The 64516-nt window shown below is 40.7% G+C and overlaps 1 protein-coding gene across 1 annotated transcript; it reads right to left on the bottom strand.

Moving 5' to 3' along the window:
- Positions 1-34863: 34863 nt before the first annotated feature.
- LOC124278551 lies at positions 34864-60239 on the bottom strand. Its single transcript, XM_046714279.1, has 15 exons — positions 60108-60239; positions 56659-56755; positions 48984-49096; positions 48711-48813; positions 47608-47732; positions 46892-47003; positions 43209-43324; positions 42484-42580; positions 42092-42213; positions 38884-38971; positions 37991-38106; positions 36931-37054; positions 36015-36121; positions 35764-35802; positions 34864-35068 (listed from the first exon to the last, which is right to left on the bottom strand). Exons 1-15 carry the CDS (start codon positions 60145-60147, stop codon positions 35007-35009), a joined length of 1461 nt encoding a protein of 486 aa, XP_046570235.1. The 5' UTR covers positions 60148-60239; the 3' UTR covers positions 34864-35006.
- Positions 60240-64516: the final 4277 nt, after the last annotated feature.

The raw sequence follows: 64516 nt of genomic DNA on the forward strand, positions 1-64516 counted from the left end.
GTACCACTTACATTCAGCGGCCGAGTTCGCGGGAGTAAATGTGTTTGTACAAAGAAATAGTTGTACGTGGTTTTAAGAGTGTAATGTCCATGTTAACAACCTCGTTTCTCATCTCAGTTCCTTTCCCCGCACGTATTGAGGCGCGATGTGTAGAGCTTCCATTCTTAGGTCTAACTTGAGCACATTTCGTGCAGCCAGTCAACAGGTTCTATTTCATCATGTACAGAGTGGGCGCTCCCCGCCTACAATAACCGTGAAATTAGGGTCATTCATTGCTTCGAATTGACTGTCAGTCACGGTGATACACATAACACGTCTCAACCTTCAACGGATATTTCAGAAACAACTATTAGTTTTTAGCAGCGTAAATGCGTTACTTAGAAACCGAAAAACGCTCTCCATATATCTGTGGCTGCTTTTTCCGATTACGTGTTGCCGACGTTGCAAGAGATGAAGCAGGCGAACGTCATGAATACACCCTAACGAGAGACCATCTTTCGCTGTGACCTCCTCATGGACAATACAGTGTTGTGTAGAACTGATCTCACAGGCAGATAAGCGGACAACGTTACATTCTGATCTAGACATCGAACACTGATCACATTAACCTTCAGACATACCCACGTCGTTGAAATAAACACTGAAGGTATCAGGTCGCACGGTCCCATAGACTAGACGGACACACACACAAAGGTACATAACTAGCCACATGTGAGACATAATAGACACAGTTAAACAGCAATACATCTATACACGGCCGGTTAAAAACCCGGCAGGATATACGACCTGGTGTGTACAGCTTGACAGCATTCCAACAGGATACCAACAGTAGCAAACAAACAGGAGATACGCACTTTTGACTCGTGAAGATCGGGGTTAGAATTGATCTTCAGTAACCCATGCTTGTCATAAGAAGCGACTAACGGGATCGGGTGGTTAGGCTCGCTGACTTGGTTGACACGTCATTGTATCCCAATCGCGTAGATTGATGCTCACTGGATTGTCTGGTCCAGACTCAAGTATTTACATACCTCCGCCATATAGCTGGAATATTGCTGAGTGCGGCGTAAAACTAAACTCACTCACTCCCTATAAGCACTTTTCCGATACAAATGTAATATACGAACTGTGTAAGTGTATATTTGGGCTGGAATATATGCACTGTCGTATAGAAATATACGCACTGTCACCTACAACTAGGAAATATGCACTGTTGTGTGCAACTAGATATATGCACTGTCGGATACAACTATGATATAAGCACGGGTACAACCAAGATATTCGCAATGTCGTCTACAACTAGGATATAAGCAATTTCCCATACAGCTAGGATGCACGCAGTGTCGAATACAAATAGGATATACGCACTGGCGTCAGTAAGTAGTATATATACGCACGTATACAACAGAGACGTAAGCACTGTCGCATACATCTAGGATATACGCAATTTCGCATACAACTATGTTACACGCTGTGTTGTATACAACTAGGATATGTGCACTTTTGTATGCGGTAACTACCTGGGATAAACACGAACGTTCGGTGTTTGACTAGTAGGATACAAGCAGTGGGGGTTCATAATCCGGATATTTAGAGGATATCATACTAGTATATTTACGAGCCCATATCATACTATGTTTACGTGCCCCTATCATACTATGTTTACGCCACTCGTGCTCTCGCTCTCGCTCGGGAAATACCAACATTTAGACACTAGTGTCGTAAACATACTATGACATGGGCACTTATATAATATCCAATAGGTATATATAGTTTGATATGTAACTACAGTACCGAACAAAAGGAAGAATACACCCACGTTATATGGTGGCTAAAGCGGTGGGTTGACACGGCTACCATAGTTGTGCTTCTACCATAGTTGTGCATTAAGTGAGTGAGTGAGTTATTATTTAACGTCACATCGGCAATATTTCAGCCATATCGTGACGAGAACATATGTGACATTGAAATGGAATATATGTATATTATAAAAACCTGTCGACGAAGGACAGTAAAACAACTAGAATATCACAATTACAACTAAAACTAGTGTGGAAAGTTAAAACTGATAGCACTATTTGGACAATACAATATAAAAACAGGCTATAGATCGCCAACAACTGAAGGTAGATCACCATACTAGGGACCATGGGGACTTACAGTACCTTTGCTACCTGCATGGACCCTAGTTGTATTTACACCATCCCTTTTCTGTTGGCGATTGTAAGAAATGTTAGCCAAAATTGAAATAACAAGAATACTACGTTTCAAAATCCTGGTAAGTTTGAATTGACTTTGAAAGTTTTGGGACTTACGTATGTGCATAAGTATTCCGGCAACTGTATTCACCTTAGTAACGCATGCATGACTTTTTAAATTGTTTAGTCAAATCTTATGGACAGGTGTGTAGTTTCTTTTGTGCGTCAGTTCACTAAGACATACATAACGACGGTATGTAATTAGGATATACAACAACTTGAACAAGCCCGGGATGACTGACTGACTGACTGAGTTTGGTTTTACGCCGCTTTTAGCAATATTCCAGCAACTCCACGGCGGGGGACACCAGAAATGGGCTTCACCCAATGTACCCATGTGGGGATTCGAACCCGGATCTTCGGAGTGACGAGCCAACGCTTTAACCACTGGGCTACACCAACACCAACACCACCACCCCAAAACCCACCACACCCCACACCCCACCCCGATGAAGTTGAACATTGATGTGGACGTGTTCCAAGTCTAGACAAGACAGACATACTATGTGTAAGGTGAATGGATTTTCTACAGGCTTCAGCAGGATTGATGGATTATCTAGTTTTCTTAACCCCAGGGGCCGGTGGGGTAACCTCGGGGTTAAAGCGTTCGCTCGTCGCGCTGAAGGCGGGTTCGATTCCCCACATGGATACAATGCATGAAGCCCATTTCTGGTGTCCTCCGCTGTGATATTGCTGGAATATTGCGGAAAAACAGTGTAAAACTAAACTCGCCCACTCTCTCTTAACTCCAGTCCAGGACGCTTTCAATATTGAATTTCTGTTGGCTATAGATGTTATCGTTTTCATAACGTATGGAGGCGCCTAAAACGTATTTGACGTATGGGGAGAGGAACACACAAACACACCTGTATCGAGTTCATTTTAATCAAAGGTGTCGTACAAAGAAGCGAGAACATCTGTCTGTAGGAGAGAGTCGTGGCAACATGTGTCGAGGGTTTTCATTGGTCGATTACAACATCGATAACGTTGTCTTGGTGATGTTGTGTTCAGGTTCATATGTGACATCCGGTCTGAAGGGGTAAACCATGTCTGTCACATCGGTCGTGGTGTCTCACAAACTGATCCCGAGGATGCTCTGGAGCCTGTTCTATGTCGGTCTCGTCAACCAGGGAGAAATCTGAAACACGAAGTGTCGCACTTTATCGTCAAATCACAACACAATGTATCACAATCTGACATAATCTACAGTCTCGTGCATCGATCACAGACAAAATGTATCACAATCTGACATAATCTAGAGTCTCGTGTATCGATCACAGACACAATATTCATATTCTAACATCATCTACAGCCTCGTATTAAAATAAACACAATGTATCACGATTGCACATGATCTACAGCCTTGTTGAAAGATCACCAACGATGTGTCAGCCCTGTGCTAACAAAGACAATTCGCAAATGACTGTGTGCGTAATTCATTGTAAAACTATCATGGAATTCCAAAGTAATAAGTGGTGTGCTAGATACTGTATATAGTTGGACTCTGCATTAAGAGTAATCGGGCAGCTCCCAGATCCGTTACAATACTCCAGCGTTGTAAAGACATTTCTGGAAGCGTTTACTATTTACAGGACCACACCCTTGCCTCTGTCATTACACATTGCATCAAGACAAGCAGTGTGTGAAGATCCATTCAACCCTGGATTCCAAGCCTAGGCCTACTTTGGAAGCTTGACCATTCTTGCAGTAAGGTGAATATCAGCGTTACGATACTGATATAACGTCCGTGTATTAGTACTGTCATTGTGATTCTGTACTGCCATTGTGATTCTGTACTGCCATTGTGATTCTGTACTGCCATTGTGATTCTGTACTGCCATTGTGATTCTGTACTGCCATTGTGATTCTGTACTGCCATGCCATTGTGATTCTGTACTGCCATTGTGATTCTGTACTGCCATTGTGATTATGTACTGTCATTGTGATTCTGTACTGTCATTGTGATTCTGTACTGCCATTGTGATTCTGTACTGCCATTGTGATTCTGTACTGCCATTGTGATTCTGTACTGCCATTGTGATTCTGTACTGCCATTGTGATTCTGTACTGCCATTGTGATTCTGTACTGCCATTGTGATTCTGTAGTGCCATTGTGATTCTGTACTGCCATTGTGATTCTGTACTGCCATTGTGATTCTGTACTGCCATTGTGATTCTGTACTGCCATTGTGATTCTGTACTGTCATTGTGATTCTGTACTGCCATTGTGATTCTGTACTGCCATTGTGATTCTGTACTGCCATTGTGATTCTGTACTGCCATTGTGATTCTGTACTGCCATTGTGATTCTGTACTGCCATTGTGATTCTGTACTGCCATTGTGATTCTGTACTGCCATTGTGATTCTGTACTGCCATTGTGATTCTGTACTGCCATTGTGATTCTGTACTGCCATTGTGATTCTGTACTGTCATTGTGATTCTGTACTGTCATTGTGATTCTGTACTGTCATTGTGATTCTGTACTGTACTGCCATTGTGATTCTGTACTGTCATTGTGATTCTGTACTGCCATTGTGATTCTGTACTGCCATTGTGATTCTGTACTGCCATTGTGATTCTGTACTGCCATTGTGATTCTGTACTGCCATTGTGATTCTGTACTGCCATTGTGATTCTGTACTGCCATTGTGATTCTGTACTGCCATTGTGATTCTGTACTGCCATTGTGATTCTGTACTGCCATTGTGATTCTGTACTGCCATTGTGATTCTGTACTGTCATTGTGATTCTGTACTGCCATTGTGATTCTGTACTGCCATTGTGATTCTGTACTGTCATTGTGATTCTGTACTGCCATTGTGATTCTGTACTGCCATTGTGATTCTGTACTGCCATTGTGATTCTGTACTGCCATTGTGATTCTGTACTGCCATTGTGATTCTGTACTGCCATTGTGATTCTGTACTGCCATTGTGATTCTGTACTGTCATTGTGATTCTGTACTGCCATTGTGATTCTGTACTGCCATTGTGATTCTGTACTGCCATTGTGATTCTGTACTGCCATTGTGATTCTGTACTGTCATTGTGATTCTGTACTGCCATTGTGATTCTGTACTGTCATCGTGATTCTGTACTGCCATTGTGATTGATTCATTGTATTCTGTGCTGCCATTGTGATTCTGTACTGCCATTGTGATTCTGTACTGCCATTGTGATTCTGTACTGTCATTGTGATTCTGTACTGCCATTGTGATTCTGTACTGCCATTGTGATTCTGTACTGCCATTGTGTGATTCATTGTGTTCTGTACTGCCATTGTGATTCTGTACTGCCATTGTGATTCTGTACTGCCATTGTGATTCTGTACTGCCATTGTGATTCTGTACTGCCATTGTGATTCTGTACTGCCATTGTGATTCTGTACTGCCATTGTGATTCTGTACTGCCATTGTGATTCTGTACTGCCATTGTGATTCTGTACTGTCATTGTGATTCTGTACTGCCATACTGTGATTCTGTACTGCCATTGTGATTCTGTACTGCCATTGTGATTCTGTACTGCCATTGTGATTCTGTACTGCCATTGTGATTCTGTACTGCCATTGTGATTCTGTACTGTCATTGTGATTCTGTACTGCCATTGTGATTCTGTACTGTCATCGTGATTCTGTACTGCCATTTGTGATTCCATTGTGACTGTACTGCCATTGTGATTCTGTACCCCATTGTGATTCTGTACTGCCATTGTGATTCTGTACTGCCATTGTGATTCTGTACTGTCATCGTGATTCTGTACTGCCATTGTGATTCTGTACTGTACTGCCATTGTAATTCTGTACTGCCATTGTGATTCTGTACTGCCATTGTGATTCTGTGCTGCCATTGTGATTCTGTACTGCCATTGTGATTTCATTGTGATTCTGTACTGTCATTGTAATTCCATTGCCATTGTGATTCTGTACTGCCATTGTGATTCTGTACTGCCATTGTGATTCTGTACTGCCATTGTGATTCTGTACTGCCATTGTGATTCTGTACTGCCATTGTGATTCTGTACTGCCATTGTGATTCTGTACTGCCATTGTGATTCTGTACTGCCATTGTGATTCTGTACTGTCATTGTGATACTGTACTGTACTGTTATTGTGATTCTGTACAGCCATTGTGATTCTGTACTGCCATTGTGATTCTGTACTGCCATTGTGATTCTGTACTGCCATTGTGATTCTGTACTGCCATTGTGATTCTGTACTCTACTGCCATTGTGATTCTGTAGTGCCATTGTGATTCTGTACTGCCATTGTGATTCTGTACTGTCATTGTGATTCTGTACTCCCATTGTGATTCTGTACTGTCATTGTGATTCTGTACTGTCATTGTGATTCTGTACTGCCATTGTGATTCTGTACTGCCATTGTGATTCTGTACTGTCATTGTGATTCTGTACTGTCATTGTGATTCTGTACTGTCATTGTGATTCTGTACTGCCATTGTGATTCTGTACTGTCATTGTGATTCTGTACTGTCATTGTGATTCTGTACTGTCATTGTGATTCTGTACTGTCATTGTGATTCTGTACTGTCATTCTGTACTGTCATTGTGATTCTGTACTGCCATTGTGATTCTGTACTGTCATTGTGATTCTGTACTGTCATTGTGATTCTGTACTGTCATTGTGATTCTGTACTGCCATTGTGATTCTGTAGTGCCATTGTGATTCTGTACTGTCATTGTGATTCCTTTGCAGTAATTGGTATTGATTTGTAAACTTAGTAAACTGATTTTGTTTTGCGCTGGTCTCATTTAAGGACATATTTCTAATTAACGTATTGTTTCATCTTGTACATGGACACATAACAACAGAGACCACCAACACAATCTATAACAATCAAACACGCTCAACAGACTTGTGCTGAGACCACCAACACAATCTATAACAATCAAACACGATCAACAGACTTGTGCTTAGACCACCAACACAATCTATAACAATCAAACACGATCAACAGACTTGTGCTGAGACCACCAACACAATCTATAACGATCAAACACATTCAACAGGTTTGTGCTGAGACCACCAACACAATCTATAACAATCAAACACGTTCAACAGGTCTGTGCTGAGACCACCAACATAATCTTTCACAATCAAACACGATCAACAGACTTGTGCTGAGACCACCAACACAATCTATAACAATCAAACACATTCAACAGGTTTGTGCTGAGACCACCAACACAATCTATAACAATCAAACACGTTCAACAGGTCTGTGCTGAGACCACCAACATAATCTTTCACAATCAAACACGATCAACAGACTTGTGCTGAGACCACCAACACAATCTATAACAATCAAACACATTCAACAGGTTTGAGCTGAGGCCACCAACACAATCTCTAACAATAAAACACGTTCAACAGCCTTGTGCTGAGACCACCAACACAATCTATAACAATCAAACACGCTCAGCAGGTCTGTGCTGAGACCACCAACACAATCTTTTACAATCAAACACGATCAACAGGATTGTGCTGAGACCACTAACACAATCATTTACAATCAAACACGATCAACAGGATTGTGCTGAGGCCACCAACACAATCTATAAAAATCAAACACGCTCAACAGCCTTGTGCTGAGACCACCAACACAATCTTTTACAATCAAACACGTTCAACAGGCTTGTGCTGAGACCACAAACACAATCTTTTACAGTCAAACACGATCAACAGCCTTGTGCTGAGACCACCAACACAATTAATAACAACCAAACACGTTCAACAAGTTTGTGCTGAGACCACAAACATAATCTATAACAATCAAACACACATGAAAACACACCCAAACATGTATCAACAATAACACGTGTTACAAACATGTACAGCTTTGTGTTCAGATCACGAACACACTGATCACAATCACACATGTACAACAGTATTAAGCTGCAATATTTGTCAACCATGTCTTTCAACTCTTTTACTTTATTTGCAGCAACACGCTACCCGTATATCTGTGGATGTATTCCGACTATGTGTTAGAACGTTGCCGCAGCCTGACAAGAAACCTTGACTACACCCTAGTGACACCTTTCGTCATGCCCTTCACGGGCATAATTTACAGTGCGCAGTATAAAACATTTCTCAGAGATCTGGACATTCAAACAATTAAAACATGCGTAATTGGTGAAAACAGCAACCGTTGACCCGACATGAGTCGATTCATCCTTAAACGTCGGCATATGTTATTCTGTGGTCTATGGTAACGACACCGTCAGAAAGGTAACTTCACTTTCAGTGATAACGTCTAAATACGCGTGCAGGAAGCCTGTCAGCCAAGTAAAATGATACCCGGTGTGTTTGTCACTTACAATCCCCGTTTCCATATGTCATACAGGACTACTAGAATCAGAATTGATGACTACAGTGAAAGCCACCACTCCCTTCAATCTCCCCACCCCTCAACACTTGAATATATCCAGAATAACTGGAAACGTCGGGTATATCAATGTAAAACAAGGCTCACTTACTTATTATGTCTAACCAATCACTCCATCCGTGCCCTCAACCTTGGCACCAACTGAGCATTTGTCCTTACGTGTGTGTGACGTTAGACTGGGCTCTGAATCAGGGAGCAGCAAGTAGTGGTGCGGAAGAGTTATTAGATGTTGATTAGAGATTCCCGTCTTTTCCTCGTTTACTGGTTTCCAATATCTAACAGTCAGACTCACCAGTTCCACTAAATCACTGACCAGGCTTATCTATAGTTTCATATCAGAAGAAATAATCCCTAACATTTTCATCCTTCTGTCGGCCGGATGTGGAAATAGACAATTATGCACATTCATCCGAAAAAATATGGAGCTGCTTCCGGTTAATATCGTGACTACACATGCGCTGGGCATATCGCCCACGGTCTGAGTTAGAATGCCACGTTGTTCCCTTCATCGCCAACGTCTTTATTAGACAACGACTTCCTGTCTGCGTGTTCAAGCTGTTGACACCAATACCAGCTCTCCGGCTAAACTGGGAGCGTTGGTAGTATGTTATTTAAGGAACACTTGGGGTTACAGATAGTAGAAGGTAAACGCTGACAGGAAGACCAGTTGGGTAAGACAGGGAGTAGAAGGTTAATACAAATATTAGAGGGTTAAGGCAGTCTGTGGCAGGTTCAGGGAGACAATAGGGATTAAAGCGTGACAGACTGAAGGTTAAGGCAGCATTGGGGTTGAATGGTTAAGACAGAGGGTCAAGAAATGCGCATGAAGGTCAAAACAGATAGCAGAATGTTAAGACTAACAGATATGGTGAAGGCAGTTAGTTGGGGATTAAGGCTGGCACTAGTGGTTATGGTAAGGCAGACAGTAGTGAGTGTATGGCAGAATGTAAAGATTAAAGAGACACAGCAGAGGCTAAAGGGAAACAGTCATGGCTAAGAGCAAGGATTAAAGGTACACAGTAGATTGTCGAGGCAGGCAACTGAGTTGCAAGGGAGACAATAGACAATAGGTGTAGCAGATGTTAAAGGAGATGGTAGATTGTTAAGTTAGGCAGTAGAGTCTAAAGGGTAACAGTTCATTGTTCAGGCTGGCAGTAGAGCTTAGGGGGAACCGTTCCTTGTTAAGGGAGGATGTGGAGATTAAGGGGAACAGTTCATTGTTAAGGCAAAGAGTAGAGCTTAAGGGGAACAGTGACAGAAGAGGGTTAGGCGAATAGATTCTGCTCTCGAAAGCAACACAAATGTCTTAATATATTCTTTACCTAATGAGACAAGCAAGGACATTTCCTCAAGCTGTAGTTACGTGTGTGTCAAAGTGCTGATAACAGTTTATTGTTACTTAAAACCTTGATTGTGATTACTTATTAAATTGATTGGTGTTTTGTCCTGAATGTGTTCACATACATGACGAATATGACGTTGCTCTCAGGCTGCGTGTTGCGCCGGAAGTGAGTGGGTGAAGGATGTTTGTAAATCGTTGGAACTAAATATATTTAACCCTGTGAACACTGTCATCGACCCACGCCGTCGGGAGGCGATACAGCACAACCAGAAAGATCAACATTGCAGCCAGACAATCTCCATTTTAGCCTCTACTTAGAACCGCTCAACATAGCAAAAGATACCTTATCCAGTGATTTTCTCTTACCTGTACTTTTACCACTAAAATTCATAACATATGAGCTAATGTTATCCTAATTCACAATTGTGAGAATTTGATCCGAATGGTAAATCTCTTCAGGAGGGACGGATTTAAGTCGCTATTGTTTGAGAGATCAAAACGTGAAGACAAGTCACCAGTGCCCTTCAACTAGGTCTATGTAGTTGCGCTGACCAGACAGGCTTGAATACAAACTGCCATCGAATGGCGTCTGTAACAGACCTAGTATTATGTTGCATTGTTGTGCTTTAAAGTTCACAGTAGGCAGTACTGTGAACGGTGAAAGTCAAACGGCTTAATATGTCGCCGTCCAAACCAACCTGGCTACCTACTGACTGTAGGTAATCTCGTCTGGAGAGCTAATGAGGCGTTAGACGTAATTAATGACTATATGCAGACCTACGTATGTATGTGCGTCATTACACGTGTCTAACTTTATGAGTGTTTATATGTGAGTGCGTATGTGCGATCACGCGTGCGTTAATATACCTTCTGTTTGCGTGCTTTCTTAGATCTTAGCATACATCATCTTACCTTTTTCTGTTATATCATTGGCATTGAGTCAGTGGTAAAAATAGACCTGACATTTCAGTTTTATATATTTATTTTAGGTTGTAGCGTGGCTAGGATGAAAACAATACATTGATATTCACTTGAGTAAGAATTAGCTCTGAAAGAGCTAAAGAATAAACAAGAACTTGCTTTCCATAAAACGTGTCATGTTATCAAATACAAATTTGTGTATGATGAAACAGAATTGTTGACAATTGTAAGGAAGTTGGAACCAAAGTGGCATAGTGTCTGGAGTAGCCGTGACACAGTGGTAATGGTATTTGAGGGAAGCGGTACATTCACTGATCATGCACCACGTATCTCAAGTAGGAAAACAGAGCTTTCATGTCTCAGTTATGTCAGTTTTTCAACAAAAAATTCATCAACAGAGTAATAAGAAATCAAAATCCTTATGTTTTATATAAGGAGCTATTTCCTCATGTGTGCGTGTGTGTGTGAGTGTGGGAGTGTGTGTGGGTGTGTTTCCCCTTATGGAAGGGGAGTAACTCCCCTTCATAAAGCGATACTCAAATACTGTAACCTAATACGCGCCCGTAAAATACTTGACAACTTGTCTCTTGCGATCTTGCGTGTAATACTGAAATCACTTCTCGAGCAATCATTTATCTGTCCTATTCTAACGTTACAAATACTAAAAAGGACGAAAATATCAGATTCCAGCTGTGTTTGGCTTTAACATCCACAAGAAGCGTTGATTGTAACGATGAGTAGACTGTTGACCTTTGAAGATACAGATTATATTTCTTTCTTTATATCAAGTTATACAGTTACTCGTCTCACGTCTAGATCAGTGTTTCACTTTTCTTTAATGAGGTCACAGAAGCAATGCTGATGTCATATACAGACATGAAGATGGTTCCAATCAGTATAAATAATGTATTTAATGTACCTAGAAAATATTTGGTAAACAACATGAATATTTTTGGATTCTGTTAGTATACACTTTTGAATCTGTTACTATACACTTTTGAATCTATTAAAATACACTTTTTGAATCTGTAAGTATACACTTTATGAATCTGTTAGTATACACTTAAAATGGGTGTACATTCCATCATTTTTCAACTGATTTAAAAGACCATAGTACTAATAACTAGTACGTTTTGTGACGTCGCAAGACGTAGACGTTCAGACAATACACGATGGCATATTATTGGCATGTATGACACGGGGATGTCCTGTGTCAACACGGGTGCTAACGTGAATATTAACGGTTATTTGTCAACTTGAGAGGAAGCATCTGGCCACCTGTGAAGATCACCAGGAGATGATCCATGCAGCTGAACCCTTGGTGGTGGTTCAGTGATAGTGTGGGGTTGCATTTCCTATGATGCAAAATGGACCTCATTGGAGAACCTGGCCATCAACAATAGAAAGAACTGGAACCAAAGTCGGGACACATTTTGATCACCTTGCCTTCATGAATGACAACGCTAGACCTCATCGTTCTCGCGCCGGCATCATCCATTTGCAGACAAACGCTATCGAAACTTTACCATTGCCCAGAAACAGCCCCGATATGAACCCCATCTTTGGAACAATCTTGGAAGCCAAGTTCGAGCGAGCGATGCTCCTGTTAAGAATCTACAGGAATTGATGCAGGAATGACAGAGGATTCCGATGTTGAGAATTCGACGCTTGACTGCCAGTATGAGCAGGAGACAGATGTTATCCGTGCAAGGTGTGGCTACACCAGGTACTGAGGTGGTCGCCAGTGGTGGTTCATACAATCATTGTTTGAGAACTGTGTTGCGTAGTCATACTTTCCGGATTTACTGATTATTCCTTAAAAAGGAGGCCGGTGCTTGATAGCGCTCATGTGTATACATCTATATGCTACGGTAAATATACTGAATGATATATACCAACAGTAAGTGGCACGCCGCTTTCAACAATAGTTCCGATTTGTCAAGGCATATCAGCTTCATGTCTGTGTTAATCATTCAGCTGCAGGTGTTTGGTGTAACCCATGAAACGGGTAAGGTGTGCACCTCTGGAACCATCGGAAATACTCATGCTCACGAAAAGCCATGTATTCGGATCTATCTGCATGTAAGTCGTTAGCATTGTCATTGTCTGGCTTCCCTATAGTTGTAATTGTAGACAAGGTCTCAAAATATATTAAAACCTTTACGAGCACTACTTGGACATTAATTGTGCCGCAAAAGAGCTGGGTGTAAGCGTTATATCAAATTATTGCGTATAATCAGTAGGTTAACTGAAGAAGAAACATCCATCCAAAGAATAACCATAATCCCTAAAGTAACAAAGGAATAACCTGTTTTACATTCATATAAAGTATTTGAGACAAAAGGAATTATTAACATGGTTCCTTATAACCTGAAAGGAAGGAATCAAGTTATTTTCTGTCAAACTGCAATATTCCAGCAGTGCCTACATTTCAAAACGTGCAATGGTGCAATGGGCCCATTCAGCTCTTGTCCACAAGTTATTTCATCAATGTTACAACATCGGACGGCTCAGTGAAGATTTCTAAACATGTTTTGGAAAACATAGGACATTTCCATATTTGACCCATCAGTGACCAGAACGATGTCCGATGTTATTCCCCAACAAACAACTGACTTCCCTTTGTATGTGACAACGGTGGAGCAGAAATGCCATCCTTTCAGCTGGTATCTCTGTGCAAAGGCAAACCTCTTTCCATACTGGGAAGGCCATTGGGCTATAATATCTTGACAACACACTTATACCTGTGTTGTCCTGTTTGCAAGCTCTTGCAGGGACGACAACGCCTGGGCTCAGACAACGAATCGTCAACGCTCAAGCCCAACAGCAGATTTTACATAGACCGCCATGGCCAGACTTGTTTTCCCAACTTAACACGCCTGGGACATGATAGGGAGACGTATGTGTCGACGTCATAGGCGACGGACCACGTCAACTGAACTTGGACAGGTGCTGCAAGAGCAATGGGACAGACACCCTCAAATCCTTCTCAGGAGACTCATTCGCAGTCCGTCATGTCGAGCGAATGAAGGTGTGACAAATCGCGGCTGTATTACACAATCCTAAACCAAAAACGTCAACTAAAATTCTCAATTCTACGAATATCGTTCATCATGGTCATCGGCGGTCATATCATTTACTGCCATACTTCACTACCGGTTGTAATGTGTTGACAATTCGTTCACTTTTACTAGAAACTAATAGGGCCGGTGGGGCAGCCTAATGGTTAAATCGTTAGCTCATCACGCCGGAGACCTGGGTTCGATTCCCCACTTTTTACAATGTGTGAAGCCCATTTCTGGTGTCCCCCGAAGTGATATTGCTGGAATATTGCTAAAAGCGGCGTAAAACTAAACTCAATCACTCAGTAGAAACTAATAAATCTTACAATGTTAGAAATTCAAGTTATTTGAGCTGATGTAAAGAAGGCATAAAAGCAAAAACTAGCCCTATACAATTTCACCTTTAACAGTACATTGTCTTGTCGAAATCTATGCGATCATCCATCTCTCCCCTTGGGGATGTGGTGTTTTCGGACAGTTATATGATATCTAATCTCGTTAATTTGCCTTCGTTTTGTGTTTGCCAGTTAAACATCTTCTGAGCAAAAGGTCAAGTGATGTCCTTGAAGTCTGCCTCGCTGTTGAACCCTCATCCTTGATCGTCAAATTCCCTTCATGAGCGTACACTAAGACAGCCCTGCAACCCGAGCCATCCTACTCCATTTCGTTATCAAACAATACCCAGCTGAAATGTTTTTCATTAAAAATCATATATGCCGTCATCAATGGAGGTGTCCCCCACCCAGACAATCACATCCGGCTCCGACTGACGTTTATTTCCCTTCATGTACTCAGGGACACGGCAACAGACATCATCTACAATGAGGATCAAAGCTGAACTGTATTCGGCCTACCTCAGAGAACTTCGTCAGCTTTCTTTTTGTCCTGTTACGCAGTGCGAATGGACTATTTTCGCTGTAAGTTTCAACTGCACCTGTGATTACTTCAGAAGCCAGGGATACGTAGCATCTTTAGAAGTACGCCTTAAACACTGAACAAAAAGTTTGAACTCAACCAGAAGAAATATCTGGACTCCTATTTTATATATTTATTGCTTGTACACCTGTAGAAATCCCTTGTTTTTATACATATATGCATATATATGTGTGTGTGTGTGTGTGTGTGTGTGTGTGTGTGTGTGTGTGTGTGTGTGTGTGTGTGTGTGTGCGCGTCTTTTTTATCTATTTCTCTAACATGTCTGAATATTCTACTTAGTGTAGTATAACCGCATTATATGTTTTGTATAAAAGCTGATCTCTGTATAATAGTGTTGCCGCAGCACTCATACTACGACCGGAAGCACGCATGGGTTCTACAGCCAGGATGAAACAAAGGATAATCTCCATCCTCTTGAAGCAAATGTACATACAGGGTTGTGACCACGAGAACCAATCACAAATCACTTCTAATGTCAAGTCAATAACGCTGCAATGAAATGTACATCTCGCTGTAGTGTCTGAATATAATGGATTCAGCTTTTACGTTTACATGGATATATCTATCCTTATCTTAACTAAGAATCGATTCCACTGTGCTGCTTTTAAGACTGTCGCACGATATATAGGTAATTATACTTGCTATCTCTAAGTTTCATGAACAAACTCTTATAAGCGATCACGAGATACCCGCCGTTGTATGTGTCCAGAGTTAAAGAAAACAGAACTTTCCATATTCGTTACGTCCCGCAAGAAAGAGAGGGTATTATTGTACAGGAAATACGCATGGGCTACGATGTGTGAACAAAAATCATGAGTACTAGCCAGCTAGCAAGCTGGAAAATTGTTCACTATCCAATTTGAGAAGCAATTTTTACCACCCTAGCTAAATTCAGAAAAAGAAATATAGCTCACATAGAAAATTATTTTCAGTATGAAGGTCAGAACATCGATCAAAAGGGTTTCTGAATTAAGGCCAAGGGTTGGTTGGTTTGTTGTTTAACGCCGCACTCAGCAATAATTCCAGCTATATTACGGCGGTCTGTAAATAATCGAGTCTGGACCAGACAATCCAGTGATCAACAGCATGAACATCGATCTACGCAATAGGGATACCATGACATGTGTCAACCCAGTCAGCGAGCCTGACCACCCGATCCCGTTAATCGCCTCTTACGACAAGCATGTGTTGCTGAAGATAAATTCTAACCAGAATCTTCACGGGTAGTGACAATGGACTGTAGCAAGTATAGTGAATGACATTGTACACGACAGCCATTTAATATCTACTGACTATTTTGGTTGGAATTTACTGATATATTTGGGGACGGTGGGGTAGCCTAGTGATTAATGCGTCCGCTCGTGACGCCGAAGACCCGGGTTCGCTTTCCCACATGGGTACAATGTGTGAAGCCCATTTCTGGCCGTGATATTGCTGGAAAATTGTTATACGCGGCGTAAAACTAAACTCACTCACTCACTGATATACAGCTAAATAACAAGATTAAAGGTGATTAGATAGGACTTTTCATCTTGGTCTTTCCAGATCAGTCTCTACAAGAATATATAGCTAGAAGCCACGGGCTTCTGGGCAGGTCCACAATACATACAACAGAACCGAGACAGCCGTTATTACGGTCCTAATCGTATCTTGCACCTTAAAACTTGAGAGATCGTCAAAATACAATGTGTGTCTGCTCTTAAATGGGACAATAAAAAACTTTTATTCAAATATTTGATTTGAGGACCTGTTGTAATTTGAATAAACATACGAAACATACCAATATTAAGAGAGGCAATGAGTAAAATGAAACCTTCCCGCTCCGACCAGACCCGCACCTCTATTCGGAAGTGGAGACAAAATTGGGACGAGAGATCTCGCACCAAGGGAAAGAAACCGTATGTGATGAGCAAAGGTATAACCATCAGATGCATTTTAAAAACGTAGACGTCGTAGTAACTACAAGCTATACAGTACTTACTGTTGTTCTAGTTGTCCGCCATATCTGCCTGCCAAGCTGCGCACGCAGACAGCACAGCGTTACACATCGTCCTGACGTCCATGTTGTTCAAATTGGGCGCTCGTTTGCCGAAGAATAGGCTGTTCATGTTGGGGTTCACGCCTCTCCGCCCGAACAGTAATGGCTGCTGTCCCACAAGTCTGTTTAGGTTCCGGGGGTTCGCTTGCGCATGCGTGAAGGACAGTATGCAGAATGTGAGCACCAAGAGCAGACACGGAATCTTGCAGTTCATCTGAAAGGTCGACAATTTGGTGAGTGAGCTAGTCGGGGATATAATGAAAGATGAATTTACGTCACATCAACTTTATGTAGATAAAGCTGAAACTGGTGTTTACTGTTGGTTAAGTTTGTGTGCATGGTCATGATGGTCAAAGGAGCATGAGCAATGGAAGAAATGGGATTCGAACCAACAACCATGGCAGGTTTACCGGGGCCTACTCTACATAGCGGCACCTTTAAACTAGTCGGGGTCCAGTGGAGCATTATCAGGCTTCAGATCTGATTCATGTCGCTAGAGGACGTGAGTGGGTTAGGAATTTTAAAGTGTTGGTGTTAAAAGATCAAGAGGTTATTTTTCATTGATGCTGTGGGGCCAGTATGAGTTTTTCAGCTGGCTTAGGAGTGGGTGATCTCCGGCCAGTCGAGATAACAACGAACAACAGACATGTGGAAGTAAGTTAGCCGAACCTAACGAACAGCGCCTCCCTCAATAATTAAAGGATTCTTTTTCGTTCTGTAATAAATACGTGACTGTTTTGTAAATGTCACGTTTTTATTCCCTTTCCTTTAAACATTTGTAAAACCTGGGTTTGAATCATTTAGATTTCCTTAGTCAGCACAAATATTCGATCTGGGGCGAAACAAACCAGCGTTATTACAAGAATTGGCCCATGCCAAGGGGTAAAGCGAATGATATATCCTGACCCCTTTGATGAGCTCAGTCGCCTCTCCAGACAAACATAGGTTATCCTAGCCCGACCATAGAACACCCAGTGGCGGCCAAACTGCTCGAACAAGCTTTAATTCCTTTCTAGCGTTTTGCAAATATCTTTACCAAACATACGTGAATATTTGTAATACCATTGATCGACATATAAAACTGTGAAGACCGCGAAATGGTATTGTTTTCGTGTCTTTTACACACGGCGGAACAATCACATTTGCATGATTTTATGGCTTTGGCATTTACCCTTCGGATTATTGTTAAACCCATACGAACATCTGTTATCTGCAACTGAGGTTTAAAAACTTTGGTCTACTGGTCTGGATAAAACTACAAAATAATCGCAGTTTCAATACAGACGTTTCGTCCATGTTTGCAGTGTCTGTATTAGTATTGATGTTTATATCAGGGCGGTAATAAACGCTACGTAATAGTTCCAATTTAAATAATATTAAACATGGAAAACTTGAAGAACATGTCAATATAATAACACTTCAACCCAAAGAAACCTGCAATCATAAATAACGTCTAACTTTAGAAAAAATATATTTTGATGAATATGACAACTTAATGCTCTGTTTTAACGCATTTTATCAAGTTCTTAAGTTTAATGTAGACACTTGACACAATCCCCTCCTCAATAACTGAACTACCAGACAAGGACCTGTCATCTTCAAACGAGTCAGCCTATTCCCAGATAATAACCCGCCAACCTCGAAGCGCATCGTAATCTGAAAATTACTTGCTGGTACATCACGCTTGTAATTATCACACTAGAGCATCGCGTCGTCATCTGTTGCAAGGGAGATCCCTGTCTCGCATAATTGACTGTAATTTGTTTTCTTTGTTCCGATAACCCTATTACATTCTCATTGGATCGGGAAAAAGCTGCAATACCAGCAAGATCACATATGATTGTCCGCTATTTATCAGCCATGTCTTACACCTGTCATGAGACACAATGAGACACACAATGCCCTATGATGTACTGCAGTGTTCATGTATCCCCCATCCATTATTTCCCTCTCCCAAGAGTCTGAAGACCGTGACCAGAATACTACAGTGCATGGAGCCGCCCTGCTCTGGGAATACGCTCTCTTATAAAGCACTTGCAGTGTGAAAATAAAATGAGTGATTGACAAAGAAAAATATCAATTCAGCAAAATCGTCTTTTATTGGTCTATTGGTTTAGTAATTGTACAACCGGAGCGTTGCGAAATGACACGCGCGAGGGTGGAGCTTAGAGATGTTCGGACTGGGAGCCGTGCTAGGAAATCACACAGCTCACATTGTGACTAGATACGGTAGCAAGTTCTCATGAAAGTGAGGCGGCTGTTGGTGGCAGCGATCATGCCCGCTCTTTTAAATCCTTGAAAAAGAATATTTGATTTTGTGTCCCAGTGTTAATGTCGCATTATGAAAATCAATATCTCAATCTGAATTTCCTGTCCTGGCCATATACTGAAACTGGATCAGTAAATACGTACCGATCTAGTTGGACACACAGTACTTTGGACACGTATGAAATTAATATCAATGTCATGTACATTTTCGCAACGATACAGGGAAGTTCGGTATGCATAAAAATAAAGCAGCAGTCTTTCACGTTTCTAGGAGTGTGTATGCTGTCGGAGACCTTACCACCCAATACATTCGAATTCAACTTTAAGAGTTCACTACATGTTAGGGTTGCCCAGAAACATTCTAAAAGAAGTTAAGTTATGATGTGGTCCTATAAATTCTAACTTAAAGCATTTGGTATGATACACCTGATGGCATTTTCTCTATTTTTGTTATCATCACTATCACTTTTATCTAATTTGTCTTATCGTATTGGATTCGATTACTTAACTCTTGTGTTAATAACTGAATTCGTACTATGATTATTACAGATTTGTTGTCATTTACGGAAAGATTTCAGAGAGTTTCATGCGACCCTGATGAGAAGCTGTTTAATCAGCAGTTGAATCCTCAGTATGTTCCTGTGTTTATCGAGGGAAAGACTTGGCTTGCCTGTGCATGTGTTTGTGACAGATGCTACCAGTGGAGCATGCTAAGCCCATGTACGTTCAGCTAGTGACATCACAATTTGATCGTGACAAGTTTTTTATGGGTACTTAGAAGGGGTCCACATGAGCTTGAGATTTTTGACGATGTGAACTTTTGTGTAATGTGGAACGTATTTCGGGGTATATACTTACTACTTTCACCTGAGGAAGAGGAAGCAAACACTACGAAACAGTTATTGCTTGTTCACAGAGTCTCAGAAATATTGCTCGCTACGCATGTAATTCCCCAGCATGATGACAGAAATGGGAAAACAAGAACATCTGTCTGGTTTATTTCATGACAACACAAAACCTTTACAAGAAATTACGACGGAATGCGCGTTAAAATAGTCTACAACCAAAAACATAAGTTATGGAAACTTCAACTAGGATTTCCGAATTATAGAGAGGCTAGTTTAGGGAGAGTCCATTGGATGTTTCGCGCTGGGTTCCGGCTTAAAGAAAGGTTTGCTTAGGGAGAGTATATTAATATGTGGTGCACGAATAGCAATGCTTCATTAACACATCTTACCAACTCATGCTATGTTTAGAAGGTCATAACAGCCCGCTAACAGAATATTATACGCAATAATAGACTTGTTATCTGTGGGTGTGATATGCAAAGGATACAATTATTCACGCGGACCGTTTTTCTGCCAAGCAGCGGCATACGAAATGAAAGACGCGACACAATATTTTATTTTTACGCTCACCAGGAAGTCTGTTGTTGCCGACCGAGAATCCTGATCCAAATATTATGTATATAAATCTACATTCACACGTATAAAAGTTTGGTAAGAAACACTTTGGGGTAGTTTAAGTAAGATAGTACCTATGTTTACGACAAGACCGCTGATGGCATACGCGCCTATTAAGGTCGTAAGCTTTGATCATGTCGCTGTCCTCAACAAGATCAAAGACCCTACTAGGTGTTTAACTATTTCCGCTGCCTTCGCAGGCTGATATATGGTAGGAATTATCACAATTATACTCCAGCAGGCAGATGAAAGCCAACCGCCATTCACCACCAGGTGCCGAGGAGACGCTGAATCGCTGTGATGTCGACAACGGCAGGGGAGATAACTACATGAGAAATTACCACTGTGCTCCCACTACATACGCGAGGACAATCAAGTACAGTATGTGGCTTTACTAAACCGCACAGTCTTCGCAGTTTGTATTGATCAAAACACGCTCTTGAAGTATGCAAACTAAAGAGGAAGGTTTTTCATGCACCATGATCGAACAGTCCTTAATCACCGAAGACGCCTACCGCGTCCTTGTCGGTGAGGAGGCGAATGTGGTTCATGAACAACTGCTTTTAAAGGAGCAAGGGGTTGCGGGTTCTCAGATGCTGTGAGTCGTTTCGTGGGCTGTGATCGTGAAGATGACTGGGCTTCCATCTATAAGGACTACGCCGCAATGCCTTACCCAGATGGCATGTTGATTAACTTCTTCCAAATATACAATCAGGCAAAAGAAACTGCCAATGGTGGCTCTGTCACGCATGTTTTAAATCCCGTGGTGCACCTACTCAAGACAACATACCTACATGAATACATGACACGTTTTTATGGATAGCAACTTCTTATTATTATTTATACGAGATTTCAGAGCTAATTCTTGCTCCTTTATCAGCATTCAACTGATGGATGAGCAAGAAATTAGTTCTGAAACGCCGTATAAAGAATAAAAAGAAGTTGTTATCCATAAGAACGTATCATGTATTCATGTTCTTTCAACTTCTAAATACCTTTCAAGAACAATATACCTACAGCTGACGTCACTAGTACATCCTAGACGACTGAGCTCAATGATCCTATGACACTATAACACACCACTATTCTGCGTCGGTCTATAAGTTATAGGTTAGATGTGAAACGCCAGAGAATAAGTAAGTTGGAACAGATTCCATTAAGCGTAAAAGTATAAATTGCCGTTAAGATCATATGAATGGATTACTGAAAATCAGTGATGACACCAGGTGTTCGCGTAAAAGGTAACCCTTTGTTCTTATACAAGTACTTTCAATACAACAGCCGTATTGTGACGGCTGGCTTGCAGCTGCAGGTGGGACACCTATAACCACACTCTCATTGGATTGTTCAAAGGCGTCTAATGATATTGGAAAAGTCCCGAACGAACTGTTTTCCGTAGACGAAGAAAACGCAAACTAAACATCTCTCGTCACGAAAGCTGCATACTGATGACACCAATAAAAAGTCCCTTATTCACTCACTCACTCGTTTACCCCTTTACGTGCCAGTCCATTCAATCGTTCATCCAGTCACTCACCTTTTCATGCTGGCAAATACTGAAACTTTCACAAACTTCCGGCCACTAATTTACTCAGTGAGGCAAAGAGTGATTCAGTCAACCTCCCATCCACAATATTCACTGTTCTCGGGTTTGTTCTACTGTGTTTATTAAGTATTTCACTCTATTACTATATAGTAATATCTGTCTTTTATACAAAGGTCACATTCGCTTATCACTCACTCACTCACCCACTCACACTCTCACTCTCTCACTCACTCAGAATTTTGGTCCAAAGCAATCGTAAGGACCTGTCATTGTGATCCTGTAGTCACGTGACCTTAACGTCATGAAGGACAAAAAAACATAAAGGAATTTAACTGTTACCGTATTGACAAATTCCCTTTTTAAGCAACCAAACAAACTACTTCAACAATTCTGTCTCGACAGAGCGCCCTAGACAACATTACAGAACACACTCAGTGCTGCAGGAATTACTGCAGCCCTCTTGCAACAAATAGTCTTTCCCTTGCGATGTACTTCTTGTGGCTGAATGCGACCTATTGGCTCGCCTGGCGTATGCTACTTGAGAGTTTGTGGGCGCTAGAAGTTTACATGTGGATTATGCTGTTCAATATCATCATTAGATCCGGTGCACCCGGTGGATTGTAAGCCATTTAATATTAACGTAATCCCTGAACTCCTTTCTTGTTGCTCATGTCGCACATTCTTAATTCATCGATTATTGGTCGGCTTTTCCACCTCTTGATGGTTTCTTACTGAAAATTCAGTTAAAGAGTTGGGGTATTTTCGTAAGACATATTCATTCCAACTAAATCGTGGCTAACACATTAAAAACAAATTAAACTTTTTATCGAATTGCCGATCGTAAACGAAAAGCGACTCCTTACTTAGATTTTTATGTGCGTGTAATGAAAATCATCAAGATCGAAAATATTTTGGTCTTGTATTCATTTGAATATCCTATCCCGTTATAGAGGTGTGTGACATGCCACTTTCGTGATGGGAGTTGTCAATTCACTGTCTGATCTTGAACAAAACGAATATGTGGTTGGACATCAGATATATAACACCCGTTGATGACGTCGAAATATTTTTGCTGACCTAATCTAGGTTCATATGTGTCTTTTTGCCTCTTGGCGGCACTTCTTTTCAGATAAAAACAATTAAAACATTTGAGGCAACCCTTCTTTGTAATTATCAACCACACAGAACTGTTTCATTGTAACACAACACTTTTATCAAAGTTTTGGACGATACTATTGTCCAAAACAATTTACAAGATCCCGAAAGGATACTATTTTCCAAGTCAATGTGCAACATACCGAAACGGTACTATTTTAAAAGATACTGCATCGATGCTATTTTCCACATCAGATACAAGATACCCCAAACCCCAAACCAATTGCAAAATACTACAGTGATACTATTCCCCAAATCAGTCAGCAAAAACATATTATCTACTACCGCAACACTATTCAAATGTCAAACATAACGAAACGATACCATCAACATATTTATGTTGATACTGTTTTTAACTATTCTGCAAGATACTACATTATTCTCAAAATCAATTCTACTGCTCTGCAAATCAGTAAATCAATACAATAATGTACCACTGCGATACAATATTTTCAGATTACTCAACAAGATAACGCAGCGATACTACTTTCCAAGTCATGTTACAACTCTCTTCAGCGACAGCCAAAACATTTCAAAGCATACTACAGCCATTCTGCTGTCACCAGGGCAATTTTCTATATACCACAGCGACCCTGCCTTTCCAAACCAATTACAAGATCCTGTAAAAGTGCTAATTTCCAAATCAATTACAAGATACTTCAGTGCTACTGATTTCTAAATCAATTACAAAATACTCCTAGGTACGTCAGCAGTACGGCATTCCAGGTAACTTTACATCATACGGCAAGTTAGTTTCAATTTACTTGAGCCAAGGACCGCTTAAAAGAAATTTGTTCCAGAAAATGCGCAAATAGCAGTGAACAACTCGAGACTGTAGAGGTACACTTCAAAGTGACCGTGGCGTTCACTTACCTTTGGACGTTTCCTCTGCTCCACCAGTTGTTGCGCAGGTCTTGCAGGAGGGGCTCGCTCTTAAAGGCTGGGCCAGGATGTGTGCGAGCTTTTATGGCACGTCGGGACCACGCAAATATGAGCCGGGACGGAAAGAATGATAAAACACCGCGCATAAAAGGGTTTTTCTAAGAAGGAAATAGGCAGTAATTGCTCAGATTATCCGTAAACAATGGCTGAAACTGACGTGATAGGCCTAGAGTGTGATGTCATTGTCATCCTCCCCTCCTATCACGCTTCTCCATGGAGTTTAACTTCAGTGGGTGAAGGGGAAAGTGCGGGGCAGACCCCGGGTCGATTTGTGGAAGATCTATTTCTGATATTTGTCAAAAGATCGCGGTTCAATACGTGAAGTGACTTCGGCTGGCGGGCGCCAAGCAGGGATGACAAAGCGTGCTACAATTGAATTTCCTCCACCAAAGTCTGCAAATCGGCAAATACCATGATAACATAGCATCGCTTGATTACCTGCAGCATCCCGTCCCCTAAACCATACTTCTGAAGAACGCTTCCTAACAACTTCTTTGGGAAAAAATGAAGTTCGGTATCTTTTTTTAAATCGGCCATATCTTCTGTACGGCGGGACAAAACAGTGCCGGTGTGTCTAAGCTAGATCCAGTATGTGTGTGCATGATCTGTGTACCATTGCGTAATGGCGGGGGCTGAGCTCTGTGGTGGATAAAGAGAGGATTATCAGTCATCACAAAGAGTTGACCGGGAGCTGGTCATTGAAGGAATTATATTGATACAAGGGAGAAACTAGCCATTGGTCTGTTGAACTAGAAATAGCAGACAATGAAAATAAAGTCGCCAGTATTAATGGTAAACTTCGTAAAAGGTTTATTCGTGTTGAATATGGTCAAGAACTATGTATCATTATTTCATGTTTAAACCATCATCCAAGTACAATAAAAAAAACACACATTAAAATGAACACAAACGCATTAACAAGGAAAAAATCACATACCTGTTCACATACATATTTGGTTAAGGGACATGGTAGATATTACTTTTGGAATACACTATCGAAGTAATTTTGTTTACTGGAACATTACAATCATGACTGTTGTCCTCTTGATAATTCCAAAACCAAAGCGCCAGTACCCCCTACCCATACACTCCCATTAGCATCCACGCCCCCGTAATGCAGTCACAGGGTACTGACGAGGGTAGATGCACTGGAGCCCTCAACTCATACATAGGAATGGCACTGTTAGAAGATGAGTGTGTCTATCTGTGTGCATGTTATATTTCATATATAATTCATATCATCATATATTTCATTTCATATATATATATATATATATATATATATATTTTGGGTTACACTTTCTTAGTAAAGTACCAATTCTAGTACTTTAGTTGGTTTGAGTGCCATCCGGAATTCGAACCCACACCCTGAGAGCCACCGCGACTTCCAGGAAGTGGAGGTTGAGCGGGTTATGCGGTTGACTTTGTGTGCTGGCGATTAGGTGCCTGACTCTGAGGGTGTGGGTTCGAATCCTGGATGGGACTTAACCCAACAAAAATACTAGAGTTTGTACTTTACTCAGAAAGTGTAATCCCTAAAATAGCATACGTTACATTTGACCACTTTTTACATGGCATTGTGTAATCATACCTCGTGTAATCAACACTTCAACATATATTATTTGAAGAAATATGTCTCCTGCTTCAATATAATATTGACAAATAATGAATTAATTTAACTTTTGTGTAGCCCCTCCACATCTTATTTCAGCTGCTGATGTTCATATATTGCAATATCTCTTGTGAGTTATTCATAAGCTTCACAGATGAGGGTTTCCGCAGCTATGACCCCAATCCAGTCAGGTGCTTATTGTAGTACTTACGGCCAACGTCAATTTCAAGCTTCACTTTACCAGGATTTTCAAGACACAGCCTGATAACGTCACGTTCCTTGTTTCCGAGACCGTTCAATCATCTGTCCAGCGTACTAGCTTAAAGATGCTTACGCTCTTGTCAGTATGGGAACTTCTTTACTATAACTCAGCCTGTTACCTGCCACGTTTTACATGGCTGCTTAGATGAGTGACGGACATGCGCATCACTAACACCTGGCTATTAAAGTTCTGCTGATATACACGATAAAATTACAAAATGATTTTATTCTCATTCCACATGGTACTCAAAGCAAAAAACAAATTTCTAAAATGAATATCACAAACGACGACAATGCAAACGACCTTTTATCTGTCATGACCATATTCTGCTTACATTCGTTGTACATGGTTGCGTGCCAGGATTTAAAAAGCTTTGGTTTGAATCCGAATTTGGTAATTCGTTTATCTGTACCATGCAAATGTTCCTTGTTTTCACAAGAAACGGCCAACACCCGATACTTACATCACCTCTGTCGTCCAATTTACATTCAGTATGTCATATTCCCCGACACAGAATGTGATTTTTAATAAAAACACATGTTATTTTCTGTTCAACAGATAAATGTTTCTATATTTGGTTCCTTATATACAAAATTATATATGTATATGTTTTACGTGTCCAGAAAGCTGACTGTTGAGGCAGAATACCCTAATCAGGTTGTATTGTTGGTTTAGGAAATATCAAAAATATTTGTTTTGAAAAGCAATGTATAAGATGAATTCGTCCCCCTACACCTCAGCCACACACTGCACAGAACAAATGATTTTTATGTGACCTGGTTTTAGTTAGTCAATAGCTATGTATGACAATATGCCGGTATCACAACGCCCAAGTGTCTGTTTTTAGGTAATTAGTTGATTGGGTTGTTCAGGATGCCAGTGGGATCCTTCGTGGTCACGACCATTGTGACTGGGGAATGTGCCGTCACGTTTAGCAACAAAAAGGAAGGAGATGTCGTGACGCAGAGCCTGGGATTGTGAAGCCTAATAGCACCCCAGCATAATGTGGAAATAAAGTGTGGAAAAAAGGTTTAAAACCAAACGCTACATGCTACACGCTACACGCCGCTCACCACTCGCTACACGCCACACGCCGCTCACCACTCGCCACACGCCACACGCCGCTCACCACTCGCTACCGCTACACGCCACACGCCGCTCATCACTCGCTACATGCTACGCGCTACACGCCGCTCCCCACTCGCTACACGCCACACACCACGCGCTACACGCCACTCGTTACACATCCCATCGCATACTGCACATATAAAAAAATAAACATCACACCATATTACAGACACAGCACATACAAAACACTGATATACTACATCAGAAATCAACATATCAACCTCTCTGTCGATACCACGCGAAACACCTACAGATAGGCCGTATCGTGGATCTGTCAGCTTGCAGACTCGGGGTGAACGGGGTTTTTTTTGTAATGGCATCTAAATTATATGTGTTACACATTTAATTATGGAACCTTAACTCTAATTACTTAAGGTAACTGTTTAATCATATTTGAGGAGCGAAGACAGACATTACAGAGACAGAAAAACAATGGCAACCGATTGTCAGGTAAATACAGAATAATCCAATATAGTAGTGGACTCATGTAATACTAGAACAGCAGTGTCTAATACGGGCACCGTTGATCAAATATGCTTGAATTAAAGGTCCAATTGTCTGCACCGTCTGGTGGATAACGCGCAATGTGTATGCAGGGAGTTAGCCAACTGTTTGCCCTACTTGGCCTCGCCATACCTCCCTCTCTGATCAATAGCATGTCTCCCGCTCGATGTCTCACCGCATTCTCCCTTACCTGTTGAAGACTATTACTTTTTAGTATTAGGGACGTTTAATCACTTGTTTCAATGAAACAGTTTTTATATAAACTTAAAACACATGCTAACAACAGAATAAGTTCGCAACGTGCACATGCAGTTTCAAATATCCGCGAAACAGTTGTAATAGGGGGTAAAAGGCAAAATAGTGATGAAAAATATGCGAATGGATGACGGATAACAGTCATGACACCAGGTGTTCATGGAAAGAATAAGGAATATATAAGGTCACAGTATGGACCTGATGCCGTCTCTTGGTAGTAATATTTTGTGATGTGTGATGGTGTAAATATACATCGTCAATACAAAAGTATAACCAGTTTTGACTACCCTCAGAATCAGTTTCCATTGTATGAATGGACCACTGAAACTCAGTGAAGACACCGAGCTCACCCATTACATTCTGTCCCTGTATAGCATGACAGTCAGAGTGTGAAGACAGTCATTACATGAAATACCTGGAAGGATTAGTTACTGTCGCGCTACAGGATTACGGGATCCCCGGGACTACATCGACAAGCTGAAATACTCTGATGTCAGTAGATAGAGAGCTTAGTGAGATGATCTGCACAAACAATATTCCACTTAGCCTTACCACGATACATTACTGTATGCCGCATATGTGTATATGCATCGCTCCAGGATGTTGACTTATAAGCTTACGGTGTCATTTCATAGTAACATTTTAACAAGCATGGAAAGAGAATGTTGGCATGTATTGGTGCACATGATGTTCAAAGTGTTCAAATCCATGTGACTGTTTTCTAATATCGGTGTGGTCTTCGATACTGGCAATTGTCTAACACAAATGTGTGATGTTTTGTGTGATATTTTGACGCCAAAGAGGAATGTATATTTTTCTTAATCGTATTTCATCTTACATACATATTTGAAATCGTTTTGTATTCATGAAAAATTGAACACGAGAGCAGAGACTGGTGTGCGATGAGCTGAAAGTGTGAATATAGATGAGGTACATGGACTGTTTGTTGTGCTTATTGGAGAATGGGTGAGTTTAGTTTTACACCGCTTTGAGCAATATTCCAGACGGGGACACCAGCAATAGGGTTCACACATTGTACCCATATGGGGAGTCAAACCCGGGCCTTGCTTATGGGACAACGTGGATAGAATAGATCTGCACAACCCTATCTGGTCCATTCATCGTTATTCCGGAAAGTGCTGCTGTCAATGTATCGCTGGGAGTGATAGATCAAGTCATATTTCTTAAGTGCACAAAACATCAAGCTCACACAAGAACAATCCTCAATCTTCCCATCATGCCCCGCAGAGTGCTTTGTGCCCCAACATGTGATGTTTACACCTCATAATTATTGAAGACCTTGAGAGAAAGTTATGCGATCAATGGTTTGGTGTTATTTGGCCTCATGAAAACATGCTACAACTGCCTTGTGACTGGGTCAACATGCAGCGATGCCAGGTCTGTGACAATCCAAATTCCAGGTGCTATGTCCTACATCTATTCTCAGAGAGAATCTTCTCTTGATGGTAAACTATTATGACACTCTGACTTCCAAATTTGTCATCCGAGACAAGTCCATTAGGCAGTTCCTGTAAGACATGCGAAACGGGGATCTCCACCTACAACCACTGTTTGACTATGGTGTCGCTATAAGATATTGTCTGCTCAAGTCATGTCACTACAAAAAACTACTATCTTATCAATACGATCTCACTAAAGACTTCATTTTGTAGTCAATAAGATGTTGCTACTGATGTCGTTTTTAATATTGATGCATTGTTCAAGATGTTATTCTTCTATACAAGATTGGCGGAAAAAGAGAAAAATAAAGATTAAAGAAGCTTAAGGGGTGCAGAAGTTGAAGGTAAGAATATAACCGACAATTCCAAATGTAAGTGGTGGGTTGGGGTGGGGGTATTATCCGAGCTTCTTATCGGTCTTCACTCTCCACATGTAACTATGACCTCGAGGTCATCAGTCGAGTCACAATGGGCGGCCAGAGCTTCCTCCGTGTTTGTGAACATATGGAAGTCTGACGGCGCCTGATCGGGGGAAAAGGTGGGTGGTGAAGGAGTTCAAAACAACGCTCTAGACTTGTTGCCATGGCAATGGCTTATATGTGCACTGGTGGATTATCCTGATTGAAGAGCCTTTCCCTGGCTCTCCACATCTCTTAGTCTTAATTTCATCCCTCAATTTCCTCGGAAATGCAGCATAATATGCACCGTTTAATGTCTGGCCTCTCAGAAGTTAATCCGCCTTGATAACGAACTCGGAATCCCAGAATTCATGGCCATAAACAGCTGCGGAGTCTTTGACTTCTGAAGCTGTGGTGATGTAAGATACCTGTTCTGGTTGCTGTTGAGAATCATGCTTGATGTGACCAACCCAATTTTCTTATTTCATCACATATCGTTGCAATAGTCTTTCTTATTAGTGTGAGAATAACGAGACTGTGATTTTGACCAGCGGCCTGGAGGTCTTGATCCCACACAAGTAGTACTGTCTTCATCGCTAGAGTGGCATAATGGAATGAAGTCTAAATTGACTATTAATACAACGCCGTGTCATTCCATATAAGTTAATCTCCTTGGATTATTTCTGGTTTTCCTGACGTGGCAGTTTTTTTACGACACAACATGATCGTCATTAAGGGTCTCCGCGCCTCGGGTAAACTCTGCTGTGCTCTACGTTACAATAACATAGAAATGAGTATCCTTTAGAAGTGTTGTATTCGTACTTTCATGGGTGGCTTGTTGATCTTGATGACTAAATATTCCTCAAGTTATTATCATCATTCCAGAATAAAAACATATATGCAGCAACGATCCTGGCAAGTCGGTCTGCTTGGGCTCATCAGCAACTCAAGGCCTTTGCCCCTTTACCCGCAGCCCAAACAGTGACTGAGACTTCTTCCTGGAAGCGCTGCCTAGTCGAACCCTTGAGAACAGGCGAAGACTTCCCATCACTGTCAGCAAACCCAGGAAGTGCCCAAATGTCCGTCAACAGATTGGGAGGTACCAAACCGATGGCGTCAAGAGGAAAGGGGAGTGGGACAGCTTTGTACTTTGGATGCAAGCATAAGCTAAGTCGACATTAATGGCCTTGCTTTTCCAGAATCTTCTCAATCACATTGGCACAAACAAATTATAATACATTGATATTATCATTTCTATAGATTTATCAAAAAGGACACATATAGGTGTGTTGTCCAGGATACGTCTTAGGATGTAAAAGGGCATATTCGATAGCAGTTTACAGTGAACATTATCCTTGAATATGTGGGTCTTATCATGATTGACCACGAGCAATGCGAAGACGGTTACAAAAATGATCGAGCGACGCCAGTCTGTCGCATAAGATTCAGTGTTTGTGCAGGGTGTTGATAATTATTGTAATTAGCAATAGAGCTAGTAGTAGTAGTAGTAGTAGTAGTAGTAATAGTGGTAGTAGTAGTAGTAGTCGTAGTAGTAGTAGTAGTAGGTAGTAGCAGTAGTAGTAGTAGTAGTAGTAGTAGTAGGTAGTAGCAGTAGTAGTAGTAGTAGTAGTAGTAGTAGTAGTAGTAGTAGTAGTAGTAGTAGTAGTAGTGAGAATCAAAATGATCATAGCGTTGAGCAAAAGCCTTTGAAAACAGATTCCCCGGTTAACATATTTACATTGTCATTACTCTGTTCACAAGTCGTGGTTGTTCCGAATGCTTTATTCCTTCAATTATTCCATTTGTTTGAATGTATATTCGTCCATTGCACGCCATGTACCCCCTCCATCCACAACCCCTTAGTACAGTACACGCTAAGAAAACGATACTTCTTTTAGACAATCATCCACAACTATTTAATATCACGAACATATTATTTACTCATTTAGGTTCGAGATGATAAATGAGGTGCGTCCTACAGTTCCCCCCTGACAGTGAAGACTTACTAATCAGTCGGGGTATATTAACCACGCTGACGCGCTCGACTGACGAGCACTTGAACAGATTATACATTACCACAGAGAAAACATTGTCCCGCTGATAGCGTCCGTCTCGCTTGTCATTACTTTCTACATCATTGGTGTCGATTGTGTAAAACCAAGTACCGTACTTCTGTCACTTCTATTTCAGCAAAGGTCTCTTTTGTCTGTACATTTCACGGTTTATTGTAACATTTAAATGTTTACTGAACTGTGTCTGCACTCGGTACCGCTATTGTCATGTTTTCAGTTATGGCTTCAAAGTTGGTACTGATTTGATCATACAATGATTCAGCCATGCATGGTCACTGATACCACAAGTTTATAGTGCCCGTGATACACATTATCCGCCTCAGTCGGAGACAATCGATGCTGTGAAAGTGTCACGTACATGCAATATTCGCTATTAAACCCTTATGATGACGTCACCCTATTGTTCCTGCTGTTGATTCACAGAAAGGAATACACTCGCCATTCCGAACGTGCATTTTCAACAATTAAAATGTGAAATATTACTTTATTACAGTTAATACTTCAGACGATGTTTCCACATCTGTTTTGCACTTAATCAGTGTAAGATTATCCTGTAAGAATTCCAGATGAAATCTATTCCTTGAAGAGTTCATGTAAATCATAAACCAGATAATAAACAAAGAAAAAAGTGTATTTTCTGGTCGCTATGCATGAGCGCAAACACGCCTCAAATCCATGACACTTTGTGTTGTTAAATGTCACAGACAGCACGCTGACTTGGCTTGACTTGGCCCATACAACACATGTCAACATGACCTGGTTAGGCCCGTACAACACATGTCAACATGACCTGGTTAGGCCCGTACAGCACACATCGATCTGATCTGGTTAGCCCCGTACAGCACACATCGATCTGATCTGGTTAAGGCCCGTACAGCACACATCGATCTGATCTGGTTAGGCCCGTACAGCACACATCGATCTGATCTGGTTAGTCCCGTACAGCACACATCGATCTGATCTGGTTAGGCCTGTACAGCACACATCGATCTGATCTGGTTAGGCCTGTACAGCACACATCGATCTGATCTGGTTAGTCCCGTACAGCACACATCGATCTGATCTGGTTAGGCCCGTACAGCACACATCGATCTGATCTGGTTAGTCCCGTACAGCACACATCGATCTGATCTGGTTAGGCCCGTACAGCACACATCGATCTGATCTGGTTAGTCCCGTACAGCACACATCGATCTGATCTGGTTAGGCCTGTACAGCACACATCGATCAGATCTGGTTAGTCCCGTACAGCACACATCGATCTGATCTGGTTAGGCCCGTACAGCACATGTCAACATGACCTGGTTAGGCCCGTACAGCACACATCGATCTGATCTGGTTAGGCCCGTACAGCACACATCGATCTGATCTGGTTAGCCCGTACAGCACACATCGATCTGATCTGGTTAGGCCCGTACAGCACACATCGATCTGATCTGGTTAGGCCTGTACAGCACACATCGATCAGATCTGGTTAGTCCCGTACAGCACACATCGATCTGATCTGATTAGGCCCGTACCGCACATGTCAACATGAACTGGTTAGGCCCGTACAGCACATGTCAACATGAACTGGTTAGGCCCGCACAGCACATGCCGACTTGACCTGGTTAGACCCGTAACGTTTGTCACTTCATCGAGAATCAAATACATAACCCGAAAGTATGCGACAATCGCTGTTATTTAAACAGATTCATTTTCAAATGTAACTTATTACCTCCAGAGGATAGTTGGGCGGTAATTGTCACCTTTACTTGTATTCATGTATGCGTACTAAAAGACGGATATGTTATCATTATTTCTGTGACAGTTGCCTCAGCACTGTAATTACATTACACCATCCATTTTCAAACATGAGACGCAAAGAAAAAGCGGGACATTATAGCAAGCAGTGAATTTCCGTTGTATCATTGTGTGTCAGCTCGATGTGGGTGACAGTGTAAAGCGGGTGGTGATGCAGCTGTAGTTGCAACTACTGTGGAGTGCTGACAAAACCAAAGCACATCTTGAATTCAAACTCACAACAAAAGATCCCTACACGGTACGGAAAGGCTCTCGTGCCCACTGAACCTACACACTAAGAGGTGAAATTGGGTTTAACGTCGTGCTTGAGAATATTTCGCTCATATGACGACGTGCATGCGTGTGTATGTGCGGCTGCTTGTTCTAGCCCAGACTGGTTTTATAGTGCTAGCCCACTGAGATACCATGCCGCAATGAAGCATGAATACCCCACTCGGACACATTATACTGACTCCGATCCGACCAGTCCTTGTTGTACACATTAATGCCGAGCGCCAGGCAGGGACCAACAAGTACCACATTTTAACGTCTTTTGGTATGACGCGGTCGGGGATCGAATCCGCGACCTTCCGCTCTCCGGGCGGACGCTCTAACCACTACACCACGGAGGCGGTCCTACACACTAAGAAAACTGGACATTTGTTACGGTTCAACTGGGCGCGATACCGCTGTTGTTTTGTATGTCATCTTATGGTTATGTAAAATTAAATATCGAGGAAGCGTAGGTTATTCAAATACTTGTGAATATATAGTGACATCGAAGGTTTGACCTAAGATAGTCCTCCTTAAGGTACGAAGTCTGCCCCAGTCACTGGAGGTTGTTGAGGAGTATCAATACACGAAGACATAGAAGCGGTGAGGGGGATGCCATACATCGTAAAGCTGACGGCCAACATCAGGGTCAGAAGATGACGTCGAGGTATTCTCTCATTTCAAATACCCCTCAAAACAACGTGTACAGTACAGAAAACTAGGAAATGCGTCTGAGACTTTACTCATAATATTGTTCCAGTTACAAAGAGGCTGTAGAGGTACAAGGGAGATCGATTTATTTCACACAAAAGGCCAGTAATTTCAATTAATACTAAATTTTCCAGAGGAGCTCTAATGACTTATGTAACTATGAAATGAGTAGATTCTTTGTTTTTTAGCGTGAACGTTGTCCTGGACGTCCTTCAGTCCAATATGTAGAGCAGGAACGACATCATAACCATCACTGCTGTTAACAGGCCACCTCCTAGAACAAAGGGTGAATTCATATATTGCATCAGCTTGGAAAATTGAACCTAGTTCTTACTCGTTACAAGCAAACGTTTTAAGTAGCAATCATACCCTAGGACCTCCTACATGTATTACAGTTGTACAGTGTGATATTTCTCCTATTAAATATCCTTGGATGTCTACATGACCTTCGTTACAAATTCATTTCTCCTTCATGGAACATTTCTTCTCTCCGATGATTTGTTTCTATCTATGTCAACCCAACACGTGTTATGCGCACGAGGAGATATATAGAGAATTTCACCCAAGTGTCTACTGATATCAATTATATCAACACGAGTTGATAAAGCTACAAATATCCGAGGCTTGCCGAGTGTTGATACATTTGATATCACAAGACACGAGGGTGAGATTCATCAAAAATCACTCTTCATTAGTTTTCAGTGAACAATGTACATCTCTGAACATGGTACTGCCATTAGATTTGGATTGCAGCGATATCATAGCATTGTGATGTCATCAGGTGTTTATGTCATAGCATTGTGAGTCATGTAATTGATGATGTCAAAGTATTGTGACCGCATATAATTGATGACGTCAGGGCATTGCACAAAATCTACTGTCAAAACGATATCTCCCAGGACATATCGTTTGATCTCACACAAGCAACATCTCCCATGGAACAAATTGTTGTATGATAAATTGTATTACCTGCAGTGCTCCCTCTGTTTGGCGTCACGCGTAACTCAGCTGAAAACAAAAACACAGGCATGATCCTATGAATAAACTATTGCCCCCGAGGTGACGTTTCGATATAGAATCTTCAAGTATGTTTTACATTTTACATGTTCTGTTGAAGACAATACCCACTGCCAGGAACAGAGCTACTACTGAATCTGCCTACATGTTCTACAGGTTCTACAGGTTTTCACTTCCAGTGCAATGATAAAAGTTTAACTTACCTTCCGGGCACAGCTCGTTTATATTGGAGAGTGACACGCCATGTCCTGCCTTGTTGGCGGTACAATGTTTCACACTGTCAGCGCACGTTACAGTGCTCTTCAGCATGCTATAAAGAACATCTTGGGTTTTAACGCAACCGTTTTAGTTACATGGAATCTACCATTCAGCTTAGCTAGTCTTTCAGAAGCTTACAGTGCCCTGTGCTGACATGACACCATAATGGCCGATGGAAGGTCACACGATTATGAAACAATTAACAGCACAGAAATAATCCAAACTTTGAGATCGCTCTAATTACACCAAACAAATATATGCTACATATGTCATGGCAATTTTAGATAGAAGCATACGTGTAAATAAGACCGATGTTTGTAATCCTGCGAATTCTGAGTATATTGAAAAGAGAGTCGGTTGTACGATTCCGACTGGAACTGCTCGGTGCCTGGTCATTCAGCACGTATGATCACAGATGGTGTTCCCTGATCGGTGCCAAACTGGGAATTATTGATTTTGTCATCTCAGTCGGTGAGATTAAGACATTTGTTTGGGGAAAAAACGAAATCTTCAATATATTCAACAACTGATAATAAACATAACATTTCGCGTTTCCGCTTTGTAAACGTTTGGACGAAACATATGTTGGTGGGGAGTGAGTTTAGTTTTACGCCGACTCGGCAATATTCCAGCTATGTGGCGGCAGTTTGTCAATAATCGAGTCTGGACCAGTGATCAACAGCATGAGCATCGATCTACGCAACTGTGATACGATGACATGTGTCAACCAAGTCAGCGAGCCAGACCACCCGATCCCGTAAGTCGCCTATTGCGATAAGCATGGGTTACTGAAGATTCTATCCCGGTTCTTCACGGGTCCAAAACATATGTAAAAATCTGTCATCGGAAGAGGCCACTCACGAGCACCAGAAGCGCGGGTCTATGAAGAGAGGGACGAATGAGTTGAGATCAGTTGGCACAATCATCGTATCCATACAAGACGCCATTTCTGGACAGGCAACCAACTCTACATCGGACGTCAGGGCTGAAGATAAAGTCAAAACCGAATGACATAATTATATTGTCGGGTAAAGCAGAAATTTGAAAATTACATAACTACAGTCATACCACGAATGGGGGGTGAGGTGGGGTGGGGGGTAACTCACAAGGGATACATCACACATACGCGAACCAAGTGGTTGGTGTGGAGTGGGGATTGGCCATGAGTGGATGCAATGATACGAATATCCTTTACTCGTTTGATGCTCTAAGATCTTCTTGGCGTACAGGAAAACACTTCACGAGGGCATTTGGCGACGTTATCAGTACAAATACACATTCAGCTTGCAAACGTAAATTGTTTCCTGATTTATGCCCTTCCCAATTTCAAAGGCACTTGTCAAACGTCAATGTCTGCCCTTCTTGCGCCGTACCGAAACGGTGGTGGTATAATGAGTTAGTGAGTGGATGAGTTTAGTTTTAAGCCACCTTTTGTAACATTCCTGCAATATCACTGCGGGGGGACACCAGAAATAGGCTTCACACAAATGAGGAATCGAACCCGGGTCTTTGGCGTGACGCGCTAACGCAAAAACCACTAGGCTACCCCACCGCCCAGTGGTGGTATAAGCAATACTTAAAAGCATTAGAGAATATAATCAATACAAGTAAGCATTAGAGTGACAGAAGCAACACTGAAAAGCTGCAGAGGGTGGTGTATGCACAATTAGGAAGCATTAAGGGTACAAGGTTGATATGCATTAGATGTTGAACAATCATCAGGAGGTGGAAGGATTAATGCAGAAAGGTATAAGAGAGGGTATACGCAATACTCATAAGCAATAGAATAAGGGAAGTGTAGCACTATTATATATTTCCATTAACAACAGAGCAAGGGGGTATGAGCAATTCTAATAATCACAAGTAGAAAGGGGATTATACAAGGATTTAAATTCCTTCACGTAACACAGTGGACACGTACTTCGACAGGTAGCGTTATAGAGGCCGCCAACTTCGTCGAAGGTGTAGTCTCTGGGGGAGGAGATGTTGCACTTAGCTAACTCTTCGTGCATGCATGCCATGGTGTCCGTCATCACCCTGTTGAAAACACACACCGATTGGTCAGGCGACATCACACGTATAACAATTATTTCCAGAAAGGGTTATTTTCAAATTATGGACTTCGCGCTCTTATGATGATGACAGTCCAGTCAATATACCACTGGACCAAGAACAAATTACTAAGGAAGCTATATACCGGTAAGTTGGAAGTTTCATTATTTAAACATTTTTCAGAGATGCATTTCCTTATACACTCCACCAGCTGTTAACATCCATACTTTTAACTTTTATGGGCTAAACATAATATATTCCAAAACACTTGATTCTGTTCCTCTGTAATAATGATAATAAATGTATTTTTATAATGCGCTAAACGCTTAACGCCATTCACTAGGTGAATGCTCATAGCGCTATCAAGCTGAAATCAAAATCTTATTATGATTACCCCGGTTAACCGTAGCTGCCTGTGAGGCGCTAAAAGGTTAATAGTCGCATGATTTATACCACCGGGTACCCATATAACTGCCTGGTGAACAGCGGCAATTTTTTAACGAACTCACTTTTCTAAGGTGAGGCCAGAAACGTCCTAGAAACTCTCGGGAGTCAAGCTGCCAAACACGATCACCGATCCAAGGACTCTCGCCGCTCAACGTTACTTATTAATAACTTGAACTGATTGTGCCCTGAGCTCTATCCCCAGGACCACACACACACCCAGTTGGTGCAGTCCTGTTTCACTAGACTAGGACAGTATTTCTCATACAATATATTATTCATATCTCATCAGAGACAGTTGGTTGGCGGTGTACGTACGCACAACTCTTCAGGAGGTCTGGCACAGTCGGTGCTTCTGGTGTGGAGGAGGACATGTTCTTGGTGCAGGTATACACGGAGGGGCAATCTGGAAATATACCATCAGATACAGCACACAAAAACAACGCCGTCAGACGCCAGACAAATGTCCTATACCACATCACTCTCATCATTGTGAACTACTTCCAACTATACCGTCTCAGGCAAGAACCCGGGCCCTACAAGAACGTCATCACTTACAAGATCATCATCACTTACAAGACCATCATCACTTACAAGACCATCATCACTTACAAGATCATCATCACTTCATCATCAAGACCATCACATACAAGACCATCATCACTTACAAGACCATCATCACTTACAAGATCATCATCACTTACAAGACCATCATCACTTACAAGATCATCATCACTTACCAGACCATCATCACTTACAAGATCATCATCACTTACAAGATCATCATCACTTACAAGATCATCATCACTTACAGACCATCATCACTTACAAGATCATCATCACTTACAAGACCATCATCACTTACAAGACCATCATCACTTACAAGACCATCATCACTTACAAGATCATCATCACTTACAAGACCATCATCACTTACAAGATCATCATCACTTACAAGACCATCATCACTTACAAGATCATCATCACTTACAAGATCATCATCACTTACAAGACCATCATCACTTACAAGATCATCATCACTTACAAGACCATCATCACTTACAAGATCATCATCACTTACAAGATCATCATCACTTACAAGACCATCATCACTTACCAGACCATCATCATCAAGACTTACAAGATCATCATCACTTACAAGACCATCATCACTCACAAGATCATCATCACTTCATCATCATCACTTACAAGATCATCATCACTTACAAGATCATCACATCATCATCATCACAAGACCATCATCACTTACAAGACCATCATCACTTACAAGATCATCATCACTTACAAGACCATCATCACTTACAAGACCATCATCACTTACAAGACCATCATCACTTACAAGACCATCATCACTTACAAGACCATCATCACTTACAAGACCATCATCACTTACAAGATCATCATCACTTACAAGACCATCATCACTTACAAGATCATCATCACTTACAAGACCATCATCACTTACAAGACCATCATCACTTACTTCATCATACAAGATCATCATCACTTACAAGACCATCATCACTTACAAGATCATCATCACTTACAAGATCATCATCACTTACAAGATCATCATCACTTACAAGACCATCATCACTTACAAGATCATCATCACTTACAAGATCATCATCACTTACAAGACCATCATCACTTACAAGACCATCATCACTTACAAGATCATCATCACTTACAAGATCATCATCACTTACAAGACCATCATCACTTACAAGACTTACAAGACCATCATCACTTACTCATCAAGACCATCATCATCACTTACAAGATCATCATCATCACTTACAAGACCATCATCACTTACAAGACCATCATCACTTACAAGACCATCATCACTTACAAGATCATCATCACTTACAAGACCATCATCACTCACAAGATCATCATCACTTACAAGACCATCATCACTTTCAAGACCATCATCACTTACAAGATCATCATCACTTACAAGACCATCATCACTTACAAGACCATCATCACTTACAAGATCATCATCACTTACAAGACCATCATCACTTACAAGACCATCATCACTTACAAGACCATCATCACTTACAAGACCATCATCACTTACAAGACCATCATCACTTACAAGACCATCATCACTTTCATTACTTACAAGACCATCATCACTTACAAGACCATCATCACTTACAAGACCATCATCACTTACAAGACCATCATCACTTACAAGACCATCATCACTTACAAGACAATAATCACTTTAAGATAGCACTGACAAAAACGCCAATGTGTGATGACATGAGTGAGTAAGCTTGGTTTTACGCCGCTTTTAGCAATATTCCAGTAATACCACGACGGGAGATACCAGAAATGGCCATTGTAACCATGTGGGGAATAGAACCCAGGTCTTCGGCGTGACGAGCGAACGCTTTAACCACTAGGCTACCACACCTGTTATCATATCATGAAGCAAGTATAAGTATATATATTACAGTGAATATGTCAAATGAGTGAATATTTCAGGGATTTTATAAAATTCCTGATCCACTCGGTGGTTTCACAAAATCCCTGGAATTCCTAGGGATTTAATAAAATCCTGAAAATTACAACAATGTTTTTACATATTCCTTGAAATGAATATATCGCATTCTCAGTGTTTGTTTGGCAATACTGCTTGTAAATAGTGCATGTGTATACAGTAACCAAAGAATATAAGGAAGTTAACAATGCTCATTATATTTTTACATCTTAGTCATGTAACATAAAGACATCAGAGAACACAGGAAGAGGGCAGCAGAGTCTTAGATTCTTCAAGCAGAGAGGATGGTGAAACGAAGCAAGAGCGTTCTCTCTGAGGTTGCAGTGGGTGACTATGTGACAATACCAATTCCTGGTGCTGACAGAGGGAGAGTCGATCCAAGGAATTTGATAGGAGTTGTAAAGGACATTACTGACAACATCATGTACACACTTGCTGTAACAGCCGGTGTCATGAGTGGAAAGTATTCACACAACCAGTTTGATGTGTGTGCCACATCTCTCTGCACTATTGCAGATATGTCGACTGAGAAACTTGTATCGCTGAGATCTGCAGTCAAGTCAGAGTCTGTATGTGGTGGACATGGTTTTGTGAAATGTAACTGTGGTGGCACAAACAGATGTCAGACACAAAGGTGCAGATGTTACAAGGCTAGGGTTATGTGTAACTCGCGATGTCACTTGCAAAAACAAATGTTGATACATATGAGTGTTGTTTGACTGACGTGACTTTGTTTCGAAAAGATATCACAGAAGGTACTTTGATCCATTGCATGATTATGGCAACTGAACACTAATGCAACATCTGATAGTAATAGATAAATATTGTTTTTGTCACTTACATGTTGAATTATTTGATATTTGTTTTTAACTATATATGTGATACAGCAGCAACGTATGTATTACAGCCTGAAAGATACAGCTTCAACTCCTGACACTGAACCTCCCGCCGTGAGACAATTGTTCCTTGATGACCAACAACACGTACCGACCATGTGGCAAGCCATTGTGTATCCCTGCTCCACCTCTCCGATGACCTGAGACCGGGTGACGGCTGGGTCGCACAGAGGCAGCAGCTGGTCCACACAGTCCATGTAGGATCTCACACCACTACGAGAAATAAATGATGGTGCTTCAGATACAGAACAACTAGCTATTGCATAATTCCATTTGAGTACTCTCGGTCGTTTTGGCTTAAGCTTTTGTAAAATCAGACCGCAATTTGATTGCTTCAAGGTCCGGAGAGAATGACTAACACAACCTTCCACCACCTCTGTGACCTTTGTCTTTGATAAAATTGTACAGACTCGTGTTCTTGGTCTCACTTGAGGGCATGGCAGTGTTTCAACACAGCGACGTTCACCTCACTCACAGACTTACCTGCAGTAGTCAGACGGCTGGGTTGTCTTGTTGAGGACCTCAGACAACTGTGGCATGCAACTCTGAACCTTCACCTGGCACATTTCTACAGGGTTACCTACAAAAGGTTGATCATTAAGGATTGAATTTAAAAAGCGACAAATTCCTTTCCACATTAATAAAAGCATGTGGCGACTCCATCTTTATCACGAGCAGGTGTTTGTGTAAAGGTGAGCGCATCCTGCCCCACCGGTGGAACCCGTCATAAACCAACGCAAAGACAAATTGGTCACCCGAGAAAGGACGGGAAGTGTGGTAAAATTTAACTAAGGATTTACATCCAAATTGTAATTGTTGCCATGTCTTCACACGCTGTCATGATTTTTATCTCAACATTAAAGTCATTGCTACACGTTAAGTAACATTGTAAGTTATCCCACTGCATTATTACCTCGTACAGGGAAATCGCGTTAGTGCGGACACCACCAGAAAAATACACACAAAAGATTACTCACAGCCTATCTATATTCACCACATTCTTGATTCGTTAACCGCCAATGGGCTTCCATGCGGCTAGAAACAAGCACAGTGCACAGACCGACCCTAAGTCAGGTTTTGATTCTCGGAATAGCCAACATCCCCTGACTGTGAGTGTCACTGTAGTACTAAACGACTACAACCCTTAGACTACGACTTAACGGCATACGTTAACCCTGACATGGTGACCTGAATGTCTGACACGTCACCTTTACACAGTGTCTTGTACGAGTCCTCCACCCCTGACACGAAGCTGCTCCGATTCAGACTCGGGTCGCATGTAGCAAACGTTGTGTCGAAGCAGCCCATGTACTCCCCCATTAGCCTGCAACACCAAGGATTGAGGACAGATCTAACACACATGACGCATGCCATACCATCGGATATAATTCAGGCGGATATTATAACATCGGACAAAACAAAGTCGGAAAACCAACATTTGATACAATCTGCTGGACATGAAACAGATATTATACCGTGTAATAAAACACTCATGATATAGCATAGTTGGATGTTAAAATCATCTCAAATAGCGCAGTGGGATATTACACTGGATGAAAAAACGCAATAGCAGAGTTTAATACTGCACGGTTGCATAAAAAACGAAATCGTATAAATATAAAATATGTTGAATGTCGTTAACATCAGTGTCTACAAATAACTGAGTCAAGGAAAAACAACAACATTAGTGCCTATATGAGGATGGGTCTATGAAGGAACTAATATTGGTACATATAAATGGATATGTCTGTCTTTGAAGGAACCCAGATTATCTCTTACATAAGGATGTGTGTCTAGACACAGCCTATATATAGATGTGTGTCATGGTGGGAAGGAATATGTGCCCATATATGGATGTGTGTCTAGGTGGGAGGAATGTAAGTGCCCATATATGGATGTGTGTCTAGGTGGGGGGAGTAAGTGCCCATATAAGGATGTGTGTCTTGGTGGGAAGGAATATGTGCCCATATATGGATGTGTGTCTTGGTGGGAGGCATGTATGGATGAGTGCCTATATATGGATGTGTGTCTAGGTGGGAGGAATACATGTGCCCATGTATGGATGTGTGTCTTGGTGGGAAGGAATATGTGTCCATATATGGATGTGTGTCTAGGTGGGAGGAATGTAAGTGCCCATATATGGATGTCTGTCTAGGTGGGAAGGAACATTTATAAGTGCCCATGTATGGATGTGTGTCTAGGTGGGAGGAATGTAAGTGCCCATATATGGATGTGTGTCTAGGCGGGAGGAATGTAAGTGCCCATATATGGATGTGTGTCTAGGCGGGAGGAATATAAGTGCCCATGTATGGATGTGTGTCTAGGCGGGAGGAATGTAAGTGCCCATATATGGATGTGTGTCTACGCAGCGCCTATATGTAGATGTGTGTCTCGGTAGGATCCAGAATCGGTGACTATAGACGTGTCTCTTGCTGAAACCTATAACAGCGTTTATAGATATACTTCCTTTCAAAAGTTTAGACTCACTAGTGTAAATATAGACACTTACTTCAGTCAACTGTTCTTGACTTAATTTTGCAAAATACCCCATACTGTTTAAAGGTACTGTTTACACATGAAATGATGTATTGTACAACAAATTCGTAACGTTGAAACGATTATTGTCATGACTTCAATAAATGATAAAAATCAGTGAAAATTAACAATTATCAGTGAGTTCTTAACAACACTTTACACCAAAACACAGATGTTCACATGCACGATATTTGCACATGCTTTTCAGCAATTTGATGTATGATCCTCGTACATTTCATCTGAATAAAGTTTGCAGTTGGTTCCCATAAGTTATTAATCTTCGATGTAACCATATCTATCCATAACATATAGTGGAAACATTTTGTGTCTGAACAGTAATCAATATCACTGTCTACAGATATTTGGGTGTCAATGCAATAATCGATATCACTGTCTACAAATATTTGGGTGTCGATGCAGGAATCAATATCATTGTCTACAGATATGTGGGTGTCAATGCAGGAATCAATATCACTGTCTACAGATATCTGGGTGTCAATGCAGGAATCAATATCACTGTCTGCAGATATTTGGGTGTCAATGCAGGAATCAATATCACTGTCTATAGATGTATGAGTGTCAATGGAGGAATCAATATCACTATTTGGGTGTCAATGCAGGAATCTACAGATATTTGGGTGTCAATGCAGGAATCAATATCACTGTCTACAGATATTTCGGCGTCAATGCAGGAATCAATATCACTGTCTACAGATATTTGGGTGTCAATGGGTGTCAATGCAGGAATCAATATCACTGTCTACAGATATTTGGGTGTCAATGCAGGAATCAATATCACTGTCTATAGATGTATGAGTGTCAATGCAGGAATCAATATCACTGTCTACAGATATTTGGGTGTCAATGCAGGAATCAATATCACTGTCTACAGATATTTGGGTGTCAATGCAGGAATCAATATCACTGTCTACAGGAATGTAGATGTAGTGTCAATGCAGGAATCAATATCACTGTCTACAGATATTTGGGTGTCAATGCAGGAATCAATATCACTGTCTACAGATATTATGGGTGTCAATGCAGGAATCAATATCACTGTCTACAGATATTTGGGTGTCAATGCAGGAATCAATATCACTGTCTACAGATATTTGGGTGTCAATGCAGGAATCAATATCACTGTCTACAGATATTTGGGTGTCAATGCAGGAATCAATATCACTGTCTACAGATATTTGGGTGTCAATGCAGGAATCAATATCACTGTCTACAGATATTTGGGTGTCAATGCAGGAATCAATATCACTGTCTACAGATATTATGAGTGTCAATGCAGGAATCAATATCACTGTCTACAGATATTTGGGTGTCAATGCAGGAATCAATATCTGTCTACAGATATTTGGGTGTCAATGCAGGAATCAGATATTTGGGTGTCAATGCAGGAATCAATATCACTGTCTACAGATATTTGGGTGTCAATGCAGGAATCAATATCACTGTCTACAGATATTTGGGTGTCAATGCAGGAATCAATATCACTGTCTACAGATATTTGGGTGTCAATGCAGGAATCAATATCACTGTCTACAGATGTATGAGTGTCAATGCAGGAATCAATATCACTGTCTACAGATATTTGGGTGTCAATGCAGGAATCAATATCACTGTCTACATCACTGTCAATGCAGGAATCAATCACTGTCTACAGATATTTGGGTGTCAATGCAGGAATCAATATCACTGTCTACAGATATTTGGCTGTCAATGCAGGAATCAATATCACTGTCAATGCAGGAATCAATATCACTGTCTACAGATATTTGGGTGTCAATGCAGGAATCAATATCACTGTCTACAGGTGTCAATGCAGGAATCAATATCACTGTCTACAGATATTTGGGTGTCAATGCAGGAATCAATATCACTCACTGTCTACAGATATTTGGGTGTCAATGCAGGAATCAATATCACTGTCTACAGATATTTGCAGGTGTCAATGCAGGAATCAGTGTCACTGTCTATCACAGATATTTGGGTGTCAATGCAGGAATCAATATCACTGTCTACAGATATTTGGGTGTCAATGCAGGAATCAATATCACTGTCTACAGATATTTGGGTGTCAATGCAGGAATCAATATCACTGTCTACAGATATTTGGGTGTCAATGCAGGAATCAATATCACTGTCTACAGATATTTGGGTGTCAATGCAGGAATCAATATCACTGTCTATAGATGTATGAGTGTCAATGCAGGAATCAGTGTCACTGTCTACAGATATTTGGCTGTCAATGCAGGAATAAATATCAGAGACTGCAGATGTGTGAGTGTCAATGTTGGAACCAACCAAAGTGTGTGTTTTCTTCATTATGCTACGTCTATTCACAAACCTGCAGTATAAAGTAACGTTATATGATTCCAAAGCTGCTGATATGCCCGGCATTGAGGCTGCACATCCTGCTGTGTGAAGCTTGCCGGTGCATATAGTTTTCTTGTCATTGCCTGAAAGCACAAATTGCAATGGTTTCAAGTCAGTACTGATTCACTTTTACTTTAACTGACAAAAGACAGAATACTGGGTCGACCTTGGCAACAAGCAGGAAAAATGTAAATGGTGCACGTGCAAGGTAAGCTATTAGGGGACACTGGCAAATTGTACTTGCTGGAGTAGGTTCAACGCCGTTATACTGTTATTTAACTCTCATCACTCCATGTCCACTTGGTGGAAAGCAAGCCGGAAGTGATGCACGAACTTTTTCACAAGTACGGGTATGGTTCTGAGAAAAATGACCATATAGTCGGGGTGAACCAGGACTTGCTAAAAGGACGCAACTATGAACGGCGAATGGATGGCGCCAAAGACCATTACATGGTGACGACACCCAGAAAATACATGGGGACGAGTAGCGGAAACAAAATATACGTAGTTATTATTGATCATGTAAACCTTGAGGTAGATGCAAATATTCAGTATGATTAAAACCATATTGTATTCATGAAAAGTATACTAAATGAAAGTGATTGGTAAACAAAATAAACGTATTTTGTATTGATTATTTTAACCATGACACAATCATTACCTTTATACAAATATCGGCTCACTTACTATTCACTGTGCTACAAAACCTATCGTAGGATGTATAAACGCCTCCCAGCACGTCGAACAAGGTGACGCTTTTGGCACAGTCCTTAATTTTGAACTCCACGCAACGGAGGAATGTCTCCATGGACCTGCAACAGACTGTTAGTATCACAGAGGCCACGATACAGCTGGAAACTCAGTTCAGTCTGGAATACATGGTTAAACACAGGTAGGGGGCACGCTGAACGTCAGGACCCCGTGTTATGTCATTTAGGAGAAACTAAGTAGTATCCCATACACAAGCCTGTGGCGTTTCACTTGTATTGTAGCCAGTAGTGTGGCTGGATAATGCAACACAGATGTACTGATGACAAGTACAGTAGCCAACAGTATGACACACGTACAGTGGCCAACAGTATGACACACGTACAATAGCTAGCAAATGATATACGTACAGTAGCAAGCAATGTGACACACGTACAGTAGCTAGCAAAATGACACATGTACAATAGCTAGCAAATGATACACGTACAGTAGCAAGCAATGTGACACACGTACAGTAGCTGGCAATATGACACACGTACAATAGCTAGCAATATGACATACGTACAGTAGCTAGCAATATGACAAACGTACAATAGCTAGCAATATGACACTTGTACAATAGCTAGCAATATGACACTTGTACAATAGCTAGCAATATGACACACGTACAATAGCTAGCAGTATGACATACGTACAATAGCTAGCAATATGACACACGTACAATAGCTAGCAATATGACACACGTGCAGTAGCCAGGAGTATGACACACGTACAGTAACCAGTAGTATTTCACACGTACAGTAGCCAGGAGTATGACACACGTGCAGTAGCCAGGAGTATGACACACGTACAGTAGCCAAGAGTATGACACACGTACAGTAGCCAGGAGTATGACACACGTAAAGTAGCTAGCAGTTTGATATTCGTACACTAGCCAGGAGTATCACACATGTACAGTAGTCTGTAGAACGACACACGTACAGTAGCTAGCAGGTTCATACTTATACAGTAGCTAGCAGTTTGATACTCTTACAGTAGCTAAGAGTTTGACACAGTAGCCAGTATCAAGTTGATTTACGCACGTGCAGTAGCCAGATATGTTCATTTTCTGAAGTAGATTTGAAGCGTCCGTCATCAAGGGATAGCAGCTCATAATCCTGCTACCGCAGGCTCGAACCTCTTCCTCTGAAAATACAACAACACTTATAAGGAAGAATCAAACTTAACTATTAAAACACCCATTTTAAAGTAGCCACCAAGAATATTTTTAATAACACCAACAGCATAACTCAAATCTACAGCTTGTCTGGTGATATCTGCTACGTGAGGTCAACAAATGACTAGAATCCACTCACTTGTCACCTGACAGTCTCGGTAGTATTTCTCTTTCATGGCGTCCAGCAGCTCGGTGTTGTTGTCGCAGTTGACGTAGTCGCTGGAGTAGCAGGCAATGGTTCTGCTGGTTAACCTGTGGGGAGGGCAAGACGTTAATATCATATTTTCATTCTCATGTGACACTTTTGTCGACCTGTTCCCAATACAGGCATTTCTTTACTAGCCATGGGCCATACTGGCACATACACCTGTGTAGATGTAACCGGAAGTCAACGCGGGTCAGACTGTTGAACGCCCAAGACATTACAATACAACCCAGGAAGGTAGTTTCAGATTGGTTCTGTAAAGTTCGTGTATTGGTGTAGGCATAAAGAAAACATATTTGTGAGTATTACTGAGTTTTACTGAGTGCCATACTTCTGCCACTTGTAAAACTCTGCAAACTACAAGTTAGAGTGGAGTAATGCCTCAAGCTGTAACACTGACTGACTGAGTTTGGTTTTACGCCGCTTTTAGCAATATTCCAGCAACATCATGGCGGGGGACACCAGAAATGGGCTTCACACATTGTACCCATGTGGGGATTCGAACCCGGGTCTTCGGCGTGACGAGCCAACGCTTTAACCATTAGGCTACCCCACCGCCCCTCAAGCTGTAACATGGTTGGTTTATTGTTAACGCCTTACTCAGCAATATGCCAGCTATATGGCGGGTGTCTGTAAATAATCTGGTCTGGGCATGGATTAACACTGGCAACAGCTGGTCTACATTGCCAACGTCTTTAAAGTGGTTCAGCATTTACATGGCGTCATCAATTATTGTATGTCGTCATAACAAGTACCATTGTATGCAACGTCAACCATGCTACAACACTTACGTCATCGATATATGGATGATGTGTACTCGCCTACACTGAACCACACTTATCCATCATTAGTGGTACGACAATCTTGGATTCACTCACGTGTAGTTACTGATCCATTCATTCAAAGCAACTTCACAGACTGACAGACAGTTTAAGTCTCACCAAGGGTACACAATATATACATACGATGTGAGTTTAACAAGAGTAAAAGTACCCTAGCCATCATTTATAGAATTATGAGAGAATGTATGAGGTGAGGTGAAATTGGGTTTACGTCGTGCTTGAGAATATTTCGCTCATATGACGACGTGCATGCGTGTGTATGTGTATGTGCGGCTGCTTGTACTAGCCCAGACTTAAGCTGGTTTTATAGTGCTAGCCCACTGTGATACCATACCGCAATGAAGCATGAATACCCCACTCAGACACATTATACTAACTCCGAGCCGACCAGTCCTTGTTGTACCCATTAATGCCGAGCGCCAGGCAGGGACCAACAAGTACCATATTTTAACGTCTTTTGGTATGACGCGGCCGGGGATCGAACCCGCGACCTTCCGCTCTCCGGGCGGACGCTCTAACCACTACACCACGGAGGTGGTCGAGAGACTGTATGAGATACAAACTGGAAAATGTAAGTAAAATGATATAAAATTGCACAACATTCACAAATAAACTCTCGGGCGAAAGAAACGTCACCAAAATGATTTTTTTATCTTTTATCTTACGCTAAGTGATTTTTCATATCTGTAGTTCACATTTTCATCATTCAGAATGTTGAAAATCCATTTAATTTCCAAATATGATTGTTAAATTTCCAAAATCTAAGTTTGTTGTTTTGTGACATGTTAAAATAGCGATCCTGACGTTTCTTTCGCCCGTGAGTGTTAAAAACGATCTTCTTCGCACAAAAATTAGGTTGAGGGCAGTATAATTCATAACATTTTCATTAGATAGTAAAATGCAGAAGTTGTGTACAGCAGACAGCAAATCTTGTAGGGTTAATAAATTAGTTTTCAGAGAAATCAACTCGGACATGCACTTGCACCTGCACCGTTATGTAGCACATGCAATACCTGTTTGTGCTCTTCCTGCCGTTGTATACTTAACAACAAGTTTCTTGAACAACGACTGATGTGTATGAAATAAACTAACAGCAAATATTGTTGGGTACAGGGTAAACAATGTCATGTACCGTTTTGGAATTTACTAGACTATTCAGTATTTTGAGTAAGTATGCATTTCATTGTTTTTATTTGGAGACATGTGAAGTATACAATCACTGTAGTCTATAACGTAAACCTACATGCACCATTTTATTCCCGCTTCCCATAGTACCAACTAAGCGCAAATAAAATGCCTATCTCATTGATGTGTTTAATTGCCGATATACTAAATCTTCAGTCTTCATCACAATGTGTTCAGTCACAGATACAACCTGACACTGTGTTCAGTCACAGATACACAATTGCTCAGTCACAAATACCATCTGTAAAAGGAAGACTCTCTGGTGGTTTTCTTGTGTTAATTAAGAAATGTTTATTCGAAATATTTGGGAAAAGAACGGCCATTTGTGATAATGTTATCTTCACAGTGTTTGACAAGAAGCTTTTCAAGTTGGATAAAGATGTTCTAGTAGCATCTGTGTATGTGCATCATTGTGGTTCAACTTGATATGACCGAAAACAGTGTAAATGTGGAATCACGATGTTGTTTGAACAATTATTAACCTTTTTGGATGATTTTGGTGACATGTATATTATGATTGGGTGTGATCTAAACGCTAGAACTGGTGAGGACTCTGACAGTTTTGAAGATAGCATTGCTGATATGTTAGGATTTGATGATATTCATGTGTTATTTGACAAGCTGGACACGGACAGACACTCTTTTGATGAAGTCGTTAATCACTCCAAAAAGTTCACCAGAGTGGTGCTCCGCTGTAAACCTGTTGATTATGAACGGTCGCTGTGGATCTGATGCACGCTCAGATTACACATTCATAAATAAACTGGCTAAAAGTTTGATTGACTATGTGATATGTTCACCCATGTTGTTTACACTTTGTAATGATTTCAATATCATGTCAAGGGCAGACTCTGACCATTTACCACTAAGGTGTTCGTTTCATATCTGGGACGCTTCACATGAGGCATCGGATGACTACCGTTATGTGTGGGATGAGGGCAAAACTGAATTGTTTAGGAATAATCTGCTTTCAGTTGAGATTATATCCATGTTTGAACAATGTTTACAATCTATGTCTATAAATATGAATCTTGCCATTGAAACGTTTACAGATGCAGTATGTAAGGCTGCAAGTTGTATGAAGCGCCTGTTAGGTGGTTATGCACATAAACCTCAACAGTCATCGTATGATCAGGAGTGTAACTATCTCCCATGTCAGAGAGATAGGTTACTGAGAGTGTTTAGAATGAATAAATGTGATAATAGTTTGAGACAGTATTTAAAGGCAAGAAATTTAATAACAACTGCTGTTCGAGACAAAAAGTGTTTGTATTTGAATAGAATAAGAAGTAAATTGAGGAATAATCTCAGAATTAAATCTATCTATGAAAGTGTAAAATCGTGTGTTAAATGTAATAATTCAGTTTCCGATATGTTTGAGTGTAATGTGGGAGTGCGTCAGGGATGTGTCTTAAGCCCCCTGCTATATTATTAATGATCTTGCTGAAAGTTCATGTTATCCTGGCATCCAGTTACATCCGGACTTGACTCATTGACTCATTTATTCTTATTACCACGGGATGACGTCGTTCTTATATCTGACACTATTGGGAGGTTACAAAACGTATTAACGTGTTACAGCAGTATTGTCATCTATATAATTTAACTGTACATTTAGATAAAACTAAGATAGTTGTCTTTAAAAACGGCGGAGCGAGGGGCAAAAATGGTATTTTGAGGGCAATTTCATTGCATGTGTCTCATCTTTTAGGTATTTAGGTGCGGTAGTTTCTAGGAATTTAACTTGGAATAAGCAGTTTATTAGTTCATCGTTGCAATCTAGAAAAGCATTATTTGGTGTTCTAAAATGTCTGTCGAAACTTACCAAATGATGTTTTCTTCAAGGCTTTTGATAGTAGAGTGATGTCAAGTTATTGTATAGTTCTGAAATATGGGGGCTAGAATTTGAGTCTGAACTTAGCAGTGTTATTGGAGGAGTTCATGTTCAAGTGTATAAATATGTTCTTGGTGTGAAAACGTCAACTTCAAACCATGTCGTTCGTGGTGAGTGTGGGAGATATCCGGTATATATCTCCCTATATCTTTACCTACAAACGTTGTATAGAATATTTGTATAAACTGTTATCCATGCCAAACTCACGCTTACCCATGAAATTATAACATGTTAATGTTAGATATGAGTCATGGTAAATGTAATTGGGCTTCAAAATTGAGAAATGTGTTATTTATAATGGAATTTGGCTATGTTTGGGATAACCAGTGCATCAGTAATATTCAGTCGTTTTTATCAAAATTTATGGACAGAGCTAAATGTATGTATCAGCAAGTTTGGCATGCATCTTTGTCACAAGGTTCTGAAACATATAAATATTCTATGTATAAGCCTAACTTTTATCAAGAGCATTATATTAAGCATATAACTATTAAGACATTTCGCGTCGCTTTAGCTAAGATATGATGTAGTTCTCACCAACTGAAAATTGAGATGGGTACATACTTAAATGTCCCAGGAAAAGAACGATTTTGTGATGTTTGTAAAATTAACTGTATCGAAGATGAGTACCACTTATTGTTTGTATGCAAAGCGTGTGTCGATTTGCGTGAACAGTTTATACTGAGGAAATACCATGTATTTCCAACACTAGGTAAATCTAATCTTTTAATGTCCAGTGATCTTATAAGAAAGTTGGCTATGTATGTTGAGAAATGTATGTATGCAATTGAGGACGAAACTGTTAATGTAGGCAATAAGTATTGTGGCTGCTGTATAACTGCTGTGTCATGGGCCGATGGCCTACGTCTCTTTCTTGACTAAACCAATAAACCCTCAATGTTCAGTCACAAATACAGGTAGTTCTCAGTTACAAATACAGGTAGTTCTCAGTCACAAATACACGTAGTTCTCAGTCACAATACAGGTAGTTCTCAGTCACAAATACAGGTAGTTCTCAGTTACAAATACAGGTAGTTCTCAGTCACAAATACAGGTAGTTCTCAGTCACAAATACAGGTAGTTCTCAGTCACAAATACACGTAGTTCTCAGTTACAAATACAGGTAGTTCTCAGTTACAAATACAGGTAGTTCTCAGTCACAAATACAGGTAGTTCTCAGTCACAAATACAGGTAGGTAGTTCTCAGTCACAAATACAGGTAGTTCTCAGTCACAAATACAGGTAGTTCTCAGTTACAAATACAGGTAGTTCTCAGTTACAAATACAGGTAGTTCTCAGTTACAAATACAGGTAGTTCTCAGTCACAAATACAGGTAGTTCTCAGTTACAAATACAGGTAGTTCTCAGTTACAAATACAGGTAGTTCTCAGTCACAAATACAGGTAGTTCTCAGTCACAAATACAGGTAGTTCTCAGTTACAAATACAGGTAGTTCTCAGTTACAAATACAGGTAGTTCTCAGTTACAAATACAGGTAGTTCTCAGTCACAAATACAGGTAGTTCTCAGTTACAAATACAGGTAGTTCTCAGTTACAAATACAGGTAGTTCTCAGTCACAAATACAGGTAGTTCTCAGTTACAAATACAGGTAGTTCTACAGTTCTCAGTCACAAATACAGGTAGTTCTCAGTTACAAATACAGGTAGTACTCAGTTACAAATACAGGTAGTTCTCAGTCACAAAAATACAGGTAGGTTCTCAGTCACAAATACAGGTAGTTCTCAGTTACAAATACAGGTAGTTCTCAGTTACAAATACAGGTAGTTCCTCAGTTACAAATACAGGTAGTTCTCAGTTACAAATACAGGTAGTTCTCAGTTACAAATACAGGTAGTTCTCAGTTACAAATACAGGTAGTTCTCAGTTACAAATACAGGTAGTTCTCAGTTACAAATACAGGTAGTTCTCAGTTACAAATACAGGTAGTTCTCAGTTACAAATACAGGTAGTTCTCAGTTACAAATACAGGTAGTTCTCAGTCACAAATACAGGTAGTTCTCAGTTACAAATACAGGTAGTTCTCAGTCACAAATACAGGTAGTTCTCAGTTACAAATACAGGTAGTTCTCAGTCACAAATACACGTAGTTCTCAGTTACAAATACAGGTAGTTCTCAGTTACAAATACAGGTAGTTCTCAGTTACAAATACAGGTAGTTCTCAGTTACAAATACAGGTAGTTCTCAGTTACAAATACAGGTAGTTCTCAGTTACAAATACAGGTAGTTCTCAGTTACAAATACAGGTAGTTCTCAGTTACAAATACAGGTAGTTCTCAGTTACAAATACACGTAGTTCTCAGTTACAAATACAGGTAGTTCTCAGTTACAAATACAGGTAGTTCTCAGTTACAAATACAGGTAGTTCTCAGGTACAAATACAGGTAGTTCTCACAAATACAGGTAGTTCTCAGTTACAAATACAGGTAGTTCTCAGTCACAAATACAGGTAGTTCTCAGTTACAAATACAGGTAGTTCTCAGTTACAAATACAGGTAGTTCTCAGTCACAAATACACGGTAGTTACAAATACAGGTAGTACTCAGGTACAAATACAGGTAGTTCTCAGTCACAAATACAGGTAGTTCTCAGTTACAAATACAGGTAGGTAGTTCTCAGTCCCAGTCACAAATACAGGTAGTACTCAGGTACAAATACAGGTAGTTCTCAGTCACAAATACAGGTAGTTCTCAGTTACAAATACAGGTAGTTCTCAGTCACAAATACACGTAGTTCTCAGTTACAAATGCAGATAGTTCTCAGTTACAAATACAGGTAGTTCTCAGTCACAAATACAGGTAGTTCTCAGTTACAAATACACGTAGTTCTCAGTTACAAATACAGGTAGTTCTCAGTCACAAATACAGGTAGTTCTCAGTCACAAATACAGGTAGTTCAAATACAGGTAGTACTCAGTCACAGATACACTGAGTGCTCAATACACAGGGCTTCAATTATTCTACTTACTACTGAATCACCAAACAATAAGTGTTTTATCACCAACATACGAAGTACGGTAACTGCATCACCAATCCCTAAGCCTTGAATCACCAGTTGGTTGAACATGAGTGAGTGACTGTTGTATAGCACAGGAACAAGCAATACATGCAGATACACACACTCAAACACAGTTACCACCACATAAAGATACGCACATACATGCATACCTATATAAACAAACGCGTGCACACGTTCATATACAGACACGCGCTCTCACACCCTCGACTACACGTAGGAATAAACTGACAATTGCGTGCACAAGTGTACAGATCCCGGTTGTTGTGTGTGTCTTCTCGTCCACATATAAAGTGAGTGAGTGAGTTAGTTTAGTTTTACGCCGCACTCAGCAATATTCCAGCTATATGGCGGCAGTCTGTAAATAATCGAGTCTGGACCAGACAATCCAGTGATCAACAGCATGAGCATCGATCTACACAATTGGGATACGATGACATGTGTCAACCCAGTCAGCGAGCCTGACCACCCGATCCCGTTAGTCGCCTCTTACAACAAGCATGGGTTACTGAAGATCAATATTCTAACCCGGACCTTCACGGACTTCCACATATAAAGCTGAAAATCTGGTGTCCTTCACTCGTTGCAACAAACACACGTGCACTCACGTCACTCTCATACGTAGCCACACGAGCACACATCCTGCTACTTACTGACAGTACAGTTCCTGGTTGTTCTCTGTTCTGGCTGTGTTGGCGTCCACATTCAGGGCTGTACATCTGGGGTCACTGGTACACGCCAAGCTGCCACCTGCACACCATGCAAGACAATGCTCATCACGAAAGACTGGTGAACAATCCTCTAACTTACATTCACAAATATATAATGAAATGGGCTATGCTGCACAGCTTTATCTGAATTAACACAACCAGCGTTACTACCAGGAAATATGTTAACCTTGATTGTGAGGCACTCTGATTGTGAGGTACTCTGATTGTGAGGTTCTCTGATTGTCAGGTACTCTGATTGTGAGGTGAGGTACTCTGATTGAGAGGTACGCTGATTGCAAGGTACTCTTTGATGTACTCTGATTGTGAGGTACTCTGATTGCAAGGTACTCTTTGATGCACTCTGATTGTGAGGTACTCTGATTGTGAGGTACTCTGATTGTGAGGCACCCTGATTGCAAGGTACTCTGATTGTGAGGTACTCTGATTGTGAGGCACTCTGATTGTGAGGTACTCTGATTGTGAGGTACTCTTTGATGTACTCTGATTGTGATGTACTCTGATTGTGAGGTACTCTGATTGTGAGGTACTCTGATTGTGAGGCACTCTGATTGTGAGGTACTCTGATTGTGAGGTACTCTGATTGTGAGGCACTCTGATTGTGAGGCACTCTGATTGTGAGGTACTCTGATTGTGAGGTACTCTTTGATGTACTCTGATTGTGATGTACTCTGATTGTGAGGTACTCTGATTGTGAGGTACTCTGATTGAGAGGTACGCTGATTGTGAGGTACTCTGATTGTGAGGTACTCTGATTGCAAGGTACTCTTGATGTACTCTGATTGTGAGATACTTTGATTGTGAGGTACTCTGATTGCAAGGTACTCTTGATGTACTCTGATTGTGATGTACTCTGATTGTGATGTACTCTGATTGTGAGGCACTCTGATGTGAGGCACTCTGATTGTGAGGTACTCTGATTGCAAGGTACTCTTTGATGTACTCTGATTGTGAGATACTCTGATTGTGAGGTACTCTGATTGCAAGGTACTCTTTGATGTACTCTGATTGTGAGGTACTCTGATTGTGAGGCACTCTGATTGAGTGGTACACTGATTGTGAGGTACTCTGATTGTGAGGTTCTCTGATTGTGAGGTACTCTTTGATGTACTCTGATTGTGAGGTACTCTGATTGTGAGGCACTCTGATTGAGAGGTACACTGATTGTGAAGTACTCTGATTGTGAGGTACTCTGATTGTGAGGCACTCTGATTGTGAGGTACTCTTTGATGTATTCTGATTGTGAGGTTCTCTGATTGTGAGGTGCTGTGCTATTGTTATTAAAGAGATACCTGTCCAGTCTTGGATTAGTGTTGTAGTTTTAGTCCGAAACTGTTAACACAACAAGCATATAATCCATATATACTCGTACAACCTTCCCTATTATTCCCAGGTAAAAAGCATTAAAAAGCACAAAAATGGGAATTCTGGGTTACCTATTAAACACCAGGTATGTCGAAAGCCGTAGACTGACAATACAGCCAATGGTCGTATTCGTGACATCACGCATTAAGGTCATGCTGCTCTACATTCAACACCGTAGTCATGGTATTACCTAGTGCTTGCTTTCGTGGAATTCAATATCACCCCGTGCAAAATAGTTCGATACAATCGGGCGTATATTGGAAAACAAGTTGAGAGAAGGTTTCTGAGTAGTATTTACACATGGGCTAACCCATCGCCCCTTATTACCATATATTTGATATTATTTATAATGTTCAAATAAATTCTTTTTCAAAACAGTTTTATTATTCATAGAACTTTAAAAAATAGTCTTCAGTTGAAACATACGTCGGGTTCTGATGGAATGACGCAATATAATCTTTCAATTTTTAGGATCTGAAAGATTAGTGCCATAATTCAAAACTTTGAAAGGTTGCAACACACAATGGGAATCAAACGCAGCATATTTTAACAAAGAGCTATGGATAAATTGATACGAATAAAAGCTTCCATGACATAATTTGATTTTTCTTCATTCTTTTATATAGCAATGCATTTCTCACTTGAATACAAAGTTGTCAGTAGTTTTAAAAGTACACCTATTGTCGATTGTCTTAGTGTTTGAATCCACACACATATATGGACATATATTAACAGTATATGATTAATTCAAGTATTTAAGTAGTTAGAACATAACCAAATAAAATATTTTGTCAATGTATTTTACTACAGAATGTGGCTATTTAACCAAGTTCAAGACGGTTCTATTCAGTTATCTTCATCATATCCCAAAAGACATTGACGGCACTAACAGATACATGCACGTGCATACACGTCTCTATAAAGTGATAATCTCTTACGCGACGTTAAAAGCCATAAAACCTTACCTTAGGGCTAGTTCACAAAATAAGCTAAATACGTAGAAGCCCGGGAAGGGAAATCAACAGAATTTAGAAGATATAAAGTGTCTTATTGTTTAAACTCTAATTTATTGTTTCGACAGATTATTGAGTTATTTAGTTACTGAGTAAGTGATATTGATGAATCAAGTCAGACATCATCAATTCATTGTGTCGTTGATGATAGGTAATTAATCTAAACAGAAATGAACTGAAACGCAAACAGCATTCCCACAGTTCGGCGTCAGTACACTGATATATGGAAGACAGCGCTTTGCTGTAGTACAAGTAACTGAGCGACGCTGTTCAGTTATACAGGTTTTATTAAGCATATGTATATTCCGATAGCTTCTGTTGTATTCTGATATGGAGAAACTATATTTACTGGCGAAATGCTGCAGGCTGTGCAACAGCTCACACACCAGAGAGCTTACTCATCACCTGTATCTGTCAAACCGATCTCCAACGTTTAATTGCCGTAGCAAATATTTCGGCAAAAATGTGAAACTAATATCTGGGAAATTAATCTTTCCAAAACGGTTTGCCTTCAAATAAAGTCGCATCACCATTCCAAATATACACTTAATATATTATGTTTGAGTATTTTGTATATTTATTAAGTTGTCGAACTTTCTGTCTCGTTCTAAATAAATACCTATCGACATAATAACCTATAAAAACAGTAGTACTCTACATTTTTTTTAATGTAGAATGTGTTCAAGTATTTTACAACACTGCTAACTCAAGCTCCTTGTCTGTCACCATCCTGACATCAACATCTACGTACCTATGATACGTACAGGCAAAAACTTACACTTTCGTGAAATGCATTAACAATGTAATGCAAAATCTAATATCTCTGGATGTATTTATCTTGACAAGGGGACTTGGAGAAAGATGGCTTGACAAGCCTGACCATCCATCAAAGATTTAGAGACAACTACATACAGGGGATGATCGACAGAACTGTTTTCATTTATCCCGTGTTTACAATGTTTTAACAAAAGACAGCATGTTACAACTGCTACCTACCAAGGAATAACGTCAAAAGGCACAGGTTGTTGAAAAACATGATGTGTGGTCACTTGTGTGGTCACTTGCGTGGTTCTGGGACGCCTGGAGCTGACTGTTATCCCTTACTCTGTCGTCGTCTGCTGCGCAATGCACAAGCTCACGTTAGCTCAACACCCCGCAGTTATAGGTGTCGCTACGTCCGCATAACAAATATATGTATCAGGTGCATGCATGTAGTAATTGGTTGTCACCAGGTCGAAGTAACTTTCTCTGTCAGACTGTCAGACTTTGAGACTGTCAGGAGAAATTAAATGATCACCAGATCCTTGTGCACTTACTGGTTCTCTGTGACCATCACCTGCTGTGCTCGCTTAAGTGTGTCGGGCCTCACTGCTGTGGGTACAGGTGTACGAGGTTAATGGGGCAGGTCGAGGAAGGAAACTACCTACATCTGCCCCGAAACTTCGATATTTGATATCATTTTGTGCGTTCGTACCCAAAGCTGCTTGTTCTTGTAAAAATAATCACAACAGCCGAAAACGTTCTACAACGTGCATATCATCGTTCTTCCGAGTGCATTTCTGCCATTTTGTCTCTTGTTGTGCAGGATTAAATAGGTAGACTATAGGCTAGCTTAAAATATATGGGATTGTTTGTCACATACAGGATCATATATATAACATACAGGATAATATATAATATACAGGATCGCCTGTAACATGCAGGATTCATCCCTGCAATATTACACGCAGCATAGTTGTCTCCTTATAATAGTAATATACAACATGCACAATGCAATATAATAACAATCTAGGAAAAGGGTGAACAGAGCAAGAATGAAAACGTGACGTCACGAGAGCGTGACGTCATCGGTGTAATAGTGCACGTTGGCGCTTCACATGACAACTAGTATAAAGTTCACATGTAAAGGAAGGGTCGCATGTAACATACAAGGTCGCATGTAACATACAAGGTCGCATGTAACATACAAGGTCGCATGTAACATACCGGATCGCATGTAACATACAAGGTCGCATGTAACACACAAGGTCGCATGTAACATACAAGGTCGCATGTAACATACAGGTCGCATGTAACATACAGGGTCGCATGCAACATACAGGGTCGCATGCAACATACAGGGTCGCATGTAACATACAAGGTCGCATGTAACATACAAGGTCGCATGTAACATACAAGGTCGCATGTAACATACAAGGTCGCATGTAACATACAAGGGTCGCATGTAACATACAAGGTCGCATGTAACATACAAGGTCGCATGTAACATACAAGGTCGCATGTAACATACATGGTCGCATGTTACATACAAGGTCGCATGTAACATACAGGATCGCATGTAACATACAAGGTCGCATGTAACAAACAAGGTCGCATATAACATACAGGGTCGCATGTAACATACAAGGTCGCATGTAAGATACAGGGTCGCATGTAAGATACAAGGTCGCATGTAACATACATGGTCGCATGTAACATACAAGGTCGCATGTAAGATACAGGGTCGCATGTAAGATACAAGGTCGCATGTAACATACAGGGTCGCATGTAACATACAGGATCAGATTTATTATACAAGATCAGGTGCAACATACTGGATCATATGTTACATACAGGATCATATGTAATATACAATCTTAAGCGTAATGTGCAATCTAAATATCAATTAAGTGCCAGTCTATACAAGTGACATATCGTATCGACAATATACCAGCCTTATAATAACACACGCTATTTTATGAGAGGCAAGTTCATATGTATGTCTTCGGAAAGGAAAAGATATTCCCAGGTTCCTCTGTTTCATTACAATCACCCTATGACAAGTGGACAATCAACCCTTTGCTAGAAATACAGTATGCTGATTGAAACAATATTAATACTCTAAATGCTAATTTGTTCTCACTTATACAACAGACTAACACTTAACACACATACAGTTTACCTGGATGCACTTTAAGCTCTCGCTCTAACAGTGTATTCTTTGGTATCCTTCGGAGAAGAGGGGCGTGGGGCGTGGGGAGGTGTGTGTTCGATGCGTAGTAACAAATATTTCGGCAGTTGACAGTGAGCAAAAGACTGTCGTTTGAGACTCTAAAGTAGGCGGTTTATAACTAACTGGTTCGCGCCCAAACCCTTTCCACACCCATAAGAAATGTCTGATAACAGCGTAGTGGATTGTACAATTTAGACTTTATCATGGCCATGTGTTGTGTAAATCACTCTCAAAGTAGTGATGATATCGGATGCTCATGAAAAAGTCAGCGTATCCTGCCCCACTCGTGGCACCCGTCAGAAACCTATGCGAGGTCAAGGCATTTGTTCAGCTGAAACAATTCTGGAAAGTATGGTACAAGTCAAAATGGGGAACTGCATGGGATACGTGTTGTCACTGATGCCTTACTGATTTCTTAGACCCGTGAAGGTCCGGGTTAGAATTGGTCTTCAGTAACTGATGCTTGTCGTAAGAGACAACGAACGGGATCGGGTGGTCAGACTCGCTGACTTGGTTAAAACGTGTCATCGGTTCCCAATTACGCAGATCGATGCTCATGCGGTTGATCACTGGATTGTCTGGTCCAGACATTTATTTAGAAACCGCCGCCATATAGCTGGAATATTGCTGAGTGCGACGTAAAACTAAACTCACTCGCTGACTACTGTTTTCTTAGGTAGTCAGACACCATAAGACATTTTGAAAGCAGTTATCATGTTCGAGTCGTTTACGCCATTGGTGAAGTCCAAGGGTACTGACAGAACAAAGTATACATCACCAGGAATAACGTGGCATTTAGAAGCTGGTATGATTAAAAGGAACATTTTTTTAGGGATAGACAACATCTTTATTGCATTGGCGGAACCAGAGACACCCCCCACCCACCTTTTTTTTGTTGAAAATGACTTAAAGGTCACATGCAACGTAAAACACAACTTTGCAGATTCTGATACCTTTCGGTATGGGCTTACCGAAACAAATCATCAAAAATGCAAATTCAACTTATAAAGTTGAAAAATAATGCGATGAAAAAACCGCGCGAAATCGGAGTTCAAACGTTTCACTAATTTTCCCCCGACTTTTCGGGGGAAAACTGGTTTCAACAGCTGCGCTGCGCTCATAGCACGTGCGCAGTGAAATAGGTTCGCGCAGCTTGGAAGCGGGTTGTCCGGTGAATACTCGGTGAAGGCTTTGGTGTGAGCTATTTTTCTAATGTTTTGTTGATATCTCACAGGCGCGAGCTTTTTATATGTTATGACAGTAAATTAACTGTTTATATAATTTCATTTGTCTATTTCACCACACGTTCTTCTTACCGAGTCACTTTCTCAGTTCGATACTTGAAAGCAATGTCATTATTTAGCGTTGACAGAATTTGTAACTGTGATATAGATATGTCGTTGTCACAGACAAAACTCAATGTCTTGTTTTATTGACACCTGTGTGTCTGCCTGCCTGTCTGCTAATGACAATATTCAATACACAGCTGCTATCACTGACCACATGCAATTTGAACTTAACACCAATCAGGCTATACACCATAAACAAAATGCATTGATTTATGGCCCGAGTTTGGTCTCTGTCACATTATGTTATTACACAGACAGGCAGGTGTGATACTTGAACACATGACATGTTATGATGTCTGTTGATTGCAAAATGTTATACACAAAAAATGAGCATGTATTTACAAAACCCAACATCTCTATATATACACACACAATGAGCCGTGAGGGCATCTGCAAATGAACCATCCGTTACATTTGAGTGCACACCCACCCGTTCTGACTGGGTTCGGTATCCGGGCTGCTTCGTTTCTTGGGAAGTAAACCCAAATACACAATATTGCACTTTTGATTTGCGATTGTACGCTTATAATTTTGTTTATATGTTTTTTCATAACCAGCAATGTATATTATATGTCATGAATAAGTGATAATTGTGTTTTAATTATGTTTGATTTTTTGGTTGCATGTGACCTTTAAGACCACATTGAAGATTTCTTTAGCGTTCGAACCTCCTGGAACCCCCACCAATAAAGAATTAACTATCCATTTACTGTCTTCCTCTTGTTGATCAGGGATAACGGAAAATTGAAATAACGATTTAAGGTTTTTCGCCTTATCTAAGGCACCGAAATCAGCACATCGAACAAATGGTATCATAATTACCGTTTGCGCTGAGTCTAAGTGATTCAGTGTTTGCGGCTGTTTACAGCCTCGAAACGTTTAGTTTCGGTAGTTTGGTCAACTCAACTTGTCAAATGTTCACTCTCGGCAGTTAACATTATGTCCTCCTATCAAATGGTATTAATGACGTCGTGTTTGTGCATGTAGCACATATACCACCTAGCACACGTGTTACCTACATCAACCAACTAAACACCTGATCAAATATCACTAACATCCATTTA

The sequence above is a fragment of the Haliotis rubra genome, unplaced genomic scaffold (genome assembly GCF_003918875.1).
Source record: "Haliotis rubra isolate DU_JTF1 unplaced genomic scaffold, ASM391887v1 Scf24, whole genome shotgun sequence".
NCBI classification, from domain to species: Eukaryota; Metazoa; Mollusca; class Gastropoda; order Lepetellida; family Haliotidae; genus Haliotis; species Haliotis rubra.

What these genes read in the sequence shown, in the direction of transcription:
- LOC124278551 (XM_046714279.1), bottom strand. Translation starts at nt 60,147, where the DNA reads ATGTTTTTCAACAACCTGTGCCTTTTGACGTTATTCCTTG. An exon ending in CAGCCGTCTGACTACTGCAG is followed by an intron (nt 42,214 to 42,483) that starts GTAAGTCTGTGA and finishes TATTTCTCGTAG; the next exon opens with TGGTGTGAGATCCTACATGG. An exon ending in AATGGCTTGCCACATGGTCG is followed by an intron (nt 38,972 to 42,091) that starts GTACGTGTTGTT and finishes GTATATTTCCAG; the next exon opens with ATTGCCCCTCCGTGTATACC.